Here is a 70,864-nt window from a genome sequence, read left to right as displayed (position 1 = left end):
GTGACATGGCTGCAGTATTTAAGCATGTGGAGGAGGAGAGACTAGCGTCCCTCAGTGTTTTTCCACTTCAGCTCTGCTCTGGCCTTTGGGCTTTCACTGACCTAGAAAACAGGAGGGGGGGGGGGGGGGGGGACACACAAGTCCAAAAGTGTGTATGTGTGGTTTTATTTTGGCACATTTGCCTTATTTGTCCCTTGGGATTTATACAGTCCGTTGATGGAACTAAACAAAGAAAGGAATGAGCACAGCCACAGTCAGCATCTTAACATTAACTAACCCCCCCAACCTCCCGAGTGGTGCAGCGGTCTAAAGCACTGCATAACAGCATCTACAGACACCCTGGTTCGATTCCAGGCTGTATCACAACTGGCCGTGATTGGGAGGCCCAGCGTTGTCCGTGTTTGGCCGGTGCAGACCAAACCCTAACTAGGCAAGTCAGTTCTTAACTGACTACCAATCCCCACCCCCATCTATACATGAGCATGAATAGTGTATTGTGACAGGTGAGCATGCAAGGGCGAGGTGGGGGGACGGGGGTGGGCGTCCACTCAGAGCCACAGGGGGTGGGAGGACCATGTGTGAGGGAGAGGAAGGGGAGGCTGTGTTTGGGGTGTTAGCGGGGCTGTATGGAGAGACCCAGACCTCAAGAACCCCCATAGTGCAGATGGCTACTACAGTAAAGTGGTAGAACGCCCTCTCTCACCCCCCGGCCCCCCTTCGCCACCCCCGGCCTGATTGTCAGTCAATGAGTGGGTGGTGGCAAGGCCTGTCAGGGAGGCTCAGGTCCCAGAGCTGCTCAGTGGGCTGTTGAGGTGTCAGTGATACAGGGTCAGTGGATTGGAAGACAAAATCGATGTATAGATTGGACTGACTGGCCAGCTACTGTACATGCTGTACAGCAAAGCAGGGTTTCACTGCACAAAGACAGACCACTCAGCAAGATGGACACAAAGGAGTTTGAGAAGGATGTAAGATGCAGTCTTAGCACTTAACACATTTGTCCTATGAAGACCCAGAAATTAGTGCTCCCTAGTCCTACACTTTGTGACAAATGTTGTTATACAAATGGCTACCATATAAATGTGATTGACTGACATGTGGTTGTAATTATTTAGGGGGCCTGGGAGAGGCCGTGTGTTCAGCTGTGGTAAATGAGACGGGCTTCAATGTGCACCGTATGGCCGTGGCCCACGTTCCCCGCAGCGGCAAACCCACTGAGCTCCTCAAGATCTTCGGCATCGACCGCGACGCCATCGTGCAGGCCGTCCGCAAGATGCTCAGCAGCTCCGCCAACGCCAAGTAGACCACTACCGCTGCCACGGCACCGGTCATGGAAACCTCAACAGGGAAGCACTTCTGGCCACACCTGCTCTCCCTCTCTGAGAATAAGAAGTATGAATCAAATAATAACTGTCAATGTGGTTTTGAACCTTGACCCCTTTTAAGTTCAGTACCCCCACTCCACCCCAGAGAAAGTAATGAGTACTGCTGTCGTCTAAGTAAGCAGTGAATGTTTTTTTGAGTAATTTTTGTCCCCCCCAAAAAAATCCACATTCGACACAGTGTGTGGACATGGGTCTGGGGTAGAGCACTGTTTTTAGCCCCTCCTGACCGGGGACTTCACACCAATAAAGGAATGGTTTCTTCACATCCCTTGTCTGTTTTTTTTCATGTCTTGTTCCTGCAGGATGTCATGTCCATAATCAAATACCGTCATGCACATTCATACACACACACCCACACACACACACACACACACCTACAGAGCATAGCCTACATGGCAACACACACATCGACTTGAGCCACACCTGATTCATTCTGGTGCAGTGTGACTGCTAAGAGTTTGGACCATGGGGCCCTGTCTGCATTGAGAGCTGAACATACAAGCACATAACCACCATGTGCTGTGCATATTTCATGTGTGTTCAATAATTGAAAAGCCTATTGAAAGATTCAAGACCACTGCATTGTGTGCAGACAGAGATGCTCTTTAAACATCGGGGTCATCCATCAAGATGAGAGACGGTAGACTAGTGATTGCACAGAAACCCACCACAGGAATCTGATACAAACTGCATATACGGCTGCTTTCCCTCTAGCCTGAAGACATCTGAGCGGGAGAATATAGGCTAACGCATTTTGAGACGCTGAAGCAGGCTAATCTCTGTCCCTTGGTGAGAGACAGTGTAGTTTAACAGGAGGTGATATTCCATGGTAATCACTGTATTCAAGCCTAGGGTGGGTTTCCTCCATAGGTTAGTGCATGTGATACTGTGACTCAGTGGTTCCCAAAAATGATACTTTTTTAAATTTTTTATGAACTCAGTCCGGGTTTCAATTTACTCTTGAAAGTTGTAATAATGGAATGCACTAGTAGAATCCTCTCGTCAAGTCAGTCATTGCATTGTCAGAAATGTCCAGATCAACTAGCCCACGTCAGCTAACATTTTTAAACTAGTTTTTTTAGGCCATAGAAATAGACGTGGGGCGCAAGATGTTCCCAAATGCTGGAAGAGGGGTCTGTGAAAAAGTTTGGGAACCCCTGCTGTAACTGACCTTTGACACCTGTGAGTCGGAGCAGCTGTGATAGTGGCAGTCGGGGGGGGATGGGGGTGTCCTGGTAGTCAGAGCGTCTGTCTGCTGTACATTATCAACACCTCCCAGTCCTAACCACGGCTGCAAGAGATGGCGACAGACCCCCTCTGAAATACCCCCACTCCTGCCCACCAGCTGACACCCACCCCCAATCTTCCAGCATGCCATCTAATTGCCCCTCAGTGCTACCCCTACCCCAAATATGCCTCTGACCCTCCCTGTTCATGTATTTCCACACCCTTGAGTGAACAGCTAGTTCGCTGGCTCTGTCAAGGAACATCAGAGCACTCTACCATGGCATCCTTCCCTACTGTAACTGTTCCCCAGGCAGGTCTGCTCACATCTTCCATCGCTAGTAACCCTCAAACACACACACACAACCAGCCTACTGCACACAAATCTCAAACACAGAGACATTTCCATCTTTTGAGTAGTGTAAAATGAATACTTGTTTTTTTTGAAGGGATGTCATGAAATAGAATACACGAAGAGGAACAATAAAAAAAGAATCTATAACTTATGCGTATTGTAACTAAACAAGCTGCTTTATGTCAGTATATGTTTTAAATTGGACCATCCATCACCCCCCTTATCTTATTCGAGTACTAGGTACGAGTACATTTAACCTTTAACAAAATAAAAGTAAAAGGCTGTATATCTGTGTGGCCTGTTATAGTTCATGCTGTCACTCCCCCTCATATCTGCCATTTCCAGTTCCAGCTCCTGCCCTTCACGCCTTCTGTTTCCGCCACATTTCCCTCTACTTCTGCCATCCTCTTCCCACCATCATCTATACACCAACTTTCCTTCCGCGTCATGAAAAGTTGCACGCGCAGTTTGTCATCAGAAACCGCTGCTTCCTTACAGTCGTGGCCAAAAGTTATGAGAGTGACACATATTAATTTTCACAAAGTCTGCTGCCACAGTTTGTATGATGGCAATTTGCATATACTTTAGAATATTTTGCAATTAATTGCAAAGTCCCTCTTTGCCATGCAAATGAACTGAATCCCCCAAAAACATTTCCACTGCATTTCAGCCCTGCCACAAAAGGACCAGCTGACATCATGTCAGTGATTCTCTCGTTAATACAGATGTGAGTGTTGATGAGGACAAGGCTGGAGATCACTCTGTCATGCTGATTGAGTTTGAATAACAGACTGGAAGCTTCAAATGGAGGGTGGTACTTGGAATCATTGTTCTTCCTCTGTCAACCATGGTTCCCTGCAAGGAAACACGTGCCGTCATCATTGCTTTAAACAAAAAGGGGCTTCACAGGCAAGGATATTGCTGCCAGTAAGATTGCACCTTTTATCGGATCATCAAGAACTTCAAGGACAGCGGTTCAATTGTTGTGAAGAAGGCTTCAGGGCACCCAAGAAAGTCCAGCAAGCGCCAGGTCCGTTTCCTAAAGTTGATTCAGCTGCGGGATCGGGGCACCACCAGTATAGAGCTTGCTCAGGAATGGCAGCAGGCAGGTGTGAGTATATCTGTACACACAGTGAGGCGAAGACTTTTGGAGGATGGCCTCGTGTCAAGAAGGGCAGCAAAGAAGCCACTTCTCTCCAGGAAAAACATCAGGGACAGACTGATATTCTGCAAAGGGTACAGGGATTGGACTGCTGAGGACTGGGGTAAAGTCATTTTCTCTGATGAATCCCCTTTCCGATTGTTTGGGGCATCCAGAAAAAAGCTTGTCCGGAGAAGACAAGGTGAGCGCTACCATCAGTCCTGTGTCATGCCAATAGTAAAGCATCCTGAGACCATTCATGTGTGGGGTTGCTTCTCAGCCAAGGGAGTGGGCTCACTCACAAATATGCCTAAGAACACAGCCATGAATAAAGAATGGTTCCAACACATCCTACGAGAGCAACTTCTCCCAACCATCCAGAAACAGTTTGGTGATTAACAATGCCTTTTCCAGCATGATGGAGCACCTTGCCATAAGGCAAAAGTGATAACTAAGTGGCTTGGGGAACAAAACATTGATATTTTGGGTCCATGGCCAGGAAACTCCCCAGACCTTAATCCCATTGAGGACTTGTGGTCAATCCTCAAGAGGCGGGTGGACAAACAAAACCCCACAAATTCTGACAAACTCCAAGCATTTATTATGCAAGAATGGGCTGCCATCAGTCAGGGTGTTGCCCAGAAGTTAATTGACCACATGCCAGGGCAGATTGCAGAGGTCTTGAAAAAGAAGGGCCAACACTGCAAATATTGACTCTTTGCATCAACTTCATGTAATTGTCAATAAAAGCCTTTGACACTTGTGAAATTCTTGTAATTATACTTCAGTATTCCATAGTAGCATCTGCCAAAAATATCTAAAGACACTGAAGCAGCAAACTTTGAAATTAATATTTGTGTCGTTCTCAAAACTTTTGTTCACGACTGTACATAGCAGCGGATATGATCACATGCAACTTAGAATGCAGCTTGTGTAAGTTAAACACATAATCAGATGATTATCGTCTACATTACATCGCAGATGAGTATTGTTTACCAAGCAAGCCAGCGAGGCAAAATAAAATATCACAAATAGAGCTTCAGAAAGTGTGCACACCCCTTGACTTTATCCACATTTTGTTGTGATACTGCCTGAATTTAAAATGGATCACATGGAGATTTTGTGTCACTGGCCTACACACAATACCCCATTAAGCCAAAGTGGAATGATGTTTTTAGAAATGTTTAGAAATTAATAAAAAATGAAAAGCTGAAATGTCTTGAGTCAATAACTATGCAACCCCGTTGTTATGGCAAGCCTAAATAAGTTCAGGAATAAAAATGTGCTGAACAAGTCACATAATAAGTTGCAATAATAGTGTTTAACATGATTTTTGAATGACTACCTCATCTCTGTACCCCACACATACAATTATATTTAAGGTTGCTCAGTCGAGCAGTGAATTTCAAACACAGATTCAACCACAAAGACCAGGGAGGTTTTCCAATGTTTCGCAAAGGGTGGTACCTATTGGTAGATGGGTAAAGAATGTAATTAAATAAGCAGACGTTGAATATCCCTTTGAGCATGGTGAAATTATTAATTACACTTTGGATGGTGTATCAATACACCCGGTCACTACAAAGTTACAGGTGTCCTTCCTAACTCAGTAGCCGGAGAGGAAGGAAACTGCTCAGGGATTTCACCTGGAGGCCAATGGTGACTTTAATACAGTTTCAGATTTGAATGGCTGTGATAGGAGAAACTGAGGATGGATCAACAACATTGTAGTTACCCCACAATACTAACCTAAATGGCAGTGAAAAGAAGGAAGCATGTACAGAATACAAATATTCCAAAGCATGCATCCTGTTTGCAATAAGGCACTAAAGTAAAACTGCAACATTTTTGGCAAAGAAATGAACTATGTCCTGAATACAAAGTGTTGTATGTTTGAGGCAAATCACTGAGTACCACTCTTCATATTTTCACACATGCTGGCTGCATCATGTTATGGGTATGCCTGTCATCAACAAAGACTAGGGAGTTTTATTCCGTTTCTTTTTATCCTAAAAAAAAATATATATATACTTTCAGCAGGACAATAGCCTAAAACACAAGGCCAAATATACACTTAACAAGATTACATTGAATTTTCCTGAGAGGCCTAGGTACAATTTTGACTTAAAATGGCCTTGGAAATCTATGGCAAGACATAAATGGCTGTCTTGGATTGATCAACAACCAACTTGACGGAGCTTGACAAATTTTACAAAGAATACTGTGCAAATATTGTACAATCCAGGTGTGCAAATGTCTTAGAGACTTACCCAGAAGACTCACAGCTGGAATCGCTGCCAAAGATTTGGCCAGGGTAGGCCGTCATTGTAAGTAAGAAATTGTTCTTAACCGACTTGCCTCGTTTAGTAAAGGTAAAAAAAATATAACATTTATTGACTCAGGGGTGTGAATACTTATGTAAATTAGATATTAGTATTTCATTTTCAATAAATTCTAAAACATGTGTTCTGTCCCGGCAACACCGAGATGACAGCCCACGATGACTCCACCCACAGCAGGCCGGTCCAGGACGTAGTGGGTAGCCACGTTGGCGATGGAGCAGCCGTGGCCCCTGGTGACCGTCTCCAAGGCAACCAGCAGCTCCTGGAACAGCCCCCATCCTCCACAGCTGTCAATCACGTTCTTGTACTTACTGAGGGAGGCGGTGTTGAGCTCTGCCCTGCTTGTAGGCTCTGCCTTCCCTAGATAGCGCTCTGAGAGTAGACCACCGGCTGAGAGATAGAGGGAGGACAGAGAGATGGAGGTTTAAAAAGATGGAAGGGGAGGGGGTGGATACAGAAAGAGAGAAATGGTAAAGATCAGGAAAAAGGAACAGCGGGAAATACATAGAATAGGGTGAACAGGGCGGCAGAGAAACAGCTTCATCAGTCTGGACTCCATCTTAGAACTCCACCATTTTATATCACTACACCCCACATGGCAAGAGAGTCAATATGGAAAGTATTTCTCTAATCGCTAACACTAAGAAACTGACAATAACCGGTCAATGAGGTTGCAACAGTAACTGTGACCTAGCCTGGTCTGTAGATCAGAAGGGTTGGCTAAAAACCCATACAGACCTGGACCAGGCTAACTGGGACCTAACCCAACCCTTCACCACTGACTCTCTCAGTGCAGTGGCTCAACTATGACGATCTAGAGCAGCCAAGTAGCTCCAGTAGGAGACGCTGTGATGACCTAATCCCCCATGACCTCTGACCTATCCTCACCCAGAGTTCCGTAGGTCAGTAGCTGGATGTCGTGAGACAGGCAGACAGCCTCCACCTTAGCAGCGGGCCGCTGGTCGATCAGGGAGTACGGCACCTGGAAGGAAACAGTGGTCACCAACTTTTTCGGGGTCAATATCTCTTTCGCTGTCAAAAAGCAAGCAGACGTCTACCGCTCAGATTTGTTTTAGCAACTTGACTTCAAAAAAAGAACATTAACCTAATAAAAACTGTCATGTAGGAATGAGGTTTGGGCAGTAGGCTTAATACATTATCACAGCATATTGGCTCTATGATTGGCCTGCCAATATTGTTAATCAGACCATATTATATTTCAAATTCAAGCTTTGATAACAAAATAGATCATTTGCTGTAGCACTTGCGAGGCACAGCTGAGCATAAATTGAAATAATTTGCAAATAATTAGATTTTTTATTTTACTGGACTGATGGTACCTGCATCTGATGGTCATGGTGCTTTCATGACAACTGGGAACTCTGAAAAAAAAAAACGAGGTCAAATCATGAGGTCAGTGAAATTTAGGTCGTAAAGTTGGAGCTCTAGAAAGATGCCAGAGTTTTTCCCCAGTCGAATCTCGTTCACTGGTCGAATCAATGGTCACTTTAATAATGTTCACATACTGCTTTACTCCTTTCATATGTAAATACTGTATTCTACTGTATTTTAGTCAATGGTCACTTTAATAATGTTCACATACTGCTTTACTCCTTTCATATGTAAATACTGTATTCTACTGTATTTTAGTCAATGGTCACTTTAATAATGTTCAGATACTGCTTTACTCCTTTCATATGTAAATACTGTATTCTACTGTATTTTAGTCAATGGTCACTTTAATAATGTTCACATACTGCTTTACTCCTTTCATATGTAAATACTGTATTCTACTGTATTTTAGTCAATGGTCACTTTAATAATGTTCACATACTGCTTTACTCCTTTCATATGTAAATACTGTATTCTACTGTATTTTAGTCAATGGTCACTTTAATAATGTTCACATACTGCTTTACTCCTTTCATATGTAAATACTGTATTCTACTGTATTTTAGTCAATGGTCACTTTAATAATGTTCACATACTGCTTTACTCCTTTCATATGTAAATACTGTATTCTACTGTATTTTAGTCAATGACACTCCGACATTGCTCGTCCAAATATTTACATATTTCTTAATTCCATTATTTTACATGTAGATGTGTGTGTATTGTTGTGAATTGTTAGATACTACTGCACTGTTGGAGCTACAGTAGGAACACAAGCATTTCACTATAACGTCTGCTAAATATGTGTGTGTCACCAATACATAAAAAACGATTGAGTTCCCAGTTGTATTGGGTGTTTCTCACAGAGCTGAGAGTTGTCCTGAGAAACATTGCTTTCAAGTGGTTTTAATTGGTGGGTGTGATAATACAGTATGTACATGGGCGCCTGACTTTGTCTGAAAGTGGGGGAGAAAAAAATAGAAAATAATTTACAATAGAAAAATATATATATAGTACCAGTCCAAAGTTTGGACACACCTACAAATTTAAGGGTTTTTCTTTATTTTTACTATTGTCTACATTGTAGAATAATAGTGAAGACATCAAAACTATGAAATAACACATATGGAATCATGTAGTAACCAAAAAAAGTGTTACAAAAATCTAAATATATACAGTTGAAGTCAGAAGTTTACATACACTTAGGTTGGAGTCATTAAAACTCCTTTTTCAACCACTCCACACATTTCTTGTTAACAATCGACTACCCCAGATGGTGCGATGAACGGAGGACACAGAGGCGGCGTTCCAGACCCTAAAGGAAGCGTTATGTTCGCACCTGGTACTCGTCAACCCGCACTTCTCCAAACCCCTCCTGGTCCAGACAGACGTGTCTGACACAGGGGTGGGGGCCATCTTGTGTCCACCCATGCCTACGCCCCTTGGGCATTGAACAAGAACTGTCAACTTGAAAATGCAAACTGGAGTTTTGCATTTAAATTTGGTCATAAATTATGTTCACATTGTGGTATCCAAGGAGGTCTACCCCGGGGGTTGGTGATAGAGGGGAGGTACGTGCCATGACGTTTGGTGAATGCAGATGAAGCTGAGAAAAAGGAGTTGGCATGTGGGAAGAGTCTGACTTTTGGGAAATACCAGTTAAAGACAAGTAGGGTTTAAACTGAATTAAGACTACCAAAAGACCAAAGCCCATTTAGACCCAATCACCATCTCTTCAAAGTAATTTACTAAATGTAGTCCAGTTTGTAACATTCTCTGTGAAATGGGCTTTGAAATGTGTAATTCAATGTAGAGAGCTTTGAAATTATTGATGAGTCCATTTTAAAGTAAAAATGTATTAAAATGTTGATGACGGTAGTATGATAAACTGAAGAAAACATAAATTATCATCAAGTTTGACATTTTTTGGTTACTTTTTGAAAATAATAATATTAAATCAACCAAAATACCAACAAATCTCAAAACTGATAGATAGATGCAAAAATGTCATTTCAGCCTGTGGTGCATGGCCTTAAACATTTTCACATATTTAATCATGTAGCATTAGGCCTACTGATTATATCTCCGTATTTACTTACAAGCTACTACATTGGCAGCTCGCGTGCAGTTTCCGCAAAGGTGTAACCAGTGGGAGAATCTCAATTGCATACTCCTCGCGTCCTCTCTCCTCGCCTCCTTCTCAAAACACATTGGATGAGAAAGCCAGAGGTCCCTCTGATCATCTTCGCCAATTTTATTATTTTATTTTTTTTGAAAAGTTTTATTAACATTATTATTATTATTATTATCATCTTCGCCAATGGGTTTTGAGGAGGCGAGGATGCGAGCAATAGGGATTTTCCCCAGAGGCTGCGAAACAGCGACGCCTAATCAGACATGCCCGTGTTCACCATCATGGTTCTTCCAGGCAAAGTGAAATGACAAAATATGCTTGTGGTGTCCGTAGCTCAAATTATATGTAACACCATAAAACAAAATACAAATGTAAAAACAGCACAACAAAATAGATTTTAAAAAAAACATTTTGCAAGTGCCTTTTCATTTGAAAAACAAGTGGTAAAACAGTGCTTTCTAACTGCACTGAACCAAAACAGTGGCGCGCGGGAGCGCCCCAATTTCGTAGTATCCAATTGTTGTAGTAGCTACTATCTTGTCTCATCGCTACAACTCCCGTACGGGCTCGGGAGAGACGAAGGTTGAAAGTCATGCGTCCTCCGATACACAACCAACCAAGCCGCTGCTTCTTTAACACAGCACACGTCCAACCCGGAAGCCAGCCGCACCAATGCGCCGGAGGAAACACCGTGCACCTGGCCACCTTGGCTAGCGTACACTGCGCCCAGCCCGCCACAGGAGTCGCTGGTGCGCGATGAGACAAGGACACCCCTACCGACCAAGCCCTCCCTAACCCGGGCGACGCTAGGCCAATTGTGCGTCGCCCCACGGACCTCCCGGTCGCGGCCGGTTACGACAGAGCCTGGGGGCGAACCCAGGACTCTGATGGCACAGCTGGCGCTGCAGTACAGCGCCCTTAACCACTGCGCCACCCGGGAGGCCGCGAAGCAACACTTTCGAGTGGGCAAAACCTTGGCGAGGGGGGGAGGGGCTGCAAAATGCAATCTGTTAATTATTATATGTACTGAACAAAAATATAAAATGCAACATGCAACAATTTCAAAGATTTCTACTGAGTTACAGTTCATAGAGGAAAATCAGTCAACTGAAATAAATTCAATAGGCCCTAACCTATGGATTTCACAGGGGCGCACCCACTGGGGAGTCAGGCCCAGCCAATCAGAATTTGGTTTTTTTTTCGCACAAAAGGGCTTTATTACAGACAGAAATACTCCTCGGCACCCTCCTCAGACGATCCTACAGGTGAAGATGCTGGATGTGGAGGTCCTGAGCTGGCGTGGTTACAAGTGGTCTGCGGGTGTGAGGTCGGTTGGATGACCTGCCAAATTCTCTAAAAAGACGCTAGAGGCGGCTTATGGTAGAGAAATTAACATTAAATTATCTGGCAACAGCTTTTTTGGACATTCCTGTAGACAGCATGCCAATTGTACACTCTCTCAAAACTTGAGACATCTGTGGCATTGTGTTGTGTGACAAAGCTGCACATTTTAGAGTAGCCTTTTATTGTCCCCAGCACAATGTGCACCTGTGTAATGATCACGCTGTTTAATCAGCTTCTTGATATGCCACACCTGTCAGGCAGATAGATTATCTAGACAAAGCAGAAATTCTCACTAACAGGGATGCACAAAAAACGTTTTGTGCATATGAAACATTTCTGAGATCTTTCATTTCAGCACATGAAAAATGGGACCAACACTTTAGATGTTGCGTTTATATTTTGCTTCAGTATATAATATATAAAATGGCCATATCGATTTTAACACGGACTAGCTCAAATTATTATTAATCCTTGAAAATGACAAATTACCCAATGGATCATTATACTTTAACTGGTAAAAAAGGGGTGCAAAAACATTAGTTTGCACCCCTATTTTGAAAGTGGGGATGCAGCTGCTCCATTTGCTCCATTACTCAGACACCTATGAGTATGTAGCTATCAGACTTTACTGGATGGTGGGGAACTTGTAGCATGATTTTGCCCACACTAGTCTCTATTTAAGACTCACCTTGCGGTCCATTGGTCCAGGTCGAGGCACCCATTTAGTCAAACCATGAAGGGTTACACCGCTGGTTTTCAATTTCACCTAGAAAACAGAATGCTACAATTAGAATCTGCGCTGTCTGTGACTAGACACTTTGAAATGCATTCCCTAAATTCACACCCTCCGGTATATTCACTACATTTACTTGTTGTCTGGGTGTACAACACTATGTAGAATAATATCCTCAATCCACATAATCCCCTCAAAGATCTCAGATACTTTATAGTCAGACGTTAGGAACCATCTGTCCAGTTATACAGTGTGATAATGAAGGTGATTCCTCAGAGAGAGGTTTTGTTGGGATACGTTCTCAGAGGACATTATTCTAGATGAGTGACTCAGGGCGTCTGTCTATGCCATTAGGCTGTCAAAACTGTGCAAGATGCAGCCTGCCTGGGCAATGCAAAAGAAAATATCATATTAAAAACAATGGTAGTTGTGAATCTGTCCGTGTGTGTATGACTATGGCTCCATGTGTAAGGGAGTCTTCGTTTCATGTGTGTGGGCTTATTCATGTGTGTCTATGAGTGAGAGAGAATTGACTGATTTTCCATACCCATCTCTCCCCTGACTTGAGTGCGAGACTGAGCGGCTCCACCACCCAATACCAACAGTGCTACATTAGCTCCCTCTTGTGCCTATTCAGGGGTGCTACTCCACTTGCATACAGCTCTATTATCAATGTTCATAAGATGTTTATTATTATTTTTTATTTATTTTTTACTTCACATTCACTTTCAAACCAATAGGTTCATAACCTGGAGTTTATGTGGTGTAGGCTTACAATAACAATGATTCTAACTCATACCTGGCTGTTGAAGTGTCCAAAAATCTCCTCTGCTGGTCCATAGATATCTGCCATGTCAAATGTTGTCAGGCCGGCATAAACATAGGCTTGCGTCGCCTGCACTGAAATAGGAAAAGGGTTTTGGTAAGAACTACTCCAGAAATACAAGTAGAGTAAAATAAGGCAAATAATTAGGCAGCATCAACTAAAAAAATATATTTTTGTGATGAATACAGTACCAGTCAAAAGTTTGGACACACCTACTCATTCAAGGGGCTCTTATTTTATTATTTTTTTCTACATTGTGGAATAATTGTTAAGATATCAGAACTATGAAATAACACATATCGAACCATGTAGTAACCAAAAAAAGTGTTTAAAAAAAATCTAAGTATATTTTGTATTTGAGATTCTTCAATGTTGCCACCCTTAATGACAGCTTTGCTCACTCTTGGCATCTCACAACCAGCTTCATGAAGTAGTCACCTGGAATGCATTTCAATTAACAGGTGTGACTTGTTAAAAGTTAATTTGTGGAATTTCTTTCCTACTTAATGCGTTTGAGCCAATCAGTTGTGTTGTGACAAGGTAGGAGTGGCATATCCATATTAAAGTCCATATTATGTCAAGAACAGCTCAAATAAGCAAAGAGAAACGACAGACCATCATAACTTCAAGACATGAATGTCAGTCAATACGGAACATTTCTAGAACTTTGAAAGTTTCTTCAAGTGCAGTCGCAAAAACCATCAAGTGCTATGATGAAACTGGCTCTCATGAGGACCGCCACAGGAAAGGGAGACCCAGAGTTTCCTCTGCTGCAGGGGATAAATTCATTTGAGTTACCAGCCTCAGAAATTGCAACCCAAATAAATGCTTCACAGAGTAAATAACAGACACATCTCAACATCTACTGTTCAGAGGAGACTGCGTGAATCAGGCCTTCATGGTCAAATAGCTGCAAAGAAACCACTACTAAAGGACAACAATAAAAAGAAAAGATGTGCTTGGGCGAAGAAACACGAGCAATGGACATTAGACTGGTGGAAATCTGTCCATTTGTCTGATGAGTCCAAATTTGAGAGTTTTGGTTCCAACCGCCGTGTCTTTGTGAGATGCAGAGTAGGTGAACGGATGACCTCCGCATGTGTGGTTCCCACCATGATCTAGAAGAAAATTAAGCATGGAGGAGGAGGTGTGATGGTGTGGTGGTGCTTTGCTGGTGACACTGTCTGTGATTTATTTAGAATTCAATGCACACTTAACCAGCATGGCTACCACAGTATTCTGCAGAGATACGCCATCCCATCTGGTTTGCCGCTTAGTGGGACTATCCTTTGTTTTTCAACAGGGCAATGACCCAAAACACACCTCCAGGCTGTGTAGGGGCTATTTGACAAAGATGGAGAGTGATGGAGTGCTACATCAGATGTCCTGGCCTCCACAATCACCCGACCTCAACCCAAGTGCTCAGCATATGTGGGAACTCCTTCAAGACTGTTGGAAAAGCATTCCTCATGAAGCTGGTTGAGAGAATGCCAAGAGTATGCAAAGCTGTCATCAAGGCAAAGGGTGGCTACTTTGAAGAATCTAAATATAAAATCAATTTTGATTTGTTTAAACACTTTTTTGGTTACTACATGATTCCATATGTGTTATTTCATAGTTTTGATGTCTTCACTATTAATCAGCAATGTAGAAAATAGCCAAAATAAAGAAAAACCCTTGAATGAGTAGGTTTGTCCAAACTTTTGACTGGTACTGCATTTGTTTACAGTTGAAGTCAGAAGTTTACATACACCTTAGCCAAATACATTTAAACTCAGTTTTTCACAATTCCTGACATTTAATCCTCGTAAAAATGTCCTGTCTTAGGTCAGTTAGGATCACCACTTTATTTTAAGAATGTGAAATGTCAGAATAATAGTAGAGAGAATTATTTATTTCAACTTTAAATTCTTTCATCACATTCCCAGTGGGTCATAGGTTTACAAACACTCAATTAGTATTTGGTAGCATCGCCTTTAAATTGTTTAACTTGGGTCAAACGTTTCAGGTAGCCTTCCACACACTTCCCACAATAAGTTGGGTGAATTTTGGCCCATTCCTCCTGACAGAGCTGGTGTAACTGAGTTGGGTTTGTAGGCCTCCTTGCTCGCACACGCTTTCTCAGTTCTGCCCACAAATGTTCTATAGTATTGTGGTCAGGGCTTTGTGATGGCCTCTCCAATACCTTGATTTTGTTGTCCTTAGGCCATTTTGCCACAACTTGCTTGGGGTCATTGTCCATTTTGAAGACCCATTTGCGACCAAGCTTTAACTTCCTGACTGATGTCTTGAGATGTTGCTTCAATATATCCACAAAATTTTCCTGCCTCATGATGGCATATATTTTGTGAAGTGCACCAGTCCCTCCTGCAGCAAAGCACCCCCACAACATCCTGCTGCCACCCCCTGTGCTTCACAGTTGGGATGGTGTTCTTCGGCTTGCATGCCTCCCCCTTTATCCTCCAATCATAACAATGGTCATTATGGCCAAACAGTTCTATTTTTATTTCATCAGACCAGAGGACATTTCTCCAAAAAGTATGATCTGGTGGTCCATGTGCAGTTGCAAACCGTAGTCTGTCTTTTTTATGGCAGATTTTGAGCACTGGCTTCTTCCTTGCTGAGCGGCCTTTCAGGTTATGTTGATATAGGACTTTACTGTGGATACAGATACTTTTGTACCTGTTTCCTCCAGCATCTTCACAAGGTCCTTTGCTGTTGTTCTGGGATTGAGTTGCGCTTTTCACACCAAAGTACGTTCATCTCTAGGAGACAGAACGCATCTCCTTCTTGAGCGGTATGACGGCTGCGTGGTCCCATGGTCTTTATACAAACACTCTGGATCAGGTTTTCATCAAGGATCTCTCTGTACTTAGCTCCGTTCATCTTTCCCTCGATCCTGACTAGTCTCCCAGTCCCTGCCGCTGGAAAACATTCCCACAGCATTTTTAAAAAATTGCTGCCACCACCATGCTTCACCGTAGGGATGGTGCCAGGTTTCCTTCAGACGTGACGCTTGGCATTCAGGCTAGAGAATATTGTTTCTCATGGTCTGAGAGTTCTTTAGGTGCCTTTCAGCAAACTCCTAGCGGGCTGTCATGTGCCTTTTACTGAGGATTGGCTTCTGTCTGGCCACTCTACTATAAAGGCCTGATTGGTGGAGTGCTGCAGAGATGGTTGTCCTTCTGGAAGGTTCTCACATCTCCACAGAGGAACTCTGGAGCTCTGCTAGAGTGACCATCAGGTTCTTGACCAAGGCCCTTCTCCCCCGATTTCTTCAGTTTGGCCGGGCGGGCCAGCTCTAGGAAGTCTTGGTGGTTCCAAACTTCTTCCATTTAAGAATGATGGATGCCACTGTGTTCTTGGGAACCTTCAATGATGCAGACATTTGTTGGTACGCTCCCTCAGATCTGTGCCTCGACACAATCCTGTCTTGGAGCTCTACAGACAATTCCTTCGACCTCATGGCTTGTTTTTTGCTCTGACTTGCACTGTCAACTGTGAGACCTTATATAGACAGGTATATGTCTTTCCAAACCATGTCCAATCAATTGAATTTACCCCAGGTGGACTCCAATGAAGTTGTAGAAACATCTCAAAGAGGATCAATGAAAACAGGATGCACCTGACCTCAATTTCGAGTCTCATAGCATAAATAAATAAGGTATTTCTGTTTTTTATTTTTAATACATTTGCAAATATTTCTAAAAACATGTTTTTGCTTTGTCATTTTGGGGTATTGTGTGTAGATTGATGTGGGTAAAAAAAATAAAAACATTTTAGATAAAGCTTTTGTAATGTAACAAAATGTGGGAAAAGTCAGGGGATCTCAATACTTTTCCAAATATTCTGTGTGTTGTCAGGCCGGCATAATTATAAACCGGATGGTTCGAGCCCATAACTAATAAAGAAACGATAGCTAGCTGGTTCATTTATTATCTTTACATTCATCGTACGGTTGACGTCCAGCAGTTTAAACTCAAACAACAAAATACAAAAGGTATATGGCAACATTTTGGACTCTGCGGTTTATGTACGTTTATTTTCGAACTCATTCATGTGTAGTCCGTGTGCTAAATCTTTGCTACCACTAACTGTAATAAATCAAACTTTACAAAACATTTTGCGCAGTTTACGCAAGGCTGATGGTTGTTCTCGACCAATGGTTGACTTCAACAGAGATCTGAATATAATGACGAGGTACCAATGTCTCCGCCCTAACAAGGGAGTCGTTGTCCCAATTGCGCGAAGCCAGGCGACAAGGACCACGTTTACATGCGCAATCCCGATAGTAAACTCGACTGTTTACCTGCACATTTGATATCCCGCTGACGAGTATCCTTGTATCCGTGAATAAACATAATATTTCTGATTTAAGTTAATATGGGCTAAATTGAATATTAACTGAAATATGGACACTGACTGTAGGCCTATAACCTCTCACATGTAGCGTAATATAATATTGACTATATTATATTGACAGAATTTGACATTTCTTGCAGTTGGCCTAGAATTATTGAACCGCTTTTTATTTTATCTCGGGAACTGAAGTGGAGAAATACTACTTATTTATTTCAGTCTCTTGAAAAAATGCAAATGCAGGTGTAACTTATCTTTGACATTGTTGTGCAACTAGACAGTATTTCAACCAGACAAACTGAAGTCTTATCAGAAATGTGTTTAATCGTTTTCTCAGCTTTTAAGTTCCTTGAAACCGGTCAAACTGATGACATTTTGCATGCGAACAATCTTTCCAGTTATTGCGTTTTCTACCGGGTCTCTAAACAAAACAGACAACTTTACCGGTGTTAACTAGATTACTAATGCATTCATTCTATCGATGTAAAACATTATTCTGGTGAGCACTACTTTACTTAGTCTTCTGGGGCAACACGTTATGACATGTATCGAACTATAAATGACAAATGGCCTACCAAATGTCGGAAATTATAAGCAGAAATGTATCTATATAAATTAGGGGTCAAAGTAGCCTAAACCAGTAGGCTACGGTGTATCAGCAAAAATCAGTTATGGAATTATTATGGTGGATTGAACTGCCCAGGTATAGCCTGCCCTTAATTAAGTGATTTGTTTGACAATACGACGAAAACGTCATCACACAACACCTATGATATGCGAAACCGAGCCTGTGTAACCGTGCAGGCAGAGTTTCTCATTACCTGGATACAAGCTTTTTCGGATTATTGTAAACGGTATATGATGTTAATGTTTAATCTCAAAAACATAATACTTGGGTTTAGGTCCAAAATAAGGCCATTTAATGGTTAAGTTTACGTCCAAAATAAGGCCATATAAACGCAAGGGCATATTTTGGACAGATTTTGTCGAGTAAAACCTCTCGCTTCGCCTCTTCCTCTCTGGCTTCTACCCCCAGGAACGTTCAGAGCGCGCCTGCGATTGACTGCCCTCTAGAGGTTTATAGTAACCTGCTGTCAATAATAGCGTACTCTATGTGGATACAACCTTTAGATGTGTATTCTTCAGTAGGGATTTGTACATAATTATTATGCAGACAAAACAAAAATGAGAACCTGAAACTGAAATAAAAAATACAATACAATTGAATGTCTTTATTTTCCATACATTTCAGCCCAACCAAAGACAGTTGTTTTGTGAGAGAAAGGGAAATTGGACACAGTACTATATGAATTACCAGTAGTTCATGAAACATCGAGGGGGGTGCATTTGTTTAACACAATCTACCCCAAAATAAGCCCAATAAAAAATTAAAAAATCGAAATCCATGACATTACATGATTGGAGTAAATTGCATACATTCAACGCATTGTTAGTTTCAAGCAAATAGAATAAATACATGGAGAAATTACAGTTGTGTGGATATCCTGACACATTTTAGTCTTAGAAAATGAGAAAATTATTTATTCACAAAATTAATAAGAATAAAGAATGAAATAGTGACATTTCCAGACAATCTCAGGGAGGGGAAATACTGCCAATACTATAGGCTTGGGCAAGGAAACCACTTAACTGCTCGACTCAGTTGCATACAGTATAAAGGCATCTTACTCTGTCATTACTCATCATTAGTTAACAAAAACTGCCCCTACTGTACATTCAAATTCAAATGAATATCTTAAGGAACTGTTTTATTTAAATAAGTACACTTAGAAATGATCACTCATTCCAAGCCGATACAAATTAACATTTGTGCAGCTTCAAAAGAAAAGCAGTATATCAATCTACTATTCTAGCACTACTTGCTATGCGATTAGTCCCCAAGCAAGAGTTCACAGTGAAAAGCAACTGAAACCTCAAAGTTGTAGAGATATGAAGAGGTAGAGAAAAGTGCACTTTCTATTGGTGAAATATGTCAACAAGATGAAGACCTGTTTACAGTAATATATGCAAACAATGTTCATTGATTGAAAGTTGTGTTTGACCAAACAAATCAGAAAAAAACCACTCACCATTCAATGACCTCAATTGTCACTGTATAACACAGGTTCCCTGTATGCTACTTGATCCTTAAAGCGGCAATCGGCAGCAGAAACAATAACAAAGCGTCCTCACCATCCCTGTTTCAGTAAAAAACTGAGGGATGGGGCTAGAGAAAAGTAACCACTCTCAAATTCATAGACAGAGCCATTGGATGCAAGGACTGACCATCCATGATATCAAAATATAATATAGTTTTAGAGTAAAACAAACTTATATTTCAGGTTCTGATAGGGTATGGCAGTTGAGTTAAGCTCATGAGGCATTTCTAAGTTATATTCTTCATGAATCAATGGGTACATATAAATTAATGATAAGTCCAAAAACAGCTGTAGCAACTGCTGATTGCCCCTTTAAAGAAAAAACTACAGTAGGTAATGAAAAGAATGCTTATGTAGAAGATTTCATTTCCGATATCTGTTTGCAGATTCAAACTCCAAACACAAAAAGTAAAGAAAAGTTTCCAGGATACACTCAAAGATAATTGGCCATCTTACCATATTGTCCATTACAAGGTGTACCAAACATGTTCTTTCCAAATGTTTTACATATCTAAAATGTATTAACTTCATAATTACAAAAATAACATTATTTAGAGGTATTATTTCTGTTGTGTTACATTTGTTGACATGACATCACTCAGCCCTCAAAGCTCAATCCTTGGTGTGCAGGGTTTTGTCCCGGCTCATTGTTCAATCATGTAAACTTGGATGACAATCGAGTAACAGATTAGGGTAAGAGACCCTGCACACACAGGACTGATAATGAGATATATAGGGCAGTAGCAGGCACTGTGTTCAGCATGTCTATGACGGTTTAGTGGCGCCATTGAAATTGGACCTCCCGTCTTTCGCCCTCAGGGACTCCCTGTAGATCAGCAGCCTCTCGGTGGTGTGAGGGGGCAGCCGGCTCCTCTTGGCCCTGACGATGCAGGACGCCATGGGGAAGAGTCGATCAAAGCCGCCTGAGGTGGCAGGCACAGCCAGCAGCTTCCTGGCCGCTCTCTGCAGCTGGGGAAACCGTGAGGCGTCTCTCCAGAAAACCTGGGTGGAGCCGTCCCCATCCAGCACAGGCTCTGACAAGTACTGGTCCAGCTCAGACAGCTTCATGCTCTTGGCCGCAGGCTGGAGGAAACTGAAGATGGACTTGCGCTTGAGGTTGCCGCTGCCACTGTTAGAGCTGGAGGCCTCAGAGTCCTCCTGGATCTCTTCACTCTCCTCTTGCTTCACTGGGTTCCAGGAATCCATGTCGCTGACCAACGACTTGACCAGCATTTGGACCTGGAACTTGGAGGGGGCGGCCAGGGAGGCGGTGTCCCCCTCCTGCTTCACGTCATCGAAGGGCTGGAGCTTAATGCGGGGGTCCAGAACCGTGACCAGGATCAGGTCCCTCTGCAGGAAGAGGGGCTGGAAGTGTGTTTGCAGGCCGGAGCGGAGCCCCTTGGAGAAGTGGCTGTAGTTGGTGGAGCGGGTCTCCAGGGTCTTGTCCAGGCCGATCAGGGAGGGGATGATGAGGGAGAAGGTGACGGCATCGCTCTGAAGCACCTGGATGGCCTCCTCAAAGGGCTCCAGCAGGCCGATGATGTCCACCACCTGCTCCCGCTTGGCCCTCACCATGGGCGGGGAGCTGGACGAGTCCTTGGTCTCAATGCGGGCCTGGGCAAGCAGGGTCATGACTGAGCCCCACACCGCCTCCTGTACCATCCGCCGCATCGACACAAAGGTGGAATTCCAGCGGCAGCTGCCGGGTGAGGGGGCCAATGACAGGCCACACTCCTTCAGCAGCACCTCGTTCCAGTAGGCGCTGCGGCGGAAGAAGGCCACCACGTTGTGCACCTGAGACAGCAGGTTCTCCACCACGCGAGAGTTCTTTAGAGCCTCTTTGATCACCAGCTGCAGCATGTTGGCGACGCAGCCCACGCGCGTGCCAAACTGGATCTCTGAGAAGTCCTCCGTGGGCATCTTGTCACCCAGGAAGGCTAGCATCTCCTCCTCGTCCGGGTCGCCCCTCTGAGACGAGCACATGATCCTATAGTCGCAAAAGAGGTCGTAGGCAGCGATGGTGTGCTTGGCCTCGTTGGTGATGATGTAACCCAGATTGTTGGGGAACAGGCCGTAGCTCAGCAGCACAGCTTCCAGCTCCCGGGCCATGGCCACATTCATGTTCTTGTGGCCGATGTGGCGAAAGGCCACGGTGGGCCGGTGGATGTGCCAGTCATCATCCAGGAAGTGCAACTGCACGGCGACAACAGGGTCGGCGTAGGGGCTGGCCCAGAGGTCCAGGGTGGCGTGGACAACGGCATCGCCCGCGCTGGCAGCCAAGCAGGTCTTCAGGTCGCGGATCAGATGGGGCTTGATTGCCTTCTCCACGTCGTCGTACAGCCGGAGGCCCACGGCACGCTGGGACAGCCTCTGATATTGGGGGCCGATCACAGACATGAAGCTCCTGAAGCCTGAGCCCTCCACGAAGCTGAGGGGCAGCATGTCCTCCGCTATCATCCGCAATACGGCCTCTGTGATGCTCTTCTGGCGAGACTGGTGGAGAGTGGGGACGCTGCTAGGACCGGAGCTAGAGCAGGGGCTGTTGGAGTCCCTCTTGGCTAAGACAGGCGGGAACACCACTGTCTTTGACCTGACTGGGTGAGAGTCCTTTTTTGGCCTAATTTTTAGCATGGGGTCTATAGCCTCTCTATACTGCCTCATCTATAGAGAACAAAGAGAATGGGTGAAAAGGATTGAACGTTTCAAGATTTATACTGTGGAGAAAAATTAAGAAAAAAAAAAGAAAATGCTCAAAAGGCTTAATTCGGTTAGTGACAACCATTATGCCTGGTTGGAGGATAACAGAACACATTACACCTCACTGCTGTTTGGCCTCCCACAGACATAGGTGAGTAATGCGCAAACAGAGAAAGAGTCAAGGATATGGCGTTCTTACCACTTCTGGAGGTTCAGGCTCCGTGTCCAAAACAACGTCACAACGAAAATCTACCTGTAAGCCAAGATAAGTTAGCAAACAAACGCAATTTACCTTGTTTACAACTAACAGCATATACCTATTTTTTTTGTTTGTTGTTCAAGTAAATTCAAATAGCTAAAAGTGTTGGAAGTGACAGGGTGACCGTTTGTATTTGAGGAATACAAAGGGCTGACCTCGCCCTGTAACAGAGTAGTAGGTGGTGGGTTAGGTGAAACATAGTGCTTGTTAGTATGTGAAGAATACAAAGGGCCGACCTCGCCCTGCTCCAGAGAAGTGGGTGGTAGCGGGCTCCCGTCATCATCCATAACATATGCTCCCATCTCAGCTTTACGTTTGATGGTTGAGTTCCAGTGGTTTTTCACAGCATTGTCCGTCCTACGGAGGTAGAAAAGCGGTGTGTCATTCCTGGAGAGCAAAACTACACTATGACTTTCTATTCAAATTGAATAGTAAATTGGAGATGTCATTGTTTGAATAATAAAATCGTGTTAGGATCTGAATGCGACCGGTGTTTCGTAGCATTTGGCAGGGTTCCACATAAATTATGATTAACAATGTCACCCAGGCCAGTGGCACATGTCTGGGCCAGGAGATCTCTCACAGTCACTGGCTCAATCAGGCCCAAAACTTTTCAGCGTGTTTCAGTTCGAGATTTCCGGGCGCTGCTCTGCTCTGGTCTTCCATTGAAAACTAATATGGCCGGCATCGCATTCAGCACGGCATTATTGGAGCAATATGATTAGCCGTTCAATCGAGCACCACCAAGAGCCACAACAACTTCTTGAAATCAAAGCACGAATAACTCGTAAATATTACTAGACTTAGCAAAAATGATTAACTACATGTTGTAGATTTGGGTTATAATAATAATAATAAGAGTGACTTACATTCAGAAACAACTTGCGGGTAATTTTCTAGCGAAGTGAGTTGATGTGTTCAAACGCTAGCTGTGCAGAGCAAAAAACAGTTCTTAAAGGGGCAACGGCATCTTAAAGCTAGAATCTTTAATTGAAAAAAAATGACAAAGCGGACACCCCGTCTCAGAGTTGGTAAAAAGCTGAGGGATGGGCCTGGAGAAATGTAACCACTCAAGACAGAGGTATGGATGCAAGGACTGATCATCCATGATATGAAAATTATAGTTTTAACCATATTTTGAGGCTATGCAGTGTTAGTTTATACTTATATTGTTTCCCAACATAGGAAGACAGTGGCACCTTTTCCCTAATGTACAGTGCCTTCGGGAAAGTATTAGGTCTAAAATTGATCCCCCCACTCAATCGACACACAATACCCATTAATAACAAAGCAAAAACAGCTACATTTTGCTAATTTATTCAAAATAAATAATGAAATATCATATTTACATAAGTATTCAGACTCTTTACTCTGTTTTTTTTAAGCACTTTTGGCAGCGATTACAGCATCAAGTCTTCTTGGGTATGACCCTACAAGCCTGGCACATCTGTATTTGGGGTGTTTCTCCCATTCTTCCCTGCAGATCCTCTCAAGCTCTGTCAGGTTGGATGGGGAGCGTCGCTGCACAGCTATTTTCAGGTCTTTCCAGAGATGTTCGATCGGGTTCATGTCCGGACTCTGGCTGGGCCACTCAAGGACATTCAGAGACTTGTCCCAGAAGCCTCTCCTGGTTTGTCTTGGCTGTGTGCTTAGGGTTGTTGTCCTGTTGGAAGGTGAACCTTCACCCCAGTCTGAGGTCCTGAGCGCTCTGGAGCAGGTTTTCATCAAGGATCTCTCTCAGCCTACCAGTCCCTGCCGCTGAAAAACATCCCAAAATCATTATGCTGCCACCACCATGCTTCACCGTAGGGATGGTGCCAGGTTTCCTCCAGACGTGGCGCTTGGCATTCAGGCCAAATAGTTCAATCTTGCTTTCATCAGACCAGAGAATCTTGATTCTCATGGTCTGAGTTCTTTGGGTGCCTTTTTGCCAACTCCAAGTTGGCTGTCATGTGCCTTTTACTGAGAAGTGGCTTCGGTCTGGCCCCTCTACCATAAAGGCCTGATTGGTGGAGTGCTGCAGAGATGGTTGTCCTTCTGGAAGGTTCTCTCATCTCCACAGAGGAACTCTGGAGCCCTGTCAGAGAGACCATCTGGTTCTTGGTCATCTCCCCCGATTGCTCAGTTTGGCCCGGGCGGCCAGCCAGCTCCAGGAAGAGTTGGTGATTCCAAACTTCTTCCATTTAAGAATGATGGAGGCCTTCAATGATGCAGACATTTTTTGGTACCCTTCCCCAGATCTATGCCTCGACACAATCCTGTCTCGGAGTTCTACGGATAATTCCTTCGACCTCATGGCTAGGTTTTTGCTCTGACATGCACTGTCAACTGTGGGACCTGACATATACAGGTGTGTGCCTTTCCAAATCATATCAAATCAATTAAATTTACCACAGGTGGACTCAAAATAAGTTGTAGAAACATCTCAAGGATGATCACTGGAAACAGGATGCACCTGAGCTCAATTTCGAGTCTAATAGCAAAGGGTCTGAATACTTTTTTTTAAAAACATTTTGCTTTGTCATTATGTGGTATTCTGTGTAGATTGCTGATGATTTTTATTTATTTAATCCATTTTAGAATAAGCCTGTAAATGTAACAAAATGTGGAAAAAGTCAAGGGGTCTGAATACTTTCCGACGGCACAGTAGATCTCAGCTTCAAAGAATAAAGCAAACATTTGCATTAACAATTTATATTACGCAGCTTTTAACACATGTTAAAATGTTGCCTATTTGTAGTTGAATAACAGAGAGACAGCACTCTAATCTATGGGCCCTGCATTACTCAAATGCATTTAAACTACCCCAGGTCCAGGCCAGTAGAAATTTTGTTTGGGACAGGAGATTCTGGGTCAACTGGTCTGGCCAGGCCCGGTGAGAAAAAAAGTTAATGTGGAACCTTGCTGTGGTCAGTTACCTTCCAGGTAGAAGCTTGGCGATCTCCGCCCAGCGGTTCCCAAGGACACAGTGGGCTTTGTAGATGATCAGGTCCTCATCTGGGGTCCACGAGGACTTCTTCACGTCCGGGTTGAGGTGGTTGTGCCATCGCTCCCTGCACTGCTTCCCCTGGCGACCCTTCAGGTGCCTGGCCACCATCGCCCACTGCTTGGTCCCATATTTACTCACCAACTCAATGACCTACAGAGAGGAACAATGATGAGAGATTATGTATCCTTCACTTTCTAAGGACAATAATCTATCTATATATGTCTGTATAATGGCATTTGTTTTTCATTGCTCACCTTGTCGTCCTCCTCCTTGGTCCAAGTCCCCTTGATTAAATCTGGATCTAGAGCCTTCATATAGCGGTGCATACATTGATACTCTGTGCGTCCCTATAAGAAATCTACTTTTGTAAGGTTTTCACAGACAGGATTGATACTATTAATAAGAGCCTGCCTAATAGAAAAAAATAGGACTAGAATTCTCTTCTACAATTCTGCCATATATATATATATATATAGCCTGTGCTATATCTATCCCAAAATCTGTCCCCAACACTCACTGGCAGGAAGCTGGCGATAGTTGTCCAGTCACTATTTCCAAAGTTGTGCACCAGGATCTTTAGATTCTCATCCTGCAAGAACAAGAGAGAAACAACTTAGAGAACATACCACTACACTACTTAGAGCAGCAATTATTCTCTTCTTCCTTCATAGCACGTTTAGGTCAGGGCTGAGAGCTTCTGGTTAGTGTTAAGGTTACAGAGGACAGTATACAAGTAAAAGAGGCCATCTTAGTTATGACACAAGGCCCAGAGTTCAGTCCAGATCAATCACTCACCTCCTCATGCGTCCATTTCACTTTAACTTTATAACTCTCCCGCTGCTCCGCCACATCAGAGTCTGTGTCAACACACAGCATTTCATCTCCATCTTCACTCTGCATGCTGCAAATAAACAGGTAGAAAACTATGAGACGGGGCACGTTCCTCTGCCCAGGCGTTCCTGACGCATGCCAGATCTTACAACGCCAGGATAGGTCGATTTTTACTTAATCTATGTTATTTAAATCTGGTGCCCGACAACAATCGATAACGTGGCAAGCAACCATTGGTTGACGCATTAGAACGTCTGAGCAGGGGAACACGGCCAAGAAGAGAACAGAGGCAGGCATAAAACCCTGGCACACCTGGATTTTATGGAATTTGATGTTTGTGTGAGGCATGGATGTGCCCCTCAATTACAAAGTTCCTACACAGCTGCCATCACTTAGTCTACTCATACCAGCAGCTTTATTGACCTGAACCTATTACATGTGAGCACTGTTCACTTGAGCTGTTCGAGAAGTCTTGACTTATTATGACAGTATCCTCTCTACCACAAGGTTGATAAGCCAGTTTGGCCATTTAGAACGCTAATATTACCTGTCTCTTACACTTGGTGATGTCCCATACGGTGCTGTACCCAATGACGGTTGGTACAGCGCCGAAATTCAGCCTGAGCCTGTCAACGAAACGAGCCTTCCACTTGTGGTATCTCTCAGTCGGTTGGGACAAAATGATCACCACACATGGTTGTAACGCCTGGTTTTCCGCTAAACAAATGCAGGCCAGCTGATTATAACATAAATTGTCCTACTTATTACAACGCTCCAAAAGTGAAAAGTAACTCGGTCCCTATCGTTAAAAGTGCACCCTTTAACAAAGCTATTTCGACTCAAAAAATAAAATAAAAATCGAACAAACTACAGTACCGCAGCCCTAGTACCTCATGCGCGTCTGTGGATTGCAACAAAAAGTGGCAACATGAAGTATACAATTCCAATACATGTGCTTCAAACTGGCAACATTGTAACAAGCTGGTCTTCACATACAATGAATGTAACAAATTCACGAGGCCCACCCCACCAGTCTTGGAAACAACGTAACGTTGGTTAGCTAGCTAATCAACAAACTGCATGTTACTGCTGCGAGCGATACAACCTTTCATTTAGGCAAATACATTTAGTAATATCTTCACCAATCAATGCCACAATATGCACCGTGCTACTTAAAAGTGGGTAACTAAAACTGTGATTAGCAAATTGTTACATTCTTACATGACAGAAAAAAACGTATTCTTGACTGCAACTGGTAGTGAAGATGCCGGTAACGTTAGCGAACGTGTCCAGTCTGCTAGCAAACAACTACTAGCCGACTGCTGGCCGCGATAACAACGGCTTTCTAAACGGGCTGTTTAACTGTTACTGAACAGTCAACGTTAGCTAGCGAGCTAGCTTCCGGGATCACAACCAAATTGCACACGAAGACCACTGGAAGTATAACGTCACAATTTACCAAGGCATTTTCGCTCTCTGGTCTACAGTCACAGTTCCAGGTTCTGGTGGAATAAGTTGATGCACATGGCTCCTTTTCACTACTGAATAAGATAAACGGTATAAACCCATTGCATTGGCTTACCCGCGCGGCCAACCGGACATTTCCCCCCCAGCTTCTAGGAGGATCCAGCAAACCTCCCCAAAACCCCAACTGTTGCGGCCTTGCCTCACAGATCCGTCTGTTCAACCGACGCGGGACTCTAACCGTAACAAACAACTTTAATAAGTTACAATACTTTGCAAATAGAGTAGCTAAACTGTGGAAAACGAATCAACCAGACTCATGCGTTTCAATTTCTTATCTCGCGCCTAGCGTTTTTTTATTAGCAGATTTGTTTTGCCCGGGAACAGGGGTAAGGAAGAAGGGTACGTTCAAGACCATCAACGCTCTCTGGAAACAATGCATTTGTTGCACTCGTAACGTTATATAATACCGAAAAGCAGAGGGTCAACCCCCCCCCCCCCTCCTAAAGCTAATTTCCTGAATTTCTACGCAGTTTTAACATGACACAGGCCCTTCTAACTAGTTCTTTTTAGAACAGCAAACAATGTCACCAGACACTCATCAAGCTAGGTAAGAGATCATGAATAAACATGCTTAAAGGGATAGTTCACCCAAATTACAAAATGGCATATTGGTTTCCTTACCCTGTAAGCTTTCTATGGACAAGGTATGACTTCAATCCATGCTTTAGTTTAGTTTCCCTGGCACTGTTTCTAAATGCTAACATTTTAGAATTTGGGGCACACATTCCATTCAAGTCATGGGAACAATATTAGCATTTTTTGCGCATCATGTCCAAATCATCCGAAAGTATCTCAAATTGATTGTGAAGCCAATGTGTAATTTTATAATTTGAATTGATAAAATACCTAACTAGAGTAAAGGTAATTCAATAATAAATCTTGTGTTGCACCTTGAACCAAAAGGCCTAACAAATTAAGAACTCAAAGTACAAACACTTAACTTTTGATGTTCTTTATGAAGACTCTATATCAAATGTCAGCTAACTTAATTAGTCAGACAATATTACAAGTTTCTATAGTTAAAGGATATCTTCACTTTTTCAGACGCAGTGTCATTTACCCAGAAAGTAATTTATGGGACAAGGAGAGACTGTCATCCATGGTTCAGATTTGTTTTCGAAAGCCACTGCCAACAGCATCACACCCGGCTGTGATTGGGCAGTGCACAATTGGCCCAGTGTTGTCTGCGGTAGGCTATCATTGAAAATAAGAATTTGTTCTCAACTGACTTGCCTAGTTAAATAATGGAGTCACTGTGACACTTGTCTGGCCTTGTACATGGGGTGAAAAATTTTGCAACTTCTACCAATCTTGCAGCACAGTGGCTCGCTCTAGAGAATGTTTCCGCCTCGTTTGATTATTTCTAATGACAGGAAGTGGATCCTCATTACTAGGACATTCTTTGAGGAATCAACCACTCCACTCCACTACGAAGGGGTGGGTTTTACTAGATGAAGTACAGCTACGACCGGAAGTTACTTTTCGTAGCAGCCTTAAGAGAGGATATTAGCCAACCCTAACCCTTTTCCTAACCTTAACCTAATTCTCCATACCTGCCTCGTTAATTATCTTAACCTGCTGCATAAGTTCTCCTAACCTGCTGATAAAAAGTCACATAGCTGTATACCACCTAGACAAAACAACCTAGACAAAGGCCTGCTGTACACAGATTTACATAAAGTCTGCAGAATTCTCCTCAACCCAAAATGTGTACTTCATCTCTATAATTTGTTCAAGTCAGGATTATACAGCAAGATTGCACTCCCACTTTCCAATAGCATCTTTAGCTACCTCCAACAAATTAAATGTAGGCTACCACATCCTTTGAAGAATAATGACAAGTGGGATTGATATGAAATGTATAACCTGTATTTGACTGTACTCCAGATGCCTATTAATGACATTGTCATGCCTTATTAATGTGTATTGAAATGCATAACCATTTCTCATGTTTGTAGGAACTTCAGTGAGTTCTGCAGCTTTTGTGTTGGACAACTTTGCAATTGTGATTGACAGGATGTTGTACTTACACTCTCTAAGTGTCATTGTAAATAAGAATTTGTTCTTAAATGATTTGCCTAGTTAAATAAAGGTTAAATAAAAAATTTAAAAAGTGAAGGGACATGGACTCCTGCTCAGGATTTGGAGCATATAACCATGTTCATGCACCTCAAATACCAAGTTGTAGTTTTTTTTATGAAGCAAAAAAATTGCTATGTTTTCCTAATGCCTTCCTATCGTTTACTTTCTGCTCACCAAAGCCATTGTCCAGCAGTGATCATCACATATCTCTTGTTTCAGGAGTAAAATCCACTGTGTCTACTATATCCACAGTGCTGCTTTAGCAAAGACAGGCATGTTAAACTACACAGCTAAATCTCTGCTCTCATCAAACACATACACTACATGACAAAAAGTATGTGGACACCTGATCGTTGAACATATCATTCCAAAATCATGGGCATTAATATGGAGTTGGTCCACCCTTTGCTGCTATAACAGCCTCCACTCTTCTGGGAAGGCTTTCCACTAGATGTTGGAACATTGCTTCGGGGACTTGCTTCCATTCTGCCACAAGAGCATTAGTGAGGTCGGGCAATGATGTCGGGTGATTAGGCCTGGCTCGCAGTCAGCGTTCCAATTCATCCCAAAGGTGTTTGATGGGGTTGAGGTCAGGGCTCTGTGCAGGCTAGTCAAATTCTTCCACGCTGATCTTGACAAACAATTTCTGTATGGACCTGGCTTTGTGCATGGGGGCATTGTCATGCTGAAACAAGAATGGGCCTTCCCCAAACTGTTGCCACAAAGTTGGAAGCACAGAAACGTCTAGAATTTCATTGTATGCTGTAGTGTTAAGATTTCCCTTCACTGGAACTAAGGGGCCTATCCTGAACCCTGAAAAATAGCCACAGACCATTATTCCTCCTCCACCAAACATTACAGTTGGCACTATGCATTCGGACAGGTAGTGCTCTCCTGGCATCCGCCAAACCCAGATTCGTCCGTCAAACTGCCAGATGGTGAAGCGTGATTCATCACTCCAGAGAACGCGTTTCCACTACTCCAGAGTCCAATGGCGGTGAACTGTACACCACTCCAGCCGACGCTTGGATTTGCGCATGGTAATCTTAGGCTTCTGTGCGGCTGCTCGGCTATGGAAACCCATTTTAGGACGCTCCTGACGAACAGTTTTTGTGCTGACTTTGCTTCCAGAGGCAGTTTGGAACTTGGTAGTGAGTGTTGCAACTGAGGACAGACGATTTTTTCGCTACGCTCTTCAAAACTCGGTGGTCCCGTTCTGTGAGCTTGTGTGGCCTACCACTTCGCAGCTGAGCCATTGTTGCTCCTATGTTTCCAGACTGCTGGAAATGGCTATGTGATGTGTTGTGCATAGTTTTTTTTTGTCAACAGGAAGTGTGTTCTGCTGTACAATCCCAGATTGTACAGCAGAACACACTTCCTGTTGACAAAAAAAAACTCCTGAGCAGGGTTTTCCAAACTCGGTCCTGCAAAAACCTAAATGTGCACCCAGGGGGGACCCCAGGACCAAGTTTGGAAACCTGCTCTTTTTTTAAATGTATTTATTTATTTTTGTACCCCTTTTTCTCCCCAATTTTGTGGTATCCAATTGTTGTAGTAGCTACTATCTTGTCTCATTGCTACAACTCCCGTACGGGCTCGGGAGAGACGAAGGTTGAATGTCATGCGTCCTCCGATACACAACCCAACCAGCCGTACTGCTTCTTAACACAGCGCGCATCCAACCCGGAAGCCAGCCGCACCAATGTGTCGGAGGAAACACCGTGCACCTGGCAACCTTGATTAGCGCGCACTGCGCCCGGCCCGCCACAGGAGTCGCTGGTGCGCGATGAGACAAGGAGATCCCTACCGACCAATCCCTCCCTAACCCGGACAACGCTAGGCCAATTGTGCGTCGCGGCCGGTTACAACAGAGCCTGGGCATGAACCCAGGGACTCTGATGGCACAGCTGGCGTTGCAGTACAGCGCCCTTAACCACTGCGCCACCCGGGAGACCCGGAAACCTGCTCTTGAGGACCAGCAGTTCTACATGGCCCCCAAGGCAACGATGGGCTTTGATATTCTGTCAGTCAATGTCACCTCAAAGTTCTTCTTTGAAGTTAACAGAAGCAATCAAACTTTTGCAAAAGCATTCAAGGTCATATTCCATAGTCCCTCAGGTCTAAGCTTAAAAAAAGTAATCAACACCCTAAACCAACTCTCAATCTCATTTCACAGGAATTTATCAGAGGGTTATTCAACATGCCCACTGTGTCAAGCATTGTGGCTATCATAATGAACAGCCGAAAGTGAGCGATTGACCATGGTCCTGCCTGAAGTCACCAAACAGTCACAGGCATGCAGTTTTGTTTCTGGAACATTTCCGCAAGTCACTCTCTGCAGAAAGAAGAGCAACCCACGCGAGACCTGCCGTCCAGCATCCATGTGATCTAGCTAGCAGGCACGAGAGGCCACCTAATCTGTCCTCCACACATGTTGCTCTACTCACCCAAACATGATACTACACAATCAGCAACTAAAGGGTCCCCATGCATGAGGCGGCTCAGCCGGATGCTGGATTCTCTTTGTGTTATTAGTCTATTTAAAGAATAACAGCGGGTGACCAAAGAATATCCTTTCGTCTCACAGTTCTGACATAACTTAGTGCCAATTTTGGTTTTCAGGTGTTGTGATTGTGCCAGTGTACGTGATGGGAGAAGAGAATGCAATTTTCACCTTTGTTCAGGGACACATTATTCCATTTCTGTTGGTCACATGTCTGTGGAACTTGTTCAGTTTATGTCTCAGTTGTTGAATCTTGTTATGTTCATACAAATATTTACACATGTCAAGTTTGCTGAAAATTTACACAGTTCACAGTGAGAGGACGTTTCTTTTTTTTGTTGCTGATTTTACATACTAAACATACAGTATGTCATTAACATGTCATTTACATATTAAAATAAGATTCACTTTTTTTAAAACTTGCAGAGTATGTAAAAGGCAGAATCTACTGCACACCCAAAGCTGATTTGTGAAGGTGCTAGAGGCAAAAGGCAAAACTGGAGAAACAGGAATAAGACTCAGAAAGCTCAGCAATAATTAAAATACATTTGCATCTGACTGGAAGTGTGGGAAGACTTTTTCCTGTTTCTCCAAGCTTGCAGAGTATGTAAATGTGTATTTCTGCTCTCAACCCAACCCCCCCAAGACACACACACACACACACAAACGGCTGGAAGCAATGGGTCAGCCGCAGTGCAGCTGGAGCAATTAAGTGCCTTGCTGATGTGCACTTAACAGCAAGCAATCTATCTAGGAGGATTTTCCCATCTAAGATTTGAACTTGTAACCTGGTTGCTAGCCTGCTTTTCTAACCGGTAGGCTAGCTGCCACCCCCAGAAATATTGTGCAACTGCTTTCATATTGTGCAGCTCAATTGCAACTGCTTCAACTGCCAGTTCTGAAATCCCTTCGGTGATAATGAGATGTCCTCAGCCCTGGCAAGTGTTGTCATAAATATACACTGTAAGACCTGTGTGTTACACATGTATTATTATACAGAATGATGTCTAGGGACCTGACTGGGTAAATAAATGTACTGTCAGTAACAGAGCTGTCCTGTCCTGTATTATAATGTTTTGTACTGTCTTGTGTCCGCCTGCCTGTTTCAGTTTGCATCTGTCGCTGACGTGTCCAAGGAGAAACTGATGCTGATCCAAGCCCGGGAGGACCTTCTGCTCAGAGGGGTGGACGTTTGACCACAAGGCTAACACATGCCACACCACCTGTCCAGTCCTGTCCAGTCCTGTCCAGTAAGTGAAGGTGAAGCATCACATTCTCCAAGTCTAAAATCTTATAATGACATCCCATTCTCCAACAGTCAACAGAGAGTAAGGTGTCATTTGAGATGTAGCGGTGTTTCTCTTCCCGCACCAGGTGGAGCAGTTCCACAGCATGTTTGCAGGGGAGTTTTTCTACATCGGCATGGCCAGCAACGTCCACCTCTCTGCACATTCGCCCCCCTGTGAAGGTTCATAAAGTGCAGCAGTATCGAATAGGTAATATCTAACAATTCCACAACAAAACCTAATACACACAATCGAGTAAAGGAATGGGATGAGAATATATAAATATAAAATATATGGATGAGCAGTGACAGAGCGGCTGAGATGCAATAGATAGTAAAGAATAGATAGTGAAGGATACAGTATGCAGTATATACATATGAGATAAGTAATGCGAGATATGTAAAAAAAAAAATGTTAAAGTGGCATTATGAAAGTGTCTAGTGTTCCATTTATTAAAGTGGTCAATGATATCAAGTTTGTAGGTAGGCAGCTGCCTCTCTGTGCTAGTGGTGGCTGTTCAACAATTTGATGGCCTTGAGATATAAGTTGTTTTTCAATCTCTCTGTCCCAGCATTGATGCACCTGTACTGACCTCGCCTTCTGGATGGAAGCGGGGTGAACAGGCAGTGGCCAGGGAGGTTATTGTCCTTGATTATATTTTTTGTCTTCCTGTAACATCGGGTGTTGTAGGCGTCCTGAAGGGCAGGTAGTTTGCCCCCGGTGATGCGTTGTGCAGGCCGCACCACCCTCTGGAGAGCCCTGCGGTGCTGTTGCCGTACCAGGCATTGATACAGCCCGACAGGATGCTCTCAGTTGTGTACCTGTAAACGTTAGTAAGCCACATTTCTTCAGCCTCCTGAGGTTGAAGAGGCACTGTTGCGCCTTCTTCACCACACTATCTGTGTGCATGGACAATTTCAGTTTGTCGGTGATATGTACACAGAGGAACTTAAAACGTTCCACCTTCTCCACTGCTGTCCCGTCGATGTGGATAAGGGGTGCTCCCTTTGCTGTTTCCTGAAGTCCACAATCATCTCTTTTGTTTTGCTGACATTGAATGCGAGGTTATTTTCCTGACACCACACTTCGAGGGCCCTCACCTCCTCCCTGAAGACTGTCTCGTCATTGTTGGTAATCAAGCCTACCACTGTTGTGTCATCTGCAAACTTGATGATTGAGTTGGAGCCGTGCATGGCCACGCAGTCGTGGGTGAACAGGGAGTACAGGAGGGGGCTGAGAACGCACCCTTGTGGGGCCCCAGTGTTAAGGATCAGCGGAGTGGAGATGTTGTTTCCTACCTTCACCACCTGGGGGCAGCCCTTCAGGAAGTCCAGGACCCAGTTGCACAGGGCGGGGTCAAGACCTAGGGACTCAAGCTTAATGATGAGTTTGGAGGGTACTATGGTGTAGAATGCTGAGCTGGAGTCAATTAACAGCATTCTTACATAGGTATTCATCTTGTCCAGATGGGATAGGGCAGTATGATGGCGATTGCATCGTCTGTTGACCTATTGGGGTGGTAAGCAAATTGAAGTGGGTCTAGGGCAGGTATTCCCAAACTGGGGTACCCCCAGGGGTACGCGCAATGCCGTTGGGGGTACGCCAAATAAAAATGTGATTCACATTAAAAAAAACATTTTTTTAAATCTTCACATTTTCAAATAGTCCCTTTATATTTTCCAACGGGGCTATACATTTGGGTGAGGTTTTTTTTCTCACCTGAGGTGCCTCGTTTCACTGCCAAAAATAAAATCAAAACATGTAGTGTTCAGAGAAATAGCAACACAATGTCAAATACAGGTAGCCTAGTCAAATAATTAACATCCAATCACATTATCCGTTACTCTCTCGTGGGAATTACACTAACGGTCCATATGTAGCCAAACGTAGCTGCTGCTCATTCCGTTTGCTCAAAAATGTATCAATGGTTAAAAAAAGTAAGGCATAGAGACACATACCAGTTCCACTGGTAGTACTGTCGACAACACAAGTTGTTCTGCTTCCACGAACACATCCAATGCTAGCATCAGGAATTCTACATTTGTTGTTAGCCCAGCTAGCATGGACACTGACAGTTGTGAATCTGATGCAGCCGAAGAGCTACTGCCCCTTTACCCAGGAAAGCACCGAACAACAGACAGGGACGTTGGACCATCGAAGAGACGCAAATATGATGAGAACTACATTGATTTGGGGTTCACTTACATTGGGAGTAGTGCCTTTCTGCAGCCACAGTGTGTTATATGTGCAAAAATACTATCTCACAACTCGATGAAACCTTCACTCTTGCGCAGACATTTAGAAACAAAACATGCCAATTTGAAAAATAAGCCACCAGAGTTTTTTGAGCAAGAATTAAGATGACTTTCGAGTAGTAAGACATGTATAAAAGCAACAGATACCATTAATAAGAAGGAGGGCTAGAAGAGTCTTATATGGTCAGCTACCGAGTGGCTAGGACAGGCAAGCCCCATACTATTGTGGAGAACTTAATTATTCCTGCTTCCGCGGATATGGCTGGGACAATGCTGGAGGAAAGGCCAAAAACTGTACAGACAATGACTTCATCAAACACTGTTTCACAATGCATCAGTGATATGGCAGGAGATGTTTTGAAACAATTACTGCTTTGCATACAAGCCAGTGAATTCTATGCGTTACAGCTGGATGAGTCAACAAGCGTGGCGGGAGTGGCACAGCTCCTGTTATATGTCCGTTACGTTTATGGGGGGGTCAATTAAGGAAGACATCCTCTTCTGCAAACCACTGGAAACCAGGACAACAGGAGAGGATATTTTTAAAGTACTGGACAGCTTTGTGACATCAAATGGACTTTGGTGGTCAGGATGGTTTGGTATCTGTACTGATGGCGCAAAAGCCATGACAGGGAGACATAGTAGAGTAGTAACGCGTGTGCAAGCAGTTGCTCCCAATGCCACTTGGGTACACTGCAGCATCCACCGAGAGGCTCTTGCTGCCAAAGGAATGCCTGACAGCTTGAAAGGCGTTTTGGACACTACAGTGAAAATGGTTAACTTGTTAAAGCAAGGCCCCTGAACTCTTGTGTATTTTCTGCACTATGCAATGATATGGGCAGCGACCATGTAACACTTTTACAACATACAGATGTGCGCTGGGTATTAAGGGGCAAAGTATTGACACGTTTTTTAAAATTGAGATACGAGCTTAAAGTTTTCTTTACTCACCATCATTTTCACTTGTCTGACTGCTTGCATGATGACGAGTTTCTCACACGACGGGCCTATCTGAGTGATGTTTTTTCTCGCCGAATGATCTGAATCTAGAATTACAGGGACTCTTTGCAACTATATTCAAAGTGCGGGACAAAATTGAGGCTATGATTAAGAAGCTATTTTCTGTCTGCATTAACATGGACAATACACACGTCTTTCCATCATTGTATGATTTTTTGTGTGCAAATTAACTAAAGCTCACGGACAATGTCAAATGTGATATAGCGAAGTACCTGAGTGAGCTGGGTGCGCAATTACGCAGGTACTTTCCCAAAACGGAGGACACAAACAACTGAATTCGTTATCCCTTTCATACCTTGCCTCCAGTTCACTTACTGATATCTGAACAAGAGAGCCTTATTGAAATTGCAACATGTGGTTCTGTGAAAATTTTATTTAATCAGAAGCCACTGCCAGATTTCTGGATTAGGCTGCGCTCAGAGTATCCTGCCTTGGCAAATCGTGCTGTTAAGACACTGATGCCCTTTGCAACCACGGACCTATGTGAGAGTGGATATGTGAGAGTGGATTCTCGGCCCTCACTAGCAGGAAAACTAAATACAGGCACAAACTGTGTGTGAAAAATGATTTAAGACCGAGACTCTCTCCAATACAACCCAACATTGCAGAGTTATGTGCATCCTTTCAAGCACACCCTTCTCATTAACCTGTGGTGAGTTATTCACAATTTTCGATAAACAAATAAAGTCTTAAATGTAAGATGGCTTAATAAAGAGCAAAATGATTGATTATTATAATATTATTATTTGTGCCCTGGTCCTATAAGAGCTCTTTGTCACTTCCCACAAGCCGGGTTGTGACAAAAACTCATTCTTATGTTTAATAAATGTATCGTCTAGTGTGTGTGTGGCAGGCTTACAATGATGGCAAAAAACAACATTTGAGAGTGCGCTCACCCTGGTGCTAGAGGGGGTATGCAGCTGGAGATGAATGTTTGAAGGGGTACGGGACTATAAAAAGTTTGGGAACCACTGGTCTAGTGTGACAGGTAGGGTGGTGATATGATCCTTGACTAGTCTCTCAAAGCACTTCATGATGACATAAGTGAGTTCTACGGGACAATAGTCATTTACATAGTCATTCAGTTACCTTGGCTTTCTTGGGAACAGGAACAATGTTGCCATCTTGTGGCCATCTTGAAGCATGTGAGGAGAGCAGACTGGGATAGGGATTGATTGAATATGTCCGTAAACACACCAGCCAGCTGGCCTGCGCATGCTCTGAGGACGAAGCTAGGTATGTCGTCTGGGCCGGCAGCCTTGCGAGGGTTAACACGTTTAAATGTTTTACTCACATCGGCCACGGAGAAGGAGAGCCCACAGTCTTTGGTAGCGGGCCGTGTTGGTGGCACTGTATTGTCCTCAAAGCGTGCAAAGAAGTTGTTTCATTTGTCTGGAAGCAAGACGTCGATGTCCGCGACGGGGCTGGTATTCTTTTTGCAATCCGTGATTGTCTGTAGATCCTGCCACATACGTCTCGTGTTTGAGCCGTTGAATTGCGACTCCACTTTGTCTCTGTAGTGACACTTTGCTTGTTTGATTGCCTTACAGAGGGAATAACTACACTGTTTGTAGACCATATTCCCAGTTTCCTTGCCATGATTCAATGCAGTGGTACGAGCTTTCAGATTTGAGTGAATGCTGCCATCAATCTACGGTTTCTGGTTAGGGATGGTTTTAATAGTCACAGTGGGTACAACATCCTATACACTTCCTTATAAACTTGCTCACCGAGTCAGTGTATGCGTCAATGTTGTTCTCTGAGGCTACCCGGAACATATCCCAGTCCATGTGATCGAAGCAATCTTGAAGTGTGGGATCCGATTGGTCAGACCAGCGTTGGATAGACCTAAGCACGGGCGCTTCCTGTTTTAGTTTCTGCCTATAGGAGGGGAGCAACAAGATGGAGTCATGGTCAGATTTGCCAAAAGGAGGGCGGGGACATCACGGAAGTTAGAGTAGCAATGGTTGAGCTTGTTCCTCAAATTAGCTTTGTTAAAATCCCCAACTACAATAAATTCAGCCACAGGATATATGGCTTCCAGTTTGCATAAAGTCGTTTGCATAAAGACGTTCCTTGATGGCCGTCTTGGTATCCGCTTGCAGGGAGGATATACACAGCTGTGACAATAACCGAGGAGAGTTCTCTTGGGAGATAATACGGTCTGCATTTGATTGTGAGGAATTCTAGATCAGGCGAACAAAAGGACTTGAGTTCCTTTATGTTGTTACAATTACACCATGAGTCGTTAGTCATGAAACATACACCCCGTCCTTTTTCTTACCGGAGAGATGTTTATTCCTGTCGGCGCGATGCACTGAAAATCCTGTTGTCTGTACTGACTCCGACAGCATGTCCCAAGCTAGCCATGTTTCCGTGAAACAGAGTATGTTACAATCCCGGATATCTCGTTGGAAAGAAACTCTTGCCCTGATTTCATCGACTTTGTTAACTAGGGACTGGACATTAGCGGGTAATATACTTGGATGCGGTGGGTGGTGTGCGCGTATCCAAGCCTCACTAGAAGACCGCTCCAGCACCCTCTCCTCCGGCGGCGTTGTTTTGGGTCGCCCTCTGGAATCAGTTCAAATGCCCTGGGAGGTGCAGACAAAGGATCCGCTTTAGGAAAGTTGTATTCCTGGTCGTAATGCTGGTTGTGCTGGTATGTTGACATCTATCTGATATCCAATAGTTGTTCCCGGCTGTATGTAATAACACTTAAAAGTTTTCTGGGTTAACAATGTAAGAAGTAATACATATAAAAAACGAAATACTGCAAAGTTTCCTAAGGACTAGAAGTGAAGCTGCCGTCTCTGTCGGCCCCATCGAGCTTGAGCAGGTGTTGTTCAGAAAGAGCAGGTGTTGTTCAGAAAGAGCAGGTGTTGTTCAGAAAGAGCAGGTGTTGTTCAGAAAGAGCAGGTGTTGTTCAGAAAGAGCAGGTGTTGTTCAGAAAGAGCAGGTGTTGTTCAGAAAGAGCAGGTGTTGTTCAGAAAGAGCAGGTGTTGTTCAGAAAGAGCAGGTGTTGTTCAGAAAGAGCAGGTGTTGTTCAGAAAGAGCAGGTGTTGTTCAGAAAGAGCAGAAAGGGCAGGTGTTCAGAAAGAGCAGAAAGGGCAGGTGTTCAGAAAGAGCAGAAAGGGCAGGTGTTCAGAAAGAGCAGAAAGGGCAGGTGTTCAGAAAGAGCAGAAAGGGCAGGTGTTCAGAAAGAGCAGAAAGGGCAGGTGTTCAGAAAGAGCAGAAAGGGCAGGTGTTCAGAAAGAGCAGAAAGAGAAGTTGTTGTTACTGGTTTGTACACTCAATGTATGTCTAAATGGCAGAAAATTGAATTGAAGCAGCTGGCATTTTTGGAGGCAGCAGATTGAACCCTCAAGCCGAGGTAAGAACACAAATTGGCAATAAGGAGTTCTAGCTGGTGAAAATGAGAGTATGGTGTTTTCTCTGGGTCTGTTCCAGTCCACGTAAAGGAAGCCTCTCCACCATCATAGTAGACCTGATGGGAAGGGACGTGTCCTGCAAAGACCTCAACCCCCTGGTCAGAAACCCAGCTCTCTAACAGTCGCGATAATGTGTATGAGTTAACGTGGGGACGTGTTAGCCTTTTCTGTATATACCCCATGGGGACAAGCTACCTCCCTCCAGTGTGGAGTTACATACTATTGTGTTCACTTTTTCCCGTTTTTAGAAAGCTCATTCACTGGATGCCCTCCTGGAAAGCATGCCGGAATGTTGAGGTGAGGGATAATTCCTCACGCTGTATTTCCTATTTTCAAAACGTTCAAAACATTTCTGAACGATACTACTGTAAGAGCTAAGTGTTCAAACGTATTGGTTCTTTCTGTCCTTTTAGTTGGCTTTTTTTTTGCCACAGGAACATAACCACTTGCACAAAGGGCACGTTCACTCGAGAGCAGCTTCAGGACAACTTCTCTTACGTCATCCTCAAGTAGGTTGTGCGGTGAGGTTGTTACAGAGCACTGATGGAAGTTAGATTCTAGACTGTCACGCTTGATAGAAATGTTAAATAAACATTTGATCTGTTCTATACAACAACAACAAAAATGCTTGTGATGCCAAAGTGTTTTTTTTTTCATTCGCGGAACATAAGGCTTCCACAAAGAAAGCTAATACAGAGTTATAAAGTTATTGCTGTTAATATATATTTTTGTCATTTCATGTGCAGTTATAACGACTAGTATTTCATTCATTATCCTCCTCTTCCACCACCTTCCCCTCCTCCACTAAGAAGTATGTGTTCTTAGTGGAGGAGGTTCTGTTCCGGCCTAGCTCTGCCTCCAGTGACCTGCATATCTCCCACTACAGCATTACAGACTACTTCTGCCCCCTGCTGGTCTACCACGATACCCCCTGGAGACCCTCCATGGAGCTGTGAGTAACCCTGGCAACCCTTTTCTCTGACCTCAAAATACACTCACTGTACATCGTTCAGTGTAAGAAAACCTGTCATCTCTGTGTGAAGTGGAGTTCAGACAGACCCTTGATATAACTACATGGCACACACACAAAGACCATTAGAACAAGCATGGCACTCCGTCACAGAGCAACAGCGCCAGAGCCAACCCACCACACAGCATTTTCTAGAGCAGGTAAACATGGCTGCTCTGTTTTTGATCCTGAGCCAACATCAAACCCGCCCTGTTCCATTGCAGCTGGAACGGTAATGAGCTTGTGGAGCAGGCGAGTGGCGACTTTGTGATGTTTGAGGTGAACGGCATGCATAACTACCAGTACCATCAGTCGGGCCAGGAGGCCAAGTGTGTCTCCCAGCCCAAGAACTGGACCTCTCTGCTGAGCCAGCAGCAAAATAAACCAAACCCCAACACAGCCCAGACCAGGAATATATGTACCTTCTATAGCAACACAGTTGAATTCTTACTTTATCACCAATCAATAATGGCCGATAGGAATTTGTCGACACAGCACTGTAGACTAGAGGCCCCCATGCACTGTAAGCAGAGTCATATAGCCTGCATCCCGAGGGAGGATCTTTCCTAATTTCCCACGTTTGATTTGGATATTCAACGAATTCAACTTATAAAATGCCGATACATCGTCCTTGTCCTCATTAATATCTCATACATTCATCCCTCTGCTTGCTTTGAACCTGGCCTTATTTTTATTTTTATGAGCGCACTTAGTTACCAGGCTGTACTCTGTAATACATCAACTGAAGGTTGAATACGGTAGTGGAATATTTTCCTATCAAGTGGAGTAAGACATAAATGTTCATAGTTAGTACACTATTTATATGCCATATTCTATAGTAAACATTAAAACTGGATTGTTTTTGATATTGTAATATTTATAATGATATTCACTGTCTCTGTGTTTCTGCAGCTACTATACGCTGACCACTACATTCAGTGTGCACGGGGCATTCCTTCCTCGCCCTCTGCCATCTGGTGTGGCACTGGGCATCTTCCCGGGCCATCTTTGTGGTCCTGCTGCTCATCGGCTTTCTCCTCAGCCAGCGCGCTCACCATAAAAAAATAGGATGGACACACACAAAGCGCAACACATTCAGATGTTTTTTTTGTCAAAACACACGCACTCCCAATACATCCCAAAACAGGAGAAAAAAACGCATGTCCTCTGAGCAGCGTGAAATAAATGTGATGAGTGAGCTGTTCAGCATGAACTCTGTCAGTAACTGATCCCTGCCTTTTTGTCTTGTCTGTGATTCATTTAGAAACTGTTTTCAGTTTTAGGAACACAGTTTGTTGATCTGAAATCTGTTGATTATTGGAAATGATACATTTGCATAAAGCTTTTTTAAATGCTGTCCTTGTATGTTTTGCTTGATGAAAATGTTTTGAGGAATAAAGAGTTTATAGCAATCGTTTCTTCATAACGGCAGTTTTTGTTTCACACTTCAATCAGATGGAAGCTCTGTCGACGCAAGACACGGTAAAACATATGGATAGTTATTTATTGTAACGTTTTTATGTACACATACTTCATTGCGCATCAGTCACCTTTAACACGGTGCTGGCATAAGTCAACAGTCTTTAATGTCACCCGTTGTGTTGACACAATCCTATGGCTTGTTTCACAAGGTTAAGAACACCATGGCACGCACCTTTACAGTTGTAAGAAGACGGCGTAGGTTTATTTTGCTGTTAAAGGGATAGCTCACCCACATTACAAAAGAACACATTGGTTTCCTTACCCACTAAGCAGTCTATGTTATAACAGCAATCTGTGCTTTGCTTTTATTCCCCCTTGGAAATGTTTCCAAATGCTAAGGTTTTAGCATTTGTGGAACAAATCACATCCAAGTCCTCGTACCGATGTTAGCATTTTTCGACATGTTCAAATCACGAGAAAGTATCTCAAATTGATTATGAAGCTCAACAAAGTCACGTCTACATGACTTGAACCTGTGTGTGAAAAAGTGCTAATATCGGTATCGGGATTTGTTCCAAAGGCTAAAACGGTGGATGCTAAGCTTCTAGGCTTTGTTTCAATAAAATCACCTGGGAAGATTAACAACACGGTGCAGTGTTTACATTTTTCAAAGTACCTGTATGTGCGAATGGTCTTCATTTTTTGTACATTTAGAAACAGTGCCGGGGAAATAAAACCAAAGCATCGATTGCTGTCATACCTTGTCCATCGATTGCTTATATCGGTACCATGACTTTGTGGCATTTGTGGCACAAATCTCATTCAAGTCATGGTACTGATACGCACATTTTCCACGCATGTTCAAATCATCTATAATTGCCATCAAACCTTTTCTATAGACTGCTGACAGGGAAAGGAAACCATTAAGTAAATGTGTAATTTGGGTGAGCTATCCCTTTAAGCATGCCTGGATGCAACAAATAGAGTCAAGCCTCTAATCTAATCTACAAAAAGTCAGTGATAACAGAAACGGCATGTTTTCAAATCAAAAATATATTTTTGGACAATCATCACATTTCATTTAAAATAACAAATGTTTGGAAGATCCACCGTGTTTTGTATTAAAAACGGGCAATTAAAGAGCAGAAACATGGTTTCGACTAGAGTTTCACACATATCATTAGTGTTTGCCGCGTCTGCCTGTTCTAATGAGGTCTAGATAAACAGACGTGGCAGCCACTGTGCATAGCCTACACAAAAATGCATTCTGTTCAATGTGCTCCATTTCTGTGGCGGATAGGAGGTTGCCACAAACGGATCAAGGGCCAAATATATTTTTCACCCCCTAGCTTAGAGGTTAAGGTTAGGATTTGGTGTTGAGGAATTGAAACCTAGATATGTGGTCAGGGGTAACTTCTACCCCGAGCTCAGGCAGTGGTGGTGCTGCGAGGGCCCTTCTTCCCTGTCTTAGAGGAAGCTGTCTTCTTCACCACAGACGTAGGAGAAGCCATTGAAGGCGCTGTTGCTGCTGGTGCTGGCGTTCAGCTCAGGGGTGCGACCCACCGAGTTAGGCACCATCTCCCTGGTGAACTCTGGGTCTATGTGCTGCGTGTCCGCTGGCCCTTTCTGAAGGAGAGAGGAGACATGTTAGGGAATTGAGCAAAGTGATAGAGAAAAGAGACGGACAGTGTGAAGGCGAAAACGAGGAAAGAAAGGTAGTGAGAGAAAGTGTTAGAGAAAGAGCCGTTAAGGTTAGAGAATATGGTAAGAAACAACCGGCATGTTATAGGCCAGTGGTCGGCAACAGACAATTTATTTTGGCCCCCAAAAGTGGGAGGGGGGAGGGTTTAGTTTTAGGTCAAAAAAAGACAGTAAAATCTCCAGCAAATCAGCCCCAAAAAATAATCATGTTGTAAATCAGTTCCCAAGTATTCCCACCAATAAAAGAGATGTGATCGTGTCTCAATGTAATCAAGGTATGAAATTAGTGTTCTTTTCAACTACAAATCTCTTTTTGGGCTTAGTTGTGGTCAATTTGCAGTGTACAAATGATTATGCCCCCCCCCCGACAATCCACTCCAACAAAAATTGGCCCGCGGCTGAATCTAATTGCCTACCAATGTTATAGACTGTGCCAAAAACTCACCACATTGGGGTAGTATGGAGGAGTGATCCGCTTGTGGTACAGGTCATCCCAGTTAATCGGGGAGAAGAACACATGGTTCTTGATTTCTAACTGCAAAGTAAAACAAGAATCATATACAAGAAGCGATGTATAACTGAGTGAACATTAGTGAAACACAGTAACCGGCAAAGGCATGGGGTTGCTCCCGAAATGGCACAGAAGTAGTGCACTATATTGGGTATAGGGTGCCATTTCAGATGCAATCCATGGTCCATGGAGAGGGTCTAGTCAGCCACTCACAAAGTCGTCGATGGCTCCCAGCCTGCAGTGCTGGTCTTTCTGCAGGAGGCCCTGGAGCAGACTACAGACAGCGTCTGACTTCCCTGGGGGCAGAGGCAGAGGCTTGTGCAGGATACCATCATACAGCTCAGACATGTCCCGGCTGTAAAAAGGAGGCTAGAAACGGAGTAGAACGGAGGAGAGACACTGTAGCCACCAGCTACTCCAGAAACATTTCCTGAAGTTGGTAACATAATTGTCTTGGGACATTTGCTGCACGAGGAAATAATATTCGGATTGGCCTTAGATTGCATTAAGTACAGTAGCTATATAAGATTCAAAAAACGATTTTATTTTAGTACTACTTTCTTTAAAAATACTAAACATACATCACACTGTCACACCCTGACCATAGTTTACTTTGTATATTTCTATGTTTTGGTTGGTCAGGGTGTGATCTGAGTGGGCATTCTATGTTACATGTCTAGTTTGTCCAGTTCTATGTTCGGCCTGATATGGTTCTCAATCAGAGGCAGGTGTTCGTTATTGTCTCTGATTGGGAACCATATTTAGGTAGCCTGGGTTTCACTGTGTGTTTGTGGGTGATTGTTCCTGTCTATGTGTTTTCACCAGATAGGCTGTTTAGGTTTTCGTTACCTTCTTTATTTTGTAGTGGTTGTATTGATTCGTGGTTTACGTTTGTTTATTAAAACATGGATCGCAATCGACACGCTGCATTTTGGTCTGACTCTCCTTCCCCCGAAGAAAACCGTTACAGAATCACCCACCACCAACGGACCAAGCAGCGTGTCAACAGGCAGCAACAGCAGCGTAAAGAGGAATGGACATGGGAGGACGTTTTGGATGGCAAGGGCTGTTACACTTGGGAGGAGATACTGGCTGGAAGAGATCGCCTCCCATGGGAACAGGTGGAGGCACTTAGGAGAGCTGAGGCAGCCGGAGAGAGGAGCCGGCGATATGAGGGAACACGGCTGGCAAGGAAGCCCGAGAGGCAGCCCCAAAAATTTCTTGGGGGGGGGGCTAACAGGGAGTATGGCTACGCCAGGTAGGAGACCTGCGCAAACTCCCTGTGCTTACCGGGGGGCTAGAGAGACCGGACAGGCACCGTGTTATGCAGTGGTGCGCACGGTGTCTCCAGTGCGGGTGCATAGCCCGGTGCGGTATATTCCAGCTCCGTGTGTCGGCCGGGCTAGATTGAGAGTCGAGCCTAATGCCATGAAGCCGGCTCTACGCAGCTGGTCCCCAGTGCGTCTCCTTGGGCCGGCTTACATGGCACCAGCCTTGCGCTCGGTGTCTCCGGTTCGCCTGCATAGCCCAGTGCGGGCTATTCCACCTCGCCGCACTGGCAGGGCGACCGTGAGCATTCAACCAGGTAAGGTTGGGCAGGCTCGGTGCTCAAGAGCTCCAGTGCGCCTGCACGGTCCGGTTTTTCCAGTACCACCTCCACACCCCAGCCCTCCGGTAGCAGCTCCCCGCACCAGGCTTCCTGTGCGTGTCCTTGGCCCAGTACCACCAGTGCCAGCACCACGCATCAGGCCTACAGTGCGTGTCCAGCGCTGTCGGAGCCCTCCTCCTCTCCAGCGCTGTCGGAGTCTCCCGCCTGTTTAGCGCTGTCAGAGCTTTCCGCCTCTACAGCGCTGCCGGAGTCTCCCGCCTGTTCAGAACTGCCAGTCTGCAAGGAGCTGCCAGTCTGCAAGGAGCTGCCAGTCTGCATGGAGCTGCCAGTCTGCATGGAGCTGCCAGTCTGCATGGAGCTGCCAGTCTGCATAGAGCTGCCAGTCTGCATAGAGCTGCAAGGAGCTGCCAGTCTGCATAAACCTGCCAGTCTGCAAGGAGCTGCCAGTCTGCAAGGAGCTGCCAGTCTGCAAGGAGCTGCCAGTCTGCAAGGAGCTGCCAGTCTGCATAAACCTGCCAGTCTGCAAGGAGCTGCCAGTCTGCAAGGAGCCGCCAGAGCTGCCAGTCTGCAGGATGCCGCCAAAGCTGCCAGTCTGCAAGGAGCCGCCAGAGCTGCCAGTCTGCAAGGAGCCGCCAGAGCTGCCAGTTAGCATGGAGCAGCCAGAGCCGCCAGTCAACATGGAGCAGCCAGGGCCGCCAGTCAGCATGGAGCAGCCAGGGCCGCCAGTCAGCATGGAGCAGCCAGGGCCGCCAGTCAGCATGGAGCAGCCAGGGCCGCCAGTCAGCATGGAGCAGCCAGGCAGCATGGAGCAGCCAGAGCAGCCAGTCAGCATGGAGCAGCCAGTCAGCATGGAGCAGCCAGTCAGCATGGAGCAGCCAGAGCAGCATGGAGCAGCCAGAGCTGCCAGTCAGCATGGAGCAGCCAGTCAGCATGGAGCAGCCAGAGCTGCCAGTCAGCATGGAGCAGCCAGAGCTGCCAGTCAGCATGGAGCAGCCAGTCAGCATGGAGCAGCCAGAGCTGCCAGTCAGCATGGAGCAGCCAGTCAGCATGGAGCAGCCAGAGCTGCCAGTCGACCAGACTCTTCCAGATCTGCCAGTCGACCAGACTCTTCCAGATCTGCCAGTCGACCAGACTCTTCCAGATCCGCCAGTCGACCAGACTCTTCCAGATCCGCCAGTCGACCAGACTCTTCCAGATCCGCCAGTCGACCAGACTCTTCCAGATCCGCCAGTCGACCAGACTCTTCCAGATCCGCCAGTCGACCAGACTCTTCCAGATCCGCCAGTCGACCAGACTCTTCCAGATCCGCCAGTCAGCCAGGATCTTCCAGATCCGCCAGTCAGCCAGGATCTTCCAGATCCGCCAGTCAGCCAGGATCTTCCAGATCCGCCAGTCAGCCAGGATCTTCCAGATCCGCCAGTCAGCCAGGATCTTCCAGATCCGCCAGTCAGCCAGGATCTTCCAGATCCGCCAGTCAGCCAGGATCTTCCAGATCCGCCAGTCAGCCAGGATCTGCCAGAACCGCCAGCCAGCCAGGATCTGCCGGATCCAACTACCTGCCTGAGCTTCCTCTCAGTGCTGAGCTTCCTCTCAGTGCTGAGCTACCCATCAGTCCCGAGCTACCTCTGTCCCGAGCTGTCCTTCTGTCTCGAGCTGACCCTCTGTCCCGAGCTGTCATTAAGGAGGGTCACCTATCTAGGGACGCTAAGGAGGTGGACCAAGACTATTATGGAGTGGGGTCCACGTCCAGCGCCAGAGCCGCAACCGCGGACAGATGCCCACCCAGACCCTCCCCTATAGGTTCAGGTTTTGCGGCCGGAGTCCGCACCTTGGGGGGGGGGGGGGGGGGTACTGTCACACCCTGACCATAGTTTACTTTGTATATTTCTATGTTTTGGTTGGTCAGGGTGTGATCTGAGTGGGCATTCTATGTTACATGTCTAGTTTGTCCAGTTCTATGTTCGGCCTGATATGGTTCTCAATCAGAGGCAGGTGTTCGTCATTGTCTCTGATTGGGAACCATATTTAGGTAGCCTGGGTTTCACTGTGTGTTTGTGGGTGATTGTTCCTGTCTATGTGTTTTCACCAGATAGGCTGTTTAGGTTTTCGTTACCTTCTTTATTTTGTAGTGGTTGTATTGATTCGTGGTTTACGTTTGTTTATTAAAACATGGATCGCAATCGACACGCTGCATTTTGGTCTGACTCTCCTTCCCCCGAAGAAAACCGTTACACACACAAACAGCTACATCCCACCTGCCCTGACCCTCAAGCTCACACCTCCATCTCTAGTACCCGCATCACTCACCGCCACATGGCCTCAAACTGCGCCATTTTGATTCCCTCCGTCGCCCACGCACGTTAAAAATTAAGATAACAAAACATTTGACCTTTCCATTGTGTTGATTTTCCAGTTTTTAAGTATACGTTTTTTCAAGATGATTGAGGAGAAAAGTATCGTCCGACCAGTCGGGTACCTCACTGCACCCTCATAAGCCACGTCTTGTAATATGCAGACAGACGGATTAAAAGTACATTTATATTCTAATACTTCTGACAGACAACTTTCTAACTCCATTCATAACTTTTGGACTTGATCAAATTCCCAGAAGGCATGGATTATTGAGTCTTTGTTAGTTTGACATTTACGACATGACTGCCGTTGTTCCGTTGTGCTGTAGAATGGGAATTTTGTAAAATACATTCTATACATTAGTTTATACTGGATTAAGCATATTTTTTCGTTTAACTAATTTCATTAGTTATTTTCAGACATTTCCTCCATCTCGTGCCAATATCAGTTAAGTCTTGGTTCCAATAGTTTATATTTTTTCTAAGATATTGTCAGTTGGATATGCTCTCTGCAAGGGTTTGTATAGCTTACCTACCATATGAACATCGTTTTCTGACTCAAATAGGATTCCCTCAAGATTCCTAATCCAAATTTTGTGATATAAAACTTTTAAATTGCATATATTTGAAAATGTCTACATGGGCCAATCCAAAATTGCTTTTTTAAAATCATGTCATGGAAATAAATGTATTTCCTAATACCAAGTCATTTATGATTTATATGCCTTTAGTCTTCCACGTGCACCAATTTATCAGTGAATTCTTAAAAAGCTATCCACTGAGTGTGTTTTTTAGGGTTGCGTTTTTAGGGAGTGCCATTTGATCTTGTGGAATACATTTCGTTCCATGTTGTTATTAGGAGCTCGTAGCTTGATCATTTGAAAACAAACACATGAAAAGATTCTGTGGACGAGCATGCGCATCTTCATTGTTCCTCTTTAGTACATTTAACCATATGACGCAAGTAAAAGCATTGGGTGGCTAAGATTCAAAAACGTACAAGACTATAGATCATCTCATAGAGCACAGCTCCCAGACACCACCAGTCCACAGTGCGGTCATAGGGCTCCTTACGCAGAATCTCAGGGGCCAAATACTAGAGAGAGAGACAGAGACAGAGAGAGAGAAATACACAGATGGATATATAGAGCTGTAAGTGACTATTAGACATATGTTATAACTAACATATCATTGAGCACAGACACAATCTCAGGGCTATCCCTCCCTCACCTCGGGGGTTCCACAGAAAGTGGACGTGGTGGTCTCCGGCTCCACTCCCTCTTTACACAGCCCAAAGTCCGTAAGCACCACGTGGCCCTGGAACACACATCGGTTTTAAGCACCTTCCCAATCAATCTTACAGGAACTTACGATACTGTTTTTGCAAAATCTTGAACCATCTTCCCTAAGATGAGAAGGAAGTGAGTTGAGATATTGAAAACAATCCAATAACATTACATCCACTTATGAGTCAACACTTACCTGAGAGTCTAAGAGAATATTCTCTGGCTTTAAATCTCTACAAAAGAACAAACAAACAAAGATATTTGATTTCACGGACCCTCAATAGTGTACATAATAACGTGTTGATTCTGCTTGAATGTGTCTGACCTGTAAACGATGTTGAGGGAGTGAAGGTAGCCGATGGCACTGGCAACCTCGGCAGCATAGAACCGAGCCCTCGGCTCCAAGAAGCACCGCTCCCTCTGCAGGTGGAAGAAAATCTTCCAAGACAGAGAGAAAGGGAATGAGAGGGAGAAGAAGAAGTTAGCGATAGAGGGAGAAAGAAAACAGTTCTGCCTTGTTGTTTTAACTGTCAGTCTCCTGGGCTCTGACAAAGCATGTCATATTACTACCACTACATAATTGACTCATCATAATACTGTGACACAGAGACTTTGGACTGAGCCAATCAGTAAATGGGAGTAAAGTGTGACTAAGACCAGGGCTTGGGGCTATGACACACTGCTCTGCTGCTTCTGTGCTGACAATAGCTTGGCAGCTTTAATATACAGTACCAGTCAAAAGTTGACACACCTACTCATTCAAGGGTTGTTCTTTATTTTTTAAACTATTTTCTACATTGTAGAATAGAGAATGCATCAAAACTATGAAATAACACATATGGAATCATGTACTATGCAAAAAAAGTGTTAAACAAATCAAAATATATTTTATATTTGAGATTCTTCCAAGTAGCCACCCTTTGCCTTGATTACAGCATTGCTCACTCTTGGCATTCTCTCAACCAGCTTCATGAGGTAGTCAGTCACCTGGAATGCATTTCAATTAACATGTGTGCCTTGTTAAAAGTTAATTTGTGGAATTTATTTCCTTCTTAATACGTTTGAGCCAATCAGTTGTGTTGTGACAAGGTAGGGTTGGTATACAGAAGATAGCCCTATTTGGTGAAAGACCAAGTCCATCTTATGGCAAGAACAGCTCAAATAAGCAAAGATAAATGACAGTCCATTATTACTTTAAGACGTGAAGGTCAGTCAATCTGGAAAATGTCAAGAACTTTGAAAGTTTCTTCAAGCGCAGTTGCAAAAACCATCAAGCACAATGATGAAACTGGCTCTCATCAGGACTGCCACAGTTACCTCTGCTGCAGAGGATACGTTCATTAGAGTTAATTGCACCAGAGATTGCAAACCAAATAAATGCTTCACAGTGTTTAAGTAACAGACAGGGCTAAACATCAACTGTTCAGAGGAGACTGCGTGAATCAGGCCTTCATGGTCTTATTGCTGCAAAGAAACCACTACTGAAGGACACCAATAAGAAGAGACTTGCTTGGGCCAAGAAATACGAGTAATGGACATTAGACTGGTGGAATTCTGTCCTTTGGTCTGATGAGTCCAAATTTGAGATTTTTGGTTCCAACCGCCGTGTCTTTCTGAGAGGCAGAGTAGGTGAACGGAGGATCTCCGAATGTGTGGTTCCCACCGTGAAGCATGGAAGAGGAGGTGTGGTGGTGCTTTGCTGGTGACACTGTGATTTATTTAGAATTCAAGGCACACTTAACCAGCCTGGCTACTACAGCTTTCTGCAGCAATACACCATCCCATTTGGATTGCGCATAGTGGGACTATCAATTGTTTTTCAACAGGACACTGACCCAACACACATTTCCAGGCTGTGTAAGGGCTATTTGACCAAGAAGGAGAGTGGAATGCTGCATCAGATGACCTGGCCTCCACAATCACCCAACCTCAACCCAATTGAGATGGTTTGGGATGAGTTTGACTATTTTCTACATTGTAGAATAATAGTGAAGACATCAAAACTATGAAATAACACATGGAATCATGTAGTAACCAAAAAAGTGTTATACAAATGTGGGAACTCCTTCAAGAATGTTGAAAAAGCATTCCAGGTGAAGCTGGTTGAGAGAATGCCAAGCATGTGCAAAGCTGTCATCAAGGCAAAGGGTGGCTACTTTGAAGAATCTAAAATATATTCTGATTTGTTTAACACTTTTTTGGTTACTACACGATTCCATATGTGCCATTTCATAGTTTTGATGTCTTCACTATTATTCTACAATGCAGAACATAGTAAAAATAATGAAGAACCCTTGAATGAGTAGGTGTGTCAAAACTGTTGACTGGTACTGTAAATAAAGGATGGCTTATTAGGAACATTGCTACAGTCCATTCCTTTTTGTCATTTGCATATCATATGCAACCTTTCAGGAAACCCAGGACCAATAGCCAGCTACCTCTCCCCCGTTGACATAGTCCAGGACAAAGTAGAGCTTCTCTGGGGTCTGGAAGGAGTAGTGGAGGCCCACCAGGAAAGGGTGCTTCAGGCTCTTCAGCAGCACGTTCCTCTCTGCCATGATGTTCTTTTGCTAGAGGACACAAAGCAGCATTGAACCAGCGGACACGAGGCAGAGGGCAGGACACAGCAGAATACAAGCCCCTGTCAGCGCCACTGCTTCAGCCCCAAGCGCGAGACAAGAGACAATACACAGAAAGAGTGGGGGGAGAGCGAGACACCTCTTTCCTAAAAAGGTCCACAGTGTTATTTATGCTGCTTTAAGTCACAAGTGCAGCCGTCTACACACATCTGACTAGGTCTGTCAGACAGCTATAACGTGTGTCTGTGAGTAGCTCATAAAGTCCAAGACTTGCTTATAAGTATCAAGTGATACAAAACCAAGGGGAAGAAACAGCTCTGATTATGGGAATTTACAGTTAGTAAGAAACACAGAGACTGGGGGCTGTATAATCAGTCTGTCAGAGTACAAAGGACAGAACACACTTCAGATTAGATTAGATATTATCTTTCTTTGAAACACACAACAGACTTGGGCAAAACCAGTTCTGCTACACAGTGAAATGCATACACATGTTGAATATATACTGACATAAAGGGTTTTATTGGTGTCATTTAATGGACCTTTACCACAGAAAATAAATAACCTATATGTGAGTTGGTTGGGAGAATGAATAACTAAATAAAATGTTTATAGACCAACCTCCTTTTTCTTCAGGATGACTTTCTTCTGTAAAACTTTGACCGCATAGAATTTGTTGTCAGCTTTGAGCTTGGCGAGCAGGACCTGGATGCAGGGTGGTTGCCAATAAATCTCTGGTTGTTTACTCAAAACTTCACTTACTAATATGACACTCTTATCATAAACATATCTTAAATCAATCTAGAGGGTCAATGAAATACACAAACAACATATTTGATTAACAGTCACACAAAACATAGAAAGAAAGTAGTCATAGACACAATGAAAAAGGACTGCAAATTAACTGGACAAATTAAAAATGGCTACTCATCCGGAGTACAATTTGTCAACAGCATTATCATCATTCATTGGTTTGTTTTTGCCTTTTCATCAAGGTAACCTTAACAGTCCTGCATAGACAGAGTTAATCATTGATGAAGGCATGCAGCCTTTTATCAGACAGACAGCAGTGTAGTCTGTCTTACCTTCCCATAGGTCCCTTTTCCAATAACAGCCAAGAAGTCAAAGTCAGTGGGCTTGGCACTGAAACAAGAACAGGAATGATGATACAGATATCTGTGTCATACGGATTGACATGATGCGTAATCATGACAGGTTATGGCAGAGACAACCGTCTCGCAACATGACTCTGGTATGATGCATGAAATAGCATGTTCGATCAAGGGCTCTATTCAATAGGTGAAGCTGAAGCGTTACAGATTCCGCAATAGAAATGTAAAGGTCATTTCGGATTGAGCCGACACCTGCAGTGTTTATCGCGAACACAGTCTCCGCTAAAGCCGGGAACAATGCCTTTTCAATTTCAATCACGCTGTAAAGCTGAATTTCCACCATGGGGATTGAAAAGAGCCCCGAGTCTCAATAGCAAAGTACAGAAGTGTATGTTAGTGGTTGCAGCTGATGTGTGGCATCATATCGAGGTGTAAACAGTTTTGTTAATGAATGCATCGGGATCACAATTCCGTTGGTAAAGGGTTACCAGATGTCAGTTCTACGGGGCATTACGAATCACCGAAACCCATTACTCTTAATACTGTACATACTGTGGGTTTGCCGAGGGTCCCAGGTTGACCTCACTGAGGGCGGAGGACGGTGATCTAAGCTAGAAGACAAGTAGAAAAAAAACAATGAATGATAGAGCAAAGCAGTGTAAACAACCAGTAGCAAAAATAGGATTACATCCTTGATTGACTACAAAGCACAGCACACTACAGAGTGAAACACTCACTGGATTACAATTCGCCATGGCCTTGGTCCATTCCTTGCCCACCAGGGAGCCTACATCAGTGCTTCCCAGACCTGTCATTACAAAGAGGACACGATTGGAACACAATGACATGATAGCACCCCACAACAGTGTGTGACTCTGCTGCTGGTCCCCCTATGCCAGCTTGACCCTGACAAACTGGTAGTTCTGGTTTGAAACCCAACGCAGGCAGGCACAACAAAGGATATTTGTTGTTTTGGAGAGTTCATATCAGTGGACACTTTTACATGGCAAATGTTACTTTCCTGTGTCCACAAATGTGTGCGGGACTGCTTAGGTCATTATTCAAACCAATTTCAATCTCCCCCACAGACGGTCACTTGCCAAGAATGTCTGAATGTTTTGAAATGTTCCTTCCATGGTCTTAAGAAATGTTTAACCTTTAGGCCTACTGAATAAACAGCCATATGTCCTCAAGAGTAGATTGTAATGTGCTACAGTAGATGTGTGGAAAGTTAGAAACCCATTTGAAGGTTGATATCCCATTTCTACAGTCATGTGTATTACCCTCTAATTAGGGCTTTGGGATTATTATAGGCCTTATATTCTCAAATTATACCATTGTGTAAATGCAAGCGCAAATTACAAATAGGGTGTTTACAAACTACGAAAACATTCAGCAGATCTATTCTGTCAGCATAAAAAATACACACATACAGAGCATTTGGGAAGTATTCAGACCCCTTGACTTTTTCCACATTTTGTTACATTACAGCCTTATTCTAAGATAGATTACATTGTTTTCCCCCCCCTCATCAATCTACACACAATACCCAATAATGACAAAGCAAAAACATGCTCTTAGAAATTAGCATCCTCTCAAGCTCTGTCAGGTTGGATGGGGAGCGTCGCTGCACAGCTATTTTCAGGTCTCTCCAGAGATGTTAGATCGGGTTCAAGGACATTTAAAGACTTGTCCCGAAGCCACTCCTGCGTTGTCTTGGCTGTGTGCTTAGGGTTGATGTCCTGTTGTAAGGCGAACCTTCGTCCCAGTCTGAGATCTTGAGCGTTCTGGAGCAGGTTTTCATCAAGGATCTGTATTTTGCTCCATTCATCTTTCCCTTTATCCTGACTAATCTCACTGAAAAACATCCCCACAGCATGCTGCTGCCACCACCATGCTTCACCGTTGAAATGGTGCCAAGTTTCATACAGACATGACTCTTGGCATTCAGGCCAAAGTCTTCAATCTTGGTTTCATCAGACCAGAGAATCTTGTTTCTCAGGGTCTGAGAGTCCTTTAGGTGCATTTTGGCAAACTCCAAGCGGGCTGTCGTGTGCCTTTTACTGAGGAGTGGCTTCGGTCTGGCCACTCTACCATGAAGGCCTGATTGGTGGAGTGCTGCAGAGATGGTTGTTCTTCTGGAATGTTCTCCCATCTCCACAGGGGAACTTTGGAGCTCTGTCAGAGTGACCATCTAGTTATTGGTCACCTACCTGACCAAGGCCCTTCTCCCACAATTGCTCCGTATTGCAGGGCGGCCAGCTCTAGGAAGAGTCTTGGTGGTTCCAAACCTTTTCAATTTAAGAATGATGGAGGCCATTGTGTTCTTGGGGACCTTCAAAGCTGCAGAAATGTTTTGGTACTCTTCCCCAGATCTGTGCCCCGACACAATCTTGTCTCATAGCTCTATGGGCAATTCCTTCGACATCATGGCTTGGTTTTTGCTCTGACATGCGCTGTCTACTGTGGGACCTTATATAGACAGGTGTGTGCCTTTCCAAATCATGTCCAATCAATTGAATTTACCACAGGTGGACTCCAATCATGCTGTAGAAACATCAAGGATGATCAATGGAAACAGGATGCACCTGAGCTCAATTTTGAGTCTCACAGCAAAGGGTCTGAATACTTATAGAAGAAAGGTATTTCTGATATATATATTTTTTGCGAAAAAAAAATCTAAAAAACGGTTTTCAGGCCTCCCGGGTGGCGCAGTGGTTAAGGGCGCTGTACTGCAGCGCCAGCTGTGCCATCAGAGTCCTGGGTTCGCGCCCAGGCTCTGTCGTAACCGGCCGCGACCGGGAGGTCCGTGGGGCGACGCACAATTGGCCTAGCGTCGCCCGGGTTAGGGAGGGCTTGGTCGGTAAGGGTGTCCTTGTCTCATCGCGCACCAGCGACTCCTGTGGCGGGCTGGGCGCAGTGTACGCTAGCCAAGGTGGCCAGGTGCACGGTGTTTCCTCCGGCGCATTGGTGCGGCTGGCTTCCGGGTTGGATGTGCGCTGTGTTAAAGAAGCAGCGGCTTGGTTGGTTGTGTATCGGAGGACGCATGACTTTCAACCTTCGTCTCTCCCGAGCCCGTACGGGAGTTGTAGCGATGAGACAAGATAGTAGCTACTACAACAATTGGATACTACGAAATTGGGGAGAAAAAGGGGTAAAATTAAAAAAAATAAAAATAAAATAAAAAATAAAAAATAAAAAAATAAAACGGTTTTCACTTTGTGATTGTGTGGTATTGTGTGTAGATTGTTGAGGAAATTGTTTTATTTAATCCATTTTAGAATAAGACTGTAACGTAACAAAATGTGGAAAAAGTCAAGGGGTCTGAATACTTCCCGAATGCACTGTATCAAAGGTCTTAAATAGACTACTAGCCTATTACGGTTTACCATTGTATTCCTTGAGTGATTACAAGGCTATTTAGAGTATTTGGAGAACATTTTCCAACTTGATAGAACCATATTTCAAACATTCACCCACGGCTGGCCCGCTCATTAGGCAGGATTAGGGGGCCACCTATGGCGGAAGGTTGACGCGGGCGGAATTTTCTGAGATAAACTCACCTAGACGCACCTCCAAACAACAACACATAAAACCTCACTTAATTCTGCACCAAAACAATGACAATTTCTCTCAACCAGTGGCATATAGATTTTTTAGGTGTGCGCTGATAAGCAGTGGCCACATTGTCAAAGGCGCAAAATATTTTGCTTGTTCATTCCCAGTGCGCCTCTCCGGGGTGCTGTTGGAGAGATGCATCTCTGCAGCGCTGTCAAAAAAATGATTGAACATCAATAATGTAGCAGATATAGGATATGGTAGAAATAGTATGTGGTCTTTTCTGTAGCCTACAGGCGGGAGATAAAATGTATGACAATGTAATGACCTTTTTACATCATGCAGGTTTATCTGATTTAATTGCCTAACCTAAAGGGCACTCATTCAAATAAAAAATGAGCTGTCATGTTAACAAACAACATCTCCTAAAAACAGGAAAGGTCAAAGTAAAACGGACAATATGGAATGGACAATCACAACTGTTGTCCAGGAGTTCCACCCCATTGTCATGAACAGGGGTTTCAAGTTTGTATCCATTAATTATTGACAAGCTGATCATAGCGATTCCCGCTGTGTAAACACATTGCAAATAGGCTCACGATAACTCCTGATAAAGTTTGGTAGCTGATATTCAGAGTGTAAATAGCCAAGTTGATTAGTCACAAGAATCAGGACTAATTAAGCCAACGCAATGGCCTGTTACCACATCGATGGGCATTCATAAAATGTAATTTCAGACAACACTGTAGGCTACTCCTCAGTAAGCACGGACTGACGTCAAAGCCTTTTGAGTGTCTTTTTTTGGTCCAGTCCCGAACCAGCCTTGATTTCCACATCCACGGACATTGGATTTTGATCCGGTTCAGACCAAATCTGAACCAATCATAGACTTTTGGTTCAGATTTTGTGCGGTCCAGAACGGCCTTGATTTCAACATCCATGGACATAGATTTTTGGTTCGGTCCGGACCAAAACTGAACCAATCATAGACTTCTATGTTTGGTTCATTTTTTATCCTGTCTAGACCAGCCTTGATTTGGCCCAAACAGACGTCAATAAATTACTTATTTTCTAATTTAATTCAGAACCAAAAATTATCCTGATTTCAACATTCGGAAAAGGCTTATTTTTCAATGTCCTGGAAAATAGGTACATATGGAACATTGGCAAAATAAATATGGAAAACATGGAAAATACGGAACATTTTAAACATATGGAAAATACGGAAAATGGAAAATACAGCTTTCATTGAACCTAACTTCAATGTCTGGAAAATACTATTTTAGATGTCTTTTCAACCTCATTGGGACTGGGACTATTCTAATTTTGCGGGGGCGACATTTTGTGGTCTCCCCTATGGCGGCAGAATGGCAAGGACCAGACCTGCAGTCACCACTAACCAGAAATACATAAAAGGCTACATTTTACAGTACATTGTGTACATTCTCAACCTACCTGCAGTAAATGTTAAAACTGAGTTCAAGCCTACCTGTCGCAGGTGCGTGCGGTCGGTGGAGTGCTGTCTAATCGACTGACTGACCGAAGTCCCTTGGCTCGAGTCAAGTGTCGAAGCACAGAGCACAGCGCTATTGTTGTCCTGCATTTTAGGGCTACAGAAAGCATGGCTAGTTGGGGTCACTCACCAAATGAACTAGCCTTATGGATATCCACTATCGTCTGGGCTTGATTACTCAGCTAACCATCCAAAAATCTCATAAGACATAAATAAGGTGGTGTTTTTTGTGTAATAATGACGTTATACTATGTTGTTATATTGGAAAGTGTTATGTAGAATACCAATGAATCCTTATCTGATCTTCTAAGATATGAATTCAGCTTTGATCTAACTTTACTAAACGAGCACCTACCACCGTTGTGAGAAGTAGCGGAGCTCCTGTGAGCAACGCTTCCGTGAGCTCCAGCAGCGCTACACCCCTACTCCCGCTGCACCGAACGAGCTCATTTAAGCGCATACTCTTACCTCTTGCAAAATTTGGAGATGCAGAAACGATACCACGTGTATGGCTGTTTTATTTGGCCAAGGGAACATTTCAGGTTGGTTTTAGTAAAACAGCTAGGAAGGGGATACTTTTACAACTGGATTGAGTGAAGTGGCAGAAAATATGTTGAATAAGCAACTCATGAGCATGGAGAGCCTCTCAGGTTTGACAACATGTATTTATATCTTTCAGTCTAATACGGGTAATTACTTTAGTTTTGTAGGTCTTCGAGAGAAACACGCTTTCTACAAGTAGTTAGGCAACAGTCCTCTCAAAGTTCAGCTGAAATTTTACTGACAAAATGTATTTATAATCTTTCAGTCTAATACGGGTAATTACTTTAGTTTTGTAGGTCTTCGAGAGAAACACGCTTTCTACAAGTAGTTAGGCAACAGTCCTCTCAAAGTTCAGCTGAAATTTTACCCTGAAAGGAGGGTGGGGGGGCTGAAATGCCAGGGCTGAATTTTAGCGCCCGGGATTCGTTTACAACGGCTCACATTGTGAAATTCTATCAAATGCACGTGAAATTGCGCAGGAAGATAAAAAGGTAGCTCTGTTAATATTAATAATATTTTAACCGTTTGAGCTAGAGAAGCCGTTTTACTTTCTGCAAATCTGCAAGCATGCCTGTCACGAACCTTTTTTCCTCTCTGACACTGCTGCGTGATACGTGCAATGCCTAGTTATAGGTTTCTGTTTGGTCAATCCGCCGTCTGAAGTGGCCGTACAGCATTTAAAGCCTCCGCAGACTTCAGCGCGTTCATACTTCTTGCGCTAAGAGGAGAAGACCAGAGCTATAGCGAATGAACTTGTTAAGGAAGTGAGTTTCTATTTATACAGGACGTCGGCTACCGCCCCCGCCTACCGTCAACCAATCATGTAAATTCGGAGCAATGGGGAGCAGGGTATTTGAGCAGAGTTGAGCGGTCGCATATCCCGCTCATCGCTCATAGAGCGGTGCTTGCAGACAGGGAGCCTAAGAAGGAACATCAAATAATTATTTAGGCTCTATTATTTCAATTATTTCAAGGCTATAGCCTACAAATAAATACATTGTGAAGCATTTGTGAGTGTGACACACTAGGCTTGTAGGGAGTCAGGGACATTATTAAGCGCTCAGAATTTAAACAACATTTAGTTGTATTAAATCATTATAGTCTATAAATTGCGCATATAGGCTTTGACTTACTTAGAATTAAATCCAAATGAAATGGGGAACAATGGCTTATTACGCTCAGTCTACAGTGCCTATGAATTCATTTTGAGAAAAGTCTGTGGCTTCAGGCTCATGTGATGGTGACTGGAGAGCAGGCCAGCAGCGGAAACTATCCTCTCGGTGCTTGCAGAGCAACTGGGAGACTGCAACTGCAGTTTTTTTCATTCAAGGGTTTTTCTTTATTTTTTCTATTTTCTACATCGCGAATCCTTTATACACAAAAATAAAAGTACATTTTCTCACATTATAGCCATCAGACTAGCTATATCACAAACATAAATGCATAACCAAGGAAAGCGCAATAAAAACTTCAGCAAACAAGAGCTTGAAATTATGTTGGAGGAAATAGCAGCCTGGAAAAAGTTGCTGTTGGGGAGACTCAATAACTGCGGGGTGACTGGAGAGACCAAAAAGAGAGGATGGCCGAGGCTGACTCTGCCGTCCAGGGTATGGCAAGTTGACATTGACGCCGTAAGAAAAATCAAGTCGGCTGCTAAGGGAGCTGAGAAAAGCAGGGAGTTGAAGAAGACTGGAGGGGTGGTATCGACCATTCATGTGGACCAGCTGGAGGAGAAGGTGTTGTCCATGATAGGAGAGACGGTGGTAGACGGACTGCGCGACCCGTAAATTAAGCTAGCTAACGCGTAACGACATTAGCCAACATAGCTAACAACGTTAACGTTAGCTAAGTTAGCCAACAAAGATCTCTGCCACGGCACAACCCAAGGGGGGGGGCAACCCAGACAGGAAGATCACATCAGTGACTCAACCCACTCAAGTGACGCACCCCTCCTAGGGACGGCATGAAAGAGTAAGCCAGTGACTCAGCCCCTGTAATAGGGTTAGAGGCAGAGAATCCCAGTGGAAAGAGGGGAACCGGCCAGGCAGAGACAGCAAGGGCGGTTCGTTGCTCCAGAGCCTTTCCGTTCACCTTCACACTCCTGGGCCAGACTACACTTAATCATATGACCCACTGAAGAGATGAGTCTTCAGTAAAGACTTAAAGGTTGAGACGAGTTTGCGTCTCTCACATGGGTAGGCAGACCATTCCATAAAAATTGAGCTCTATAGGAGAAAGCCCTGCCTCCAGCTGTTTGCTTAGAAATTCTAGCGACAATTAGGAGGCCTGCTTCTTGTGACCGTAGCGTACGTGTAGGTATGTAATGCAGGACCAAATCAGAGAGATAGGTAAGCCCATGTAATGCTTTGTAGGTTAACAGTAAAACCTTGAAATCAGCCCTTGCCTTGACAGGAAGCCAGTGTAGGGAGGTTAGCACTGGAGTAATATGATCATATTTTTTTCATATTTTTTGGTTCTAGTCAGGATTCTAGCAGCCCTATTTAACACTAACTGAAGTTTATTTAGTGCTTTATCCGGGTAGCCGGAAAGTAGAGCATTGCAGTAGTCTAACCTAGAAGTAACAAATGCATGGATACATTTTTCTGCATCATTTTTGGACAGAAAGTTTCTGATTTTTGCAATGTTACGTAGATGGGAAAAAAGCTGTCCTTGAAACAGTCTTGATATGTTCTTCAAAAGAGAGATCACGGTCCAGAGTAATGCCGAGGTCCTTCACAGTTTTATTTGAGACGACTGTACAACCATCAAGATTAATTGTCAGATTCAACAGAAGATCTCTTTGTTTCTTGGGACCTAGAACAAGCATCTCTGTTTTGTCCGAGTTTAAAATTAGAAAGTTTGCAGCCATCCACTTCCTTATGTCTGAAACACAGGCTTCTAGCGAGGGCAATTTTGGGGCTTCACCATGTTTCATTGAAATGTACAGCTGTGTGTCATCCGCATAGCAGTGAACGTTAACATTATGTTTTCGAATGACATCCCCAAGAGGTAAAATATATAGTGAAAACAATAGTGGTCTTCAAACGGAACCTTGAGGAACACCGAAATGTACAGTTGATTTGTCAGAGGACAAACCATTCACAGAGACAAACTGATATCTTTCCGACAGATAAGATCTAAACTAGGCCAGAACTTGTCCGTGTAGACCAATTTGGGTTTCCAATCTCTCCAAAAGAATGTGGTGATCGATGGTATCAAAGGACAGATGCAGAGCCTCGGTCTGATGCCATTAAAAGGTAATTTACCACCTTCACAAGTGCAGTCTCAGTGCTATGATGGGGTCTAAAACCAGACTGAAGCATTTCGTATACATTGTTTATCTTCAGGAAGGCAGTGAGTTGCTGCGCAACAGCCTTTTCAAAAATGTTTGAGAGGAATGGAAGATTCGATATAGGCCGATAGTTTTTTATATTTTCTGGGTCAAGGTTTGGCATTTCAAGAGAGGCTTTATTACTGCCACTTTTAGTGAGTTTGGTACACATCTGGTGGATAGAGAGACGTTTATTATGTTCACCATAGGAGGGCCAAGCACAGGAAGCAGCTCTTTCAGTGGTTTAGTTGGAATAGGGTCCAGTATGCAGCTTGAAGGTTTAGAGGCCATGATTATTTTCATCATTGTGTCAAGAGATTTAGTACTAAAACACTTGAGTGTCTCTCTTGATCCTAGGTCCTGGCAGAGTTGTGCAGACTCAGGACAACTGAGCTTTGAAGGAATACGCAGATTTATAGAGGAGTCCGTAATTTGCTTTCTAATAATCATGATCGTTCATGAATTTATTACTGCTGAAGTGAAAGCCAACCTCACTTGGGGAATGCTGCTTTTTAGTTAGCTTTGCGACAGTATCAAAAATACATTTCGGATTGTTCTTATTTTCCTCAATTAAGTTGGAAAAATAGGATAATCGAGCAGCAGTAAGGGCTCTTCGATAACCACGTTTGTGGTTACAAAAGTATCCATTCATCACAAGACAAGGGTTTAGCTGTCCTAAAGTTAAGTACATTTCCAAGAAGAAATCCTAAAATATTAATATTTCTTCTGAACTTTTTTCTTAGGAAAAACTTAAGAGGAATAGCAACTTTGCTTAACTTTCTTCTTAAATCTATAGTTAAGGACAAAATGGCAGTTAAGATGACAGAATGCCAAGAGTGTGCAAAGCTGTTATCAAGGCAAAGGGTGGCTACTTTGAAGAATCTCAAATGTAAAACATATTTTAATTTGTTTAACACTTTTTTGGTACAAAATTGTGCTCTCTCCTCAAACAATAGCATGGTATTATTTCAATGTAATAACTACTGTAAATTGGAAAGTGCAGTTAGATTAACAAGAATTTAAGCTTTCTGCCAATATCAGATATGTCTATGTCCTGGGAAAGTATCTTGTTACTTACAACCTCGTGCTTTTCGCATTAGCCTTCGTTAGCTCAACCGTCCCGTGGAAGGGACACCGATCCCGAAGGTTAACGGCAAGATAATGGCATTCATTGCCCTTGACAATCAACCATTCTCTGTCGTGGAGAATGTTGGCTTTCGCCGACTGGTCGAGCACCTCGAGCCCTGGTACACACTACCAAGTAGGCACTGTTTTTCAGATGTTGCCCTACAGGAGATACACAGTATTGTTGAAACGCACATCCACGAGCTACTTGCTATGGGCGTCACTGCTATTAGCTTCACCACTTACATTTGGACCAGCGATGTCAGCCCCATGAGCATGCTGAGCCTGACAGCACAGTGGGTGGATGAGGATTTCGTACTGAGGAAAGCCATATTGCACGCTCAATAATGTGCTGGTTCTCATACCGCTGCTGCCATTTCAAAACAGCTGTACATAGTCCATCTGTAAATAGCCCACCCAATCTACCTACCTCATCCCCATACTGTTTTTATTTACTTTTATGCTCTTTTGCACACCAGTATCTCTACTTGCGCATCATCATCTGCTCATTTATCACTCCGGTGTTAATCTGCTAAATTGTAATTATTCGCTCCTATGGCCTATTTATTGCCTACCTCCTCATGCCTTTTGCACACACTGTATATAGACTTTAATTCTTTTCTACTGGGTCATTGACTTGTTTATTGTGTTATTGGCTTGTTGATTGTTTATTCCATGTGTAATTGTGTTGTTGTCTATGTCACACTGCTTTGCTTTATCTTGGCCAGGTCGCAGTTGTAAATAAGAACTTGTTCTCAACTAGCCTACCTGGTTAAATAAAGGTGAAATAAAATAAATAAATAAATGTTTGAGACTTGGAAAATCCCCAAGAACAAAGTACACGCTGTGCTACGTGATAATGCACGTAACATGACAAAGGCTTTGGAAGAATGCAGAGTCGTCAGTTTGCCATGCATGGCACACACTCTGCAACTGGCTATGAACGAAGGTGTTCTGGCCCAAAGCAGTATATCTGACACAGGTGGCAACAGGTAGGAAGTGAGTCATAGTGGGTCATTTTAAACACAAGGACAGACAGAGCTGAAACTTCACTGCTCGACATGTACGATGAAATCCTCTTTGAGAATGAAACGACTGAACAAATGAACAACGAAACAGCACAGCAAGTAAGTGAAAGAAATAGGTTTCGATTATGTTTTACTGGCAATGGGGACATACATAAATGCCAACAAAATAACTTTTTTGGTCAGTGTTTGTGTGTGTGTGTGTATCTGTGAGAGAGAGAGATGTGTTGTATTTTCATTTTCTGTTACTACATCGGCCAACATTTGCCAATGTTGATCTATGCCTAAAGATCCTATGGAATGCAAGAATAATGCAATATGTTGTATTAAATGTACTAACCCCCCCTTTCCCATTATTTGCAGATACTTGGATACCTGACAGAACCTACCATTCCTAGGAATGAAAATGCACTCGGTTTCCCCATCCTAGCTAAAGCTGCGCGCAAGTATCTTGGTGCTCCCTGTACTAGTGTGGACAGTGAGCGTATTTTCAGTGCAGCTTCACACATCGTAGACGAAAAAAGAAACAGATTCTTTTGTGACAAAGCCATGCAGATCCTCTTTGTGAAGAAAAATCTCCCCCAAATGTTAAAATTGTAAATGGGCAGTCATATTGTAACCCAGCCATCTAGAGTCACTGGATTTTGTTTTACTAATCCCTATGGCTTTTCTGTTATTCATGGCTGGTATAGGTCAAGATTTTCATTTAATTTAAAACAAAGCAGTTGTGTTCTTTTGTTTATTTTTTTTACATTTCCTAAATGAAAGATGAGATGATGTGTTGTAAATTTGCTCGCATTTTACCAGTCAAGTCAGTTGAGCACATTTGAAAAGTTTAAGTTGTGTCATTTATAGCAGTTTGTGACGGCCTAGAGACAGTAAGTTCTTTCAAGCGGTTAAAGCTAAAATGACTAACTGCATTTTAGTTTAAACCAATATTTCTTTCCATGCATTTTTACGTTTCTCCATACAGTCAAGATTGGAAAGTAAGAAGAGCCACCAACCACTTAACCATCTTTGTAATGCGGGGCAGCTAAAATATTTGTGTCATGAATATCTGTTGTGCGATCAAATACGTTAATGGATGTGTAGTATTTCTCGTTTACAAGTTATTAAACATTCTGTTCCTAACTGAACAAATTAACATATGACACTTTGTTTAAACTTTTTAACTACTAGAATGCTAAAAAGGCAGCGAAAATGGTAAATATCGGTTATCGGTGTCGTTTCTTTTTGGCAAGGAAAATATCGGATATCGGTATTGGTCAAAAATGTCCTATTGGTGCATCCTTACCCACACCCCAAAGGACATCCAGCCAACATGACACAACTGAAGGAAGCATTGGAGTCAACATGGGCCAGCGTTCCTTTGGAACTTTTCGACACCTTGGAGAGTACATGCCTCGACGAACTGAGGCTGTTCTGAGGCGGAGGTGGAAGTCAATATTAGGAAGGTGTCCTTAATGTTTTGTACACTCAGTGTATGTGTCCCATGTCAAGCTGCTTCCAAGTTCGCTAAAACACCACTATTATCCAGCCCATATAAACCTATAGGGTCCCATGCAGTAGGGTCCCACTAGCTGATCCTCAACACTGGAGCCCCCCATGGGTGCGTACTTAGTCACCTCCTGTACTCCCTGTTTACCCACGACTGCATGGCCAGGCACGACTCCAACATCATCATTAAGCTTGCAGACGACACAACAGTGGTAGGCCTGATCACCGACAACGACGAGACAGCCTATAGGGAGGAGGTCAGAGACCTGGCTGGGTGGTGCCAGAATAACAACCTATCCCTCAACGTAACCAAGACTAAGGAGATGATTGTGGACTACAGGAAAAGGAGGACCAAGCATGCCCCCATTCTCATCGACAGGGCTATAGTGGAGCAGGTTGAGAGCTTTAAGTTCCTTGGTGTCCACATCATCAACAAACTAGAATGGTCCAAACACACCAAGACAGTCGTGAAGAGGGCATGACAAAGCCTATTCCCCCTCAGGAAACTAAACAGATTTGGTATGGGTCCTGAGATCCTCAAAAGGTTCTACAGCTGCAACATCGAGAGCATCCTGGTTGCATCACTGCCTAGTACGGCAACTGCTCAGCCTCCGACCGCAAGGCACTACAGAGGGTAGTGCGTATGGCCCAGTACATCACTGAGGCTAAGCTGCCTGCCATCCAGGACATCTACACCAGGCGGTGTCAGAGGAAGGCCCTAAAAATGGTCAAAGACCCCAGCCACCCCAGTCATAGACTGTTCTCTCTACTACCGCATGGCAAGCGGTACCGGAGTGCAAAGTCTAGGACAAAAAGTCTTCTCAACAGTTTTTACCCCCAAGCCATAAGACTCCTGAACAGGTAATCAAAAAGCTACCCGGACTGTTTGCATTGTGTGTGTCCCCCTCAACCCCTCTTTTTACACTGCTTATTCTCTCTGTTTATCATGTATGCATAGTCACTTTAACTATACATTCATGTACATACTACCTCAATTGGGCCGACCAACCAGTGCCCCCGCACATTGGCTAACTGGGCTATCTGCATTGTGTCCCGCCACCCACCACCCACCAACCCCTCTTTTACGCTACTGCTACTCTCTGTTCATCATATATGCATAGTCATTTTAACTATACATTCATGTACATACTACCTCAATCAGCCTGACTAACCGGTGTCTGTATGTAGCCTCGCTACTGTTGTTTTTATTTCTGTCCTTACCTATTATTCACCTAATACCTTTTTACACTGTTGGTTAGAGCCTGTAAGTAAGCCATTTTACTGTAAGGTCTACTACACCTGTTGTGCTCGGCGCACATGACAAATAAACTTTGATTTGATTTCTTGAAATAATCATTGATCCAAATATTGGCCTATTAAATAAAGGATGATAGGCAATAAAGAAATAATCACTGATCTGACATTACTTGGTTGGTAGTCGGGCATAATATCTCCTTTACTATCCTTCTATGTCTTCAAGGATGGGAGGAATGAAGGATTCATAGCTTATACCAAAACAAGGGTATCTTCTCCATTATAGGCTATTTGTCTCCGCTATACCGCTAACATAGACTACCACTTGCTCACCTTAGAGGCAAGTGGCTAGACCTGTTGGCTGTTAAGTTATAATGGAACGTAAACGCAATCCGTGACTTACATTCACAAGATAATAAGCATAGGCCTATGAGACCACTTCATTGGAGTGTGGCCTAGATAAAACACCATGCCATTACGCACACATTTGTAATTTAACCTTTTGTTTCTACATATAGGCTGCTAGCCTAGCTGTTACTCTCTAAAATATACTGTGCATGGTGTTGGCATAAGCAGGGGATTGTAGGGAATTCGAGGACCACCGTGACGGGGACTGATACACACAACTCCATGTCTCTTAGCAGTCTGACAACGCACCATGGCAGAATGATATTGCTTTGGAGATAACGTGTGTGTGTGTGACGCACACACACACACACCTGCATACACACACAACCCCCTATCTCTACTATGTATAGTCATGGCCAAAGGTTTTGAGAATGAAATAAATATTCATTTCCACAAAGTTTGCTGCTTCAGTGTCTTTAGATATTTTTGTCAGATGTTACTATGGAATACTGAAGTATAATTACAAGCATTTCACAAGTGTCAAAGGCTTTTATTGACAATTACATGAAGTTGATGTAAAATAGTCAATATTTGCAGTGTTGACCCTTGTTTTTCAAGACCTCTGCAATTCGCCCTGGTATGCTGTCAATTAACTTCTGGGCCAAATCCTGACTGATGGCAGCCCATTCTTAATGCTTGGAGTTTGTCAGAATTTGTGGGTTTTTGTTTGTCCAACCGCTTCTTGAGGATTGACCACAAGTTTCCTGGCCATGGACCCACAATATCAATGTTTTGTTCCCCGAGCCACTTAGTTATCACTTTTGCCTTATGGCAAGGTGCTCCATCATGCTGGAAAAGTCATTGTTTGTCACCAAACTGTTCCTGGATGGTTGGGAGAATTTGCTTCGGAGGATGTGTTGGAACCATTCTTTATTCATGGCTGTGTTCTTAGGCATATTTGTGAGTGAGCCCACTCCCTTGGCTGAGAAGCAACCCCACACATGAATGGTCTCAGGATGCTTTACTGTTGGCATGACACAGGACTGATGGTAGCGCTCACCTTGTCTTCTCCGGACAAGCTTTTTTCCAGATGCCAAAAAAAATCAGAAAGGGGATTCATCAGAGAAAATGACTTAACTCCAGTCCTCAGCAGTCCAATCCCTGTACCTTTTGCAGAATATCAGTCTGTTCTTGATGTTTTTCCTGGAGAGAAGTGGCTTATTTGCTGCCCTTCTTGACACCAGGCCATCCTCCAAAAGTCTTCGCCTCACTGTGCGTGCAGATGCACTCACACCTGCCTGCTGCCATTCCTGAGCAAGCTCTGTACTGGTGTTGTCCCGATTCTGCAGCTGAATCAACTTTAGGAGATGGTCCTGGCGCTTGCTGGACTTTCTTGGGCGCCCTGAAGCCTTCTTCACAACAATTGAACCGCTCTCCTTGACGTTCTTGATGACCTGATAAATGGTTGATTTAGGTGCAATCTTACTGGCAGGAATATCCTTGCCTGTGAAGCCCTTTTTTGTGCAAAGCAATGATGACGGCACGTGTTTCCTTGCATGTAACCATGTTTGACAGAGGAAGAACAATGATTCCAAGCACCATCCTCCTTTTGAAGCTTCCAGTCTGTTATTCAAACTCAATCAGCATGACAGAGAGATCTCCAGCCTTGTCCTCGTCAACACTCACACCTGTGTTAACGAGAGAATCACTGACATGATGTCAGCTGGTCCTTTTGTGGCAAGGCTGAAATGCAGTGGAAATGTTTTTGGGGGATTCAGTTCATTTGCATGGCAAAGAGGGACTTTGCAATTAATTGCAATTCATCTGATCACTCTTCCTAACATTCTGGAGTATATGCAAATTGCAATCATACAAACTGAGGCAGCAGACTTTGTGAAATATTATATTTGTGTCATTCTCAAAACTTTTGGCCACGACTGTATAACAACACGGACTTGGATGAAATATCTCATCCGAGTCCGTGTGGTAAATCCTAAAAAGAATATGTGGCATAACCTCTTCCTAATAGGCCTACTTATCATAATATAGTCATTATGTGCTAAAAGAGAAAGGATTTACTTCTTACTAAAGCTAGTTCTAAAGTCTATTTTCACCAGGTCATCTAACAGCAGGCATTTCAATTGTGGATCGAACAGCAACAGGGAGCCAAGGAGACATGCAGTTAACCAAATCCCCTACTTAAATCTTGAAATATAACTGAGACTTTATTCTCAAAATATTGCCACTTTGTTCTAGAAATATTGCAACTTTTTTTGCCACCCAAAACCCACCTGTACCGTAGATATGACAGCAGATACTGCGTGGTTCTGATTCAAACCGCTCATCACTAGTCCGAACCGTTTGGGCTACAAACTAATATGACCCCACCATGGAAAGGGGGGACTCTCATGAGCAAGATGGTGTTCTCCTTGTCACGGGTCTCATCTGACGGTAACATATACAAATGAATGGAAGTATGGAGGTAGTTTTGTGCCAACAAACAAGGCCTTAAATATGTGTCCAAAAAAAGTTCCCGAACATTCTAATATCTCCTATGTAGATATTGGACAGACACTTCAAAACCTTATTCCTTATGATACATTTTTTGACGGGCTTTTTTGCCATTCATGAATGTGTTATTCAATGTGTTTTATGACTTTATGAACATTTTATAGCAGGCGCCAGCAGATTCTTTAGATCTGCAGGGCGGAAAAAAATGTAATTGTATCATATTAAACTGTACATGATTAAAAAACGTTTGTATCATAAGTAGCCTATCGTGATGTTTTGATACCATGACATTACCTGGTATACCA

At 43.7% G+C, this 70,864-nt stretch overlaps 5 protein-coding genes across 12 annotated transcripts in view; 2 read left to right on the top strand and 3 right to left on the bottom strand.

Annotated features, from left to right (window-relative positions):
• The window catches only part of LOC139417231 (transketolase-like), a 19,566-nt gene extending 17,916 nt beyond the window's left edge, over positions 1-1,650 (top strand). The window contains exon 14 of the mRNA XM_071166477.1: positions 1,116-1,650. Coding sequence (XP_071022578.1) covers positions 1,116-1,303 — 188 coding nt within the window. The 3' untranslated portion in view covers positions 1,304-1,650. The remainder of the gene's footprint in view (positions 1-1,115) is intronic.
• Positions 1,651-6,559: 4,909 nt separating this feature from the next.
• On the bottom strand, positions 6,560-9,270 carry LOC139417552 (uncharacterized). Its single transcript, XM_071166793.1, has 3 exons — positions 9,186-9,270; positions 7,336-7,479; positions 6,560-6,837 (listed from the first exon to the last, which is right to left on the bottom strand). The coding sequence occupies exons 1-3, from the start codon at positions 9,268-9,270 to the stop codon at positions 6,560-6,562; spliced, it is 507 nt and encodes a 168-aa protein (XP_071022894.1).
• Positions 9,271-18,447: 9,177 nt separating this feature from the next.
• Positions 18,448-42,256, bottom strand: LOC139416330 (v-myb avian myeloblastosis viral oncogene homolog-like 2a). 7 transcript variants are annotated; one of them, XM_071164842.1, is made up of 9 exons: positions 27,392-27,929; positions 26,718-26,887; positions 26,135-26,240; positions 25,857-25,928; positions 25,594-25,686; positions 25,269-25,489; positions 22,587-22,707; positions 22,291-22,344; positions 18,448-22,055 (listed from the first exon to the last, which is right to left on the bottom strand). In XM_071164842.1, exons 3-9 carry the CDS (start codon positions 26,237-26,239, stop codon positions 20,160-20,162), a joined length of 2,562 nt encoding a protein of 853 aa, XP_071020943.1. In that variant the 5' UTR covers position 26,240; positions 26,718-26,887; positions 27,392-27,929; the 3' UTR covers positions 18,448-20,159. The 7 variants fall into 7 exon arrangements, with proteins under 7 accessions (XP_071020943.1, XP_071020945.1, XP_071020941.1 ...); XM_071164844.1 differs by lacking the exons at positions 26,718-26,887; positions 27,392-27,929 and adding an exon at positions 42,177-42,256; XM_071164840.1 differs by lacking the exon at positions 26,718-26,887 and having other exon boundaries at positions 27,753-28,072.
• LOC139417551 (cation channel sperm-associated auxiliary subunit delta-like) lies at positions 33,693-42,209 on the top strand. Its single transcript, XM_071166792.1, has 6 exons — positions 33,693-33,778; positions 40,523-40,571; positions 40,709-40,783; positions 41,084-41,226; positions 41,508-41,701; positions 42,196-42,209. Exons 2-6 carry the CDS (start codon positions 40,539-40,541, stop codon positions 42,207-42,209), a joined length of 459 nt encoding a protein of 152 aa, XP_071022893.1. The 5' UTR covers positions 33,693-33,778; positions 40,523-40,538.
• A 515-nt stretch (positions 42,257-42,771) lies between the features above and the next one.
• LOC139416329 (serine/threonine-protein kinase Sgk2-like) lies at positions 42,772-60,202 on the bottom strand. Of its 2 annotated transcripts, none has more exons than XM_071164838.1 (13): positions 60,051-60,202; positions 54,592-54,662; positions 54,407-54,465; positions 53,828-53,885; positions 53,364-53,447; positions 52,602-52,733; positions 50,489-50,601; positions 50,360-50,396; positions 50,108-50,194; positions 49,878-49,973; positions 45,131-45,286; positions 44,852-44,941; positions 42,772-44,331 (listed from the first exon to the last, which is right to left on the bottom strand). In XM_071164838.1, the coding sequence occupies exons 2-13, from the start codon at positions 54,607-54,609 to the stop codon at positions 44,173-44,175; spliced, it is 1,089 nt and encodes a 362-aa protein (XP_071020939.1). In that variant the 5' UTR covers positions 54,610-54,662; positions 60,051-60,202; the 3' UTR covers positions 42,772-44,172. The 2 variants fall into 2 exon arrangements, with proteins under 2 accessions (XP_071020939.1, XP_071020938.1); XM_071164837.1 differs by lacking the exon at positions 60,051-60,202 and adding an exon at positions 58,902-58,986 and having other exon boundaries at positions 43,741-44,331.
• Between the last annotated feature and the right edge of the window lie 10,662 nt (positions 60,203-70,864).

The sequence above is a fragment of the Oncorhynchus clarkii genome, chromosome 9 (assembly GCF_045791955.1).
Source record: "Oncorhynchus clarkii lewisi isolate Uvic-CL-2024 chromosome 9, UVic_Ocla_1.0, whole genome shotgun sequence".
Classification (NCBI taxonomy): Eukaryota; Metazoa; Chordata; class Actinopteri; order Salmoniformes; family Salmonidae; genus Oncorhynchus; species Oncorhynchus clarkii.
Note: the sequence above shows the minus strand (reverse complement) of the source record. Positions and strands in the feature narration are given on the sequence as shown.

Bases quoted from the DNA above. Each gene is read 5' to 3' on its own strand.
- LOC139417552 (XM_071166793.1), bottom strand. From the start codon at position 9,270: ATGGGTGGACACAAGATGGCCCCCACCCCTGTGTCAGACACGTCTGTC. The intron at 7,480-9,185 runs GTACCAGGTGCG...GCTTTTTGACAG, and splicing joins GGAGAAGTGCGGGTTGACGA to CGAAAGAGATATTGACCCCG. The intron at 6,838-7,335 runs GTGAGGATAGGT...TCTATCTCTCAG, and splicing joins ACTGACCTACGGAACTCTGG to CCGGTGGTCTACTCTCAGAG.
- LOC139416330 (XM_071164840.1), bottom strand. From the start codon at position 27,772: ATGTCCGGTTGGCCGCGCGG. The intron at 22,708-25,268 runs GTAACTGACCAC...CTACCTCCGTAG, and splicing joins GCCAAGCTTCTACCTGGAAG to GACGGACAATGCTGTGAAAA. The intron at 22,345-22,586 runs GTCGGCCCTTTG...CTTGGCTTACAG, and splicing joins CTTCTCTGGAGCAGGGCGAG to GTAGATTTTCGTTGTGACGT.
- LOC139417551 (XM_071166792.1), top strand. From the start codon at position 40,539: ATGCCCTCCTGGAAAGCATGCCGGAATGTTGAG. The intron at 40,572-40,708 runs GTGAGGGATAAT...TTTTTGCCACAG, and splicing joins AAGCATGCCGGAATGTTGAG to GAACATAACCACTTGCACAA. The intron at 40,784-41,083 runs GTAGGTTGTGCG...TCCTCCACTAAG, and splicing joins TTCTCTTACGTCATCCTCAA to AAGTATGTGTTCTTAGTGGA.
- LOC139416329 (XM_071164838.1), bottom strand. The intron at 53,886-54,406 runs GTATGTACAGTA...TTCTTGTTTCAG, and splicing joins GGACCCTCGGCAAACCCACA to TGCCAAGCCCACTGACTTTG. The intron at 53,448-53,827 runs GTAAGACAGACT...CCCTGCATCCAG, and splicing joins GAAAAGGGACCTATGGGAAG to GTCCTGCTCGCCAAGCTCAA.